At 31.4% G+C, this 72089-nt stretch overlaps 1 protein-coding gene across 2 annotated transcripts; it reads left to right on the top strand.

Moving 5' to 3' along the window:
• Positions 1–41674: 41674 nt before the first annotated feature.
• Positions 41675–54523, top strand: LOC143051117 (uncharacterized). 2 transcript variants are annotated; one of them, XM_076224136.1, is made up of 8 exons: positions 41675–41845; positions 42283–42459; positions 42851–42991; positions 43404–43442; positions 50949–51125; positions 52297–52355; positions 53033–53170; positions 53602–54523. In XM_076224136.1, the coding sequence occupies exons 1-8, from the start codon at positions 41777–41779 to the stop codon at positions 53621–53623; spliced, it is 822 nt and encodes a 273-aa protein (XP_076080251.1). In that variant the 5' UTR covers positions 41675–41776; the 3' UTR covers positions 53624–54523. The 2 variants fall into 2 exon arrangements, with proteins under 2 accessions (XP_076080251.1, XP_076080250.1); XM_076224135.1 differs by having other exon boundaries at positions 42851–43003.
• The last annotated feature ends 17566 nt before the right edge of the window (positions 54524–72089 follow it).

Genomic DNA, 72089 nt, shown 5'->3' with positions numbered 1-72089 from the left:
GTCTGTTAGAGGGTGAGTGCTCATTTTAATGAATAATAGTAACATCTAATATAGTTTTCTAGAAAACAAGTAGTCGCGTTTTCTCAATACTTCATGTTAAGAGGGTGAAAATGAGGGATGCACACTGTTCTTCTTTTCAAGAGCTGTCATTTAATGATCGGCAAGTGTTATTTCGAATTTAGTTGCCAGTTAAGTAATGGACAATAACAATCAAAACCAATGAGTAAACGAAGACTCACAAAACCAAAGGACACTTACATCAACAATTATAATTAATAAATAAGAAACAAAATGAGAGTACTGAAGGAATAGCATTAAAGTCCTAGATTGTTTTCTAGTCATTACTTTTGATATTGTCTGTATATCATGAGTGGAAATTACTAAAGGATAAAATGAATTTGCAGTCTTAGTTCACAAGTTCTAAATCACATAATAAGATTTACCAGCAGATGTCTTAACATAATGTGCGTTGATTTAAATATTGAATACTTTTAAACATTCTTTTTTATACGCCCGTCGTCTTTTAAACGGGACGTATAATGGTATACCGTTGTCCGTCCGTCCGTCTGTCCGTCCGTCATCCACACTTCGGACAATAACTCAAAAACACTTTCACCAATTTCCATGAAACTTAAGTGAATTGTTTATATCTATTGACGTAAGCTCCCTTTCGTTTTTTTTTAATTTCAGATTTTAAGTTTTGGATTTATGGGGCTTTATTCATAAAAAAGGGGGGATTTTCAACACTTCGGACAATAACTCAAAAAGGCTTTCACCAATGTCCATGAAACTTTGGTGAATTGTTTACATCTATTGATGTAAGCTCCCTTTCAATTTTTATAAATTTCAGATTTTATGTTTTGGATTTATGGGGCTTTATTCATAAAAAAAGGGGGATTTTCAACAATGCGGACAATAACTCAAAAAGGCTTTCACCAATGTCAATGAAACTTTGGTGAATTGTTTATATCTATTGATGTAAGCTCCCTTTCAATTTTTATAAATTTCAGATTTTACATTTCCGTGTTATGAATTTTTATGCTTAAAAAAGGGGGGATTTTCCAATTTTGGGACAATAACTAACACTTTCACAAAATTTTATGCAACTTTGATAAATTGTTTATATCTATTGACATAAGCTCCCTTTCCATTTTTATAAATTTTAGATTTTACGTTTTCTTAAGTAATGAATTTTTATACTTAAAAAAGGGGGATTTTATGAAACTTTAGTGATTATATTAATGTAACATCCCTTTTGATTTGTATATATATTTCTAGTTGATCATATAAATTCATTTAAAGCATAAAAGACAAGTTAAAAGAGCAATGGGCGTATCATGCGCTAAAGCGCAGCCCTTTATTCTTCTTCTCGTACATCTGCATACTTATAAGTATTTAGTATATGTATAAATCTATACAATTTGGGGTATACCATAATATTACATTGAAGTTTCATTTTCGTATAGACACAGACTTATATTCCGAGGACGTCGCTTTGCAGAGCCCACTTTTATTGGATACTTCAAAACAGGAATTGTTTGACCCTACAGGAGGTTTTATCTATAAGTTATATACGTACTTACTTTACCTTCCCTGTTAAAATTAGTATTCTTTATCCAAATACAGTCCTGTTTTCTGATTAACTCGAGTGTTAGTGGCATGATTGATAACTTAAAATGGAGAGACCTCGCACACTGAAGAAGTAGATGCACGCCTTGTCATGTTTTACAAAATCACATACCATCTCATCACAATCACATAAACAGACAATATAATACAACCGTTCAGACAGTCCCTGAACATCCATCCTGCAGAACACAAATACGCCAACAATCATTCTTTCCACCAATCTAATTAAAAGCCGATCCCTCATCGCTCCCGTTTTCTGATATGTCGCATGGGAGATCTAACGAAAAATAAAGGCAACAGTAGTATACCGCTGTTCAAACTCAATAATTTTTAGAATCGGTAAAATGAAAAACAGAGGTAGATATGATTTTATCTTATTTCATTGCATATAAAATAAAATACGTATATCCATCTATACAATAAAAACAAACAACTCAATATTATAGAAGACAAAGCATGAAACTTTAAAACTTATCAAAACATATAACAGTTAAAGGAACATGATTAACAATTGAATAATTTATATTAAAAAACGGAAGACATTTGTGTTAAAAGGTAACAAGAGCAAAGGTTGTTGTTGAATCATAGAATAGTTATTAAAATACCATCCCCAAGGGTATAGAAATATGGTCAATTGGTCTTCTCCCGACCGACAGTAAAACGCTTGCTGAAATGGGGCGTCCTTTTGGCTCTGCGGGATGTATAAAGTTCGCAGGCACGTCCAATATACCCTCGTTTTCCAGTGCCAGTTCAAATTTTCCCGACAATCATTCTAGATGGCCTGTAACATAGCAACATACAGTACAATTTTCGCGAAAGCCATCCCAAACTCCATACACCGAATTTTTTCCTGGTGTGACACCAGGAAACTCCGACATCACTCCCTAAATTCTCGGAGAAATTTGGGAGTATTCCCTCCGACTTCCGCGTAAATCCGTTACCTTTTGTTTATTGTATTAGCGACATCTCTCCCAGTCTGGAGTGACGCGGTGTCACACCTGGTAATTAATTGCCCTAATCTTTCTGATCTCTGCCGGCACGCGACAGTCAAGGTATGCGAGATTTCTAATGTAATTAAACAATTGTATTTCCTGTCTATTGATTATCAGTTTATATCTGATTGCTTGAAACAAATGAAAGATTAAAATAAAAATCAAAACGTTGTTGTTAATTCTTTTAATTACTCTGTACATTTAAATCAATTTTTAAAAACAACTATATTTGATTTTGACTTCCGTTTTTTATCAGTAAATAAATATTTAATTTACTAAAAGAGATATAATTGTGTAACAATAAACGGAGAATAACGCTAATTAAAATTAGTGTAGTTTAAAGAAAAGTGACACGTCTCAAAGTTTTTTATACAAGTAAAAAAAGAAAATATTATTCACTATCTGTTATGCTAATAAGTCTACGCCATTTCCATTTTACGATTACAAAATAAAAGTTTTAAAAAGCAAAAGGTTGTTGTTAATGCTTTCAATTGCATTAAAGTTTCATAAAAAAAAATCTATACTTGATTATGACCTCGGTTTTTTTTTCTCGGTAATTTATATAACTTACGAAAAGAGACATACTTGCGTGAAAATAAACGGTAATTAACGCTGAAGGTATAAAATGTGAGAAAGAAAGAAAATTACGTGTCTTAAAACTTGTATATGCAAGAAAAAAAGAAAATACTTTTCACCATTCCTTATGCTTAATAAGTCTACGGCATTTTCTTTTCACGATTTGTTAGCATTACTTTAGGATAAATAATACATTTCGGCTACAACAGGAATACTTCTATAGCTGCATCAACTCGTCGTTGCATAATATTCATTTACACACAATGAATGTAAACTTTTGTGGTGTATTTAGAACATTGATCTTTAAATATTTTCAAAGCAATTAATTGCCGTGGGAAGACGATACGCATCTCAGTGATCAACAGTGCGTAGTTGAACTTGAACTTGACTTTGCTCACAATATTGAATGCTAAAAATAGTGACATCAATTTTGTCCACGAGATTTTTATTTGGCGGGAAATAGTATCATGTAACAGTAAACTCGGGTGACCTTTCTGGATAACCGTGGGAAAATTCATTCAAGGTTTAAACTTGCTTTATAATGATTGACATAAATTTGTGTGCGTTAAGATTGAGGCTCTAGAAGGTACTTTTACAATTGATTAACCGGATTCTTAATTGTATTCCTTTTCTGAATTAACCAACATCAGCCTTTTATTTTTACGTTTCTCAGTCAACAGAGGATATAAAACCGGAAATTATTTATACGTCCATAGTCAACACTATATATTAATGGTAGATGAAAACAGGATGCATGTCGTTCAGTTCCTGATGGGCGTTGGTAGAGATCCTGTGAAAATTTGCCGATCGTGAGAATCCGATCCACATTTGTTTTTACATATTTCTTTCTTGTAGAACACAATATAATTTCATTTAAATATTCTATTTTATAATTGTTGAAATACTTCTTTTTATATTTCGCCGAGGACTTTTAACGAGCAGTAAAATACGGATTGCGACAATCCAATTTTAAATAATTAAAGATCAATAACATATCATAACGGATAAAAAACACATGATTTTTTTCTCCATATAATTAAATATTTAAAGGTTGTGATTATTGTGTTGTGTCTGGGCGGCGAATGTATCTCAGTATTTATGAATATAGGGCTGCCACATTGCATAAAAAACTATTTGTCACTTTACAGTTTCTTTTTTAAATTCAAATATTTCAAGTCGGTAATCTACAGAGGTAGTGAAACATAATATTTTCATTTCAAAATAAATTGAAAGTAACAGAGTTCACTTGTTGATCCGATAAATTAACTCTTGGGTTTAATTTAGATTGGACATATTACCGTAAAAAAACATCATTTTGTTTTAAGCCAGTTGATATTAATTATATTATATTGAACTGTTAATGAACCGAATATTGCTCACTGAGTAGGTCATAAAAGGTTCTAATTGTGGTAAAATCGTCTTTGTTGAAAAAACAAATTTGCACCCAAGGTCAAAGGTCACCGAGTGCAAAAAAACATTACGCTGCAATTTCAAGCTTTCATATTAAGAAAACGATAAAAGTTTGCTGCATACTTACAGCGTATAAAATGTTCCTCTCGACGAACTCTACATTTTATATTCTGACCTCCAAAAAGTCCGACTGTCTGTTCAAAAGTTACGACGGGATGATTCTTAAAAGTATAGTATTGTGTGTATATCTTTTTAAAGGTAACAGATATCAACCTACTATAAACTGCAAAGATGATAAGATGATCAGTAGTTCAAGACCTTCAATTTGAGGTCAATGTCAGGTCATGATGAAATTTCACCTTGACCTTAATATTTTATTATGACCTTGACCTTGTAATATTTGAAAGGTCAAGTGGTCCTGAGTTGAATGGTGATAGTCCCATGTCTCTACGACTTCCGGTTCTCAAGTTTTGTATTGCATCATATATTTGATGATTAATTGTGACCTTGGTGAACTTTGAAATTGTCCCAATTCTTTTTCTATGATGTTGTCCTTCAACTGTAGATTATTTATCATTTAACAGATTTGAGATATCTATTGTCGTTTAGAGATAATGCAGTTTGAAGTTTTTCGAGCGGAGGCATGTATTTCTGAATCATCAAGAGCTTACCACTTAAAATGTTTTAGAAATTGAAGAGGTTGACATAGTAATATGTTTGACCAAATACCAAAAACATTCCATGGAAAAAAAAACCACCAAAAAATCAATTTGAAATTTTCAAGTTTTGCATTGACTTTGTAAGTTTCATAACTTCTATTTATATAATTGATATTGCATCATTATTTGCACTTTGTCAAATGGGGTCATCTGATATATCAAATTGAAGGTCTTAATAAACTCTTCTTAAAAATCAAAATTTTAAGATTCTTTTTCATCCCAGGCGGAAGGGTGGGGTCATTTAGTGCAAACATTCAAATTTCTCAGATGGTAAGGTTGTCGCATATCAAATGAAAGAACATAAAGCGTACATTTCAAATTTCAAATTGACGTCCACCAAAAATTGGTTGGATGGGGTCATTGAGTGCAAAAAAATAAATTTTCTTTTACTATAGGGTTGTTGTATATCAAATGAAAGGTCATGATGTGTACATTTGAAATTTAAAATTCCCAACCTCCAAAAATTGGTTGGATGGGGTTATTAAGTGCAAAAATCAAACTTTTTAGAACATGGCGTTGTCGCATATCAAATGAAAGCTCATCTACCCTGTGTTACATATATCATACTTCCGATCTCAAAAATGTAGGCGGATGAGGTCATTAAGTGTAAAAAGCGAAAAGTTTCAGAAGGTATGCTTGTCGCATATCAAACGAAAGGTCGTACAAAGAACATTACGAAAACATCACTTTTACAGGAAAGACCTTTCAATTGTTTTACAAACAATTGAGATACTAGTTTTTTTGTTTTTTTTCATCCAGCATTTGTTTGACATGGCCTCCCCTCGTTTCTATTGGAGTAATCAAGACCAAATATGGACCATCGGTAGACCTCATCATGAAATATTACCAGGTGAGGCTGTGTAGGATTTCATCATCTCCTTTAGAAGTTATCTCCCTTTTATTGGTTTTTTTTGACATGGCCCCCCTCGTTGTCTTTGAAGAGATCATGACCTTATTTAGACAATACTTACATCTCATCATGATGTGTTACCATATGAGGCTGCTAAGGATTTTATCATTTCCTGTGAGAGTTATGTCCCCTTGAAGCAATTTCTTTCTTTTACATTTTTCTCAAAAAGTATTCAAGATAGAATCCATTTGAAAACGGCAACATGTACAAGACCAGATGGCAGTGTTAATTAACATGTACAATCATTTTGTTGTTAACCCTTATAAGGAGTTATTTCCCTTGAAAAAATATACACAATTTTTGAAAAATTGTATCTCGAGAACCGGAAGTCGTAAAGACTTGGGACCTACACCAATAATCTTAAGTTTATGTGACCTTTAATTTGCACCAAAGGTCAAAGGTCACCGAGTGCAAAAAAAAAATTACGCTGCAATTTCAAGCTTTCATATTAAGAAAACGATAAGAGTTTGCTGCATACTTACAGCGTATAAAATGTTCCTCTCGACGAGCTCTACATTTTATACACTGAGCTCAAAAGAGTCCGACTGTCTGTTCAAAAGTTACGACGGGATGATTCTTAAAAGTATAGTATTGTGTGTATATCTTTTTAAAGGTAACAGATATCAACCTACTATAAACTGCAAAGATGATCAGTAGTTCAAGACCTTCAATTTGAGGTCAATGTCAGGTCATGATGAAATTTCACCTTGACCTTCACATTATACCATGACCTTGACCTTGTGATATTTGAAAGTGGTCCTGAGTTGAATGGTGATAGTCCCATATCTCTACGACTTCCGGTTCTGAAGTTTGGTATTGCATCATATATTTGATGATTAATTGTGACCTTGGTGAACTTTGAAATTGTCCAAATTCTTTTTCTATGATGTTGTCCTTTAACTGTAGATCATTTACCATTTAACAGATTTGAGATATCTATTGTCGTTTTAGAGATAATCCAGTTTGAAATTTTGCGAGCGGCGGCATGTATTTCTGAATCAACAACAGCTTACCACTTAAAATGTTTAGAAATTGAAGAGGTTAATATAGTTATATGTTTGACCAAATACCAAAAACATTCCATGGAAAAAAACGCCAAAAATTCAATTTGAAATTTTCAAGTTTTGCATTGACTTTGTAAGTTTCATAACTTCTATTTATATAGTTGATATTGCATCATTATTTGCACTTTGTCAAATGGGGTCATCTGATATATCAAATTGAAGGTCTCAATAAACTCTACTTAAAAATGAAAATTTTAAACCCCCTTTTCATCCCAGGGGGACGGATGGGGTCATTTAGTGCAAACATTCAAATTTCTCAGATGGTAAGGTTGTCGCATATCAAATGAAAGAACATAAAGCGTACATTTCAAATTTCAAATTGACGTCCCCCAAAAATGGGTTGGATGGGGTTATTGAGTGCAAAAAATAAATTTTCTTTTAAGATAGGGTTGTTGTATATCAAATGAAAGGTCATGATGTGTACATTTGAAATATCAAATTCCCGACCTCCAAAAATTAGTTGGATAGGGTTATTAAGTGCAAAAATCAAACTTTCTAGAACATGGCGTTGTCGCATATCAAATGAAAGCTCATCTACTCTATGTTACATATATCATACTTCCGATCTCAAAAATGTAGGCAAATGAGGTCATTAAGAGTAAAAAGCGAAAAGTTTCAGAAGGTATGCTTGTCGTATATCAAACGAAAGGTCGTACAAAGTACATTACGAAAACATCACTTTTACAGGAAAGACCTTTCAATTGTTTTACAAACAATTGAGATACTAGTTAAGGTCTTTCCTCTTCGCGAGGAAAGACCTTATTGTTAAGGTCTTTCCTCTTCCCGAGGAAAGACCTTATTGTTTTTCTAATGTTTTTTTTTCTTTTTTTTTTCCTTCCAGCATTTGTTTGGCACGCCCTCCTTCCGCTTCTATTGGAGTTATCAATACCAAATTTGAACCATGGATAGACCTCATCATGAACTTTTACCAGATGAACTTTTGTAGGATTTCATCATCCCCTTTGGAAGTTATCTCCCTTTTATTGATTTTTTTCAACATGGTCCCCCCTAAATGTTTTAGAAGATATCATGACCTTATTTCGACAATAGGTAGATATTATCATGGTGTATTACCATATGAGGCTGCATAGGATTTCATCATCCGCTTTGAGAGTTATATCCCCTTGAAGCTATTTCTTTTATTTGTATTTTTCTTTAAAAGTATTAGAGATAGACTCGATTTGAAAATGGCAGCATATACAAGAACAGATGGCAATGTTTATAAACATAAACAATTAATTTGTTACTAAGCCTTATAAGGAGTTTTTTCCCTTTAAATATTATAAATATTTTTTGAAAAGTTCTATTTCGAGAACCAAAAGTCATAGAGACTTGGAACCTTCACCAATAATCTTAAATTCATATGACCTTTAATATGCACCAAGGTCAAAGGTCACCGAGTGCAAAAATAAATTACGTTGCAATTTCAAGCCTGCATATTAGGAAAACGATAAGACTTTGCTGCATACATACAGCGCATAAAATGTTCTTGTCGACAAGCTCTACATTTTATACAATAAGCCCAAAAATGTCCGACCGTCTGTTCAAAAGTTACAACGGGATAATTCTTAAAAGTAAAGTATTGTGTGTATATCTTTTTAAATGTAACAGATATCAACCCACTATATAGTGCAAAGATGATCAGTAATTCAAGACCTTCAATTTGAGGTCAATGTCAGGTCATGATGAAATTTCACCTTGACCTTCACAGTATACAATGACCTTGACCTTGTGGTACTTGAAAGGTTGAGTGGTCTTGAGTTGAATGGTGATAGTCCCATGTCTCTACGACTTCCGGTTCTTAAGTTTAGTATTGGATCATATATTTGATGATTAATTGTGACCTTGGTGAACTTTGAAATTGTCCCAATTCTTTTTTTAAAATGTTGTCCTTCAAATGTAGATCATTTATCATTTAACAGATTTGAGATATCTATTGTCGTTTAAGAGATAATGCAGTTTGAAGTTTTGCGAGCGGAGGCATGTATTTCCGAATCAACAAGAGCTTATTACTTAAAATGTTTTAGAAATTGAAGAGGTTAATATAGCTATATGTTTGCCTTAAATACCAAAAACATTCCATGGAAAATAACGCCAAAAATTCAATTTGAAATTTTCAAGTTTTGCATTGACTTTGTAAGTTTCATAACTTCTATTTATATAGTTGATATTGCATCATTATTTGCACTTTGTCAAATGGGGTCATCTGATATATCAAATTGAAGGTCTCAATAAACTCTACTTAAAAATGAAAATTTTAAACCCCCTTTTCATCCCAGGGGGACGGATGGGGTCATTTAGTGCAAACATTCAAATTTCTCAGATGGTAAGGTTGTCGCATATCAAATGAAAGAACATAAAGCGTACATTTCAAATTTCAAATTGACGTCCCCCAAAAATGGGTTGGATGGGGTTATTGAGTGCAAAAAATAAATTTTCTTTTAAGATAGGGTTGTTGTATATCAAATGAAAGGTCGTGATGTGTACATTTGAAATATCAAATTCCCGACCTCCAAAAATTAGTTGGATAGGGTTATTAAGTGCAAAAATCAAACTTTCTAGAACAAGGCGTTGTCGCATATCAAATGAAATCTCATCTACTATATGTTACATATATCATACTTCCGATCTCAAAAATATAGCCGGATAAGGTCATTAAGTGTTAAAAGAGAAAAGTTTCAGAAGGTATGCTTGTCGTATATAAACGAAAGGTCGTACAAAGTATATTACGAAAACATTAATTTTACAGGAAAGACCTTTCAATTGTTTTACAAACAATTGAGATACTAGTTAAGGTCTTTCCTCTCTGCGAGGAAAGACCTTATTGTTTTTCTAATGTTTTTTTTTTTTTCTTTTTTTTCTTTTTTTTCTTCCAACATTTTTTTGACATGCCCGCCCCTTCTTTCTGTTAAAGTTACCAAGACCAAATATGGACAATTGATAGACCTCATCATGCAGTTTTACTTAATGACCCTGTTAAGGATTTCATCATCCTCTTTGGAAGTTATCTCCCTTTTATTGATTTTTTTCAACACGGCACCCCCTCGTTGTTTTTAAAGATATCATGACATTATTTGGATAATAGGTAGATCTCATCATGATTTATTACCATATGAGGTTGAATAGGATTTCATTGTCCCCTATGAGAGTTATATCCCCTTGAAAAAATTTCTTTCCTTTGCATTTTTCTCAAAAAGTATAAGAGATAGAATTGATTTGAAAACGGCAACATGTACAGGAACAGATGGCAATGTTAATGAACATATACAATCATTTTGTTATTAACCCTTATAAGGAGTTATTCCCCTTGAACAATTTTAGAAAAATTGTATTTCCAGAACCGGAAGTCGTAGAGACTTGGGACCTTCACCAATAATCTTTAATTCATGTGACCTTTAATATGCACCCTAGGTCAAAGGTCACAGAGTGTAAAATAAAATTACGCTGCAATTTCAAGCTTACATATTAGGAAAACGATAAGACTTTGCTGCATACATACAGCGTATAAAATGTTCCTCTCGACGAGCTCTACATTTTATATAATAAGCCCAAAAATGTCCGACCGTCTGTTCAAAAGTTACAACGGGATGATTCTTAAAAGTATAGTATTTTGTGTATATCTTTTTAAAGGTAACAGATATCAACCTACTACAAACTGCAAAGATGATCAGTAATTCAAGACCTTCAATTTGAGGTCAATGTCAGGTCATGATGAAATTTCACCTTGACCTTCACATTATACTATGACCTTGACCTTGTGATATTTGAAAGGTCAAGTGGTCCTGAGTTGAATGGTGATAGTCCCATGTCTCAACGACTTCCGGTTCTCAAGTTTGGTATTGCATCATATATTTGATGATTAATTGTGACCTTGGTGAACTTTGAAATTGTCCCAATTCTTTTTCTATAATGTTGTCCTTTAACTGTAGATCATTTGCCATTGAACAGATTTGAGATATCTATAGTCGTTTTAGAGATAATGCCGTTTGAAATTTTGCAAGCGGCCGCATGTATTTCTGAATCAACAATAGCTTACCACTTAAAATGTTTTAGAAATTGAAGAGGTTAACATAGTTATATGTTTGACCAAATACCAAAAACATTCCATGGAAAAAAACACCAAAAAATCATTTTGAAATTTTCATGTTTTGCATTGACTTTGTAAGTTTCATAACTTCTATTTATATCGTTGATATGGCATCATTTTTGGCACTTTGTCAAACGGGGTCATCTGACATATCAAATTGAAGGTCTCAATAAACTCTACTAAAAAATGAAAAATTTTAAACCTCTTTTTCATCCCAGGTGGAAGGGTGGGGTCATTTAGTGCAAAAATTCAAATTTCTCAGATGGTAAGGTTGTCGCATATCAAATGAAAGAACATAAAGCGTACATTTCAAATTTCAAATTGACGTCCCCCAAAAATTGGTTGGATGGGGTCATTGAGTGCAAAAAATAAATTTTCTTTTACGATAGGGTTGTTGTATATCAAATGAAAGGTCATGATGTGTACATTTGAAATATCAAATTCCCAACCTCCAAAAATTGGTTGGATGGGGTTATTAAGTGCAAAAATCAAACTTTTTAGAACATGGCGTTGTCGCATATCAAATGAAAGCTCATCTACCCTGTATTACATATATCATACTTTCGATCTCAAAAATGTAGGCGGATGAGGTCATTAAGTGTAAAAAGCGAAAAGTTTCAGAAGGTATGCTTGTCGTATATCAAACGAAAGGTCGTACAAAGAACATTACGAAAACATCACTTTTACAGGAAAGACCTTTCAATTGTTTTACAAACAATTGAGATACTAGTTGTTTTTCTAATGTTTTTAAGGTCTTTCCTCTCCGCGAGGAAAGACCTTATTGTTAAGGTCTTTCCTCTCCGCGAGGAAAGACCTTATTGTTTTTCTCCTGTTTTTTTTTTTTTTTTTTTTTTTTTTTTTTTTTTTCATCCAGCATTTCTTTGACATGGCCTCCCTTCGTTACTGTTGAAGTAATCAAGACCAAATATGGACCATCGGTAGACCTCATCATGAAGTATTACCAGATGAGGCTGTGTAGGATTTCATCATCCCCTTTAGAAGTTATCTCCCTTTTATTGGTTTTTTTCGACATGGCCCCCCCCTCGTTGTTTTTAAAGATATCATGACCTTATTTGGACAATAGTTAGATCTCATCATGATGTGTTACCATATGAGGCTGCTAAGGATTTCATCATTCCCTATGAGAGTTATGTCCCCTTGAAGCAATTTCGTTCTTTTACATTTTTCTCAAAAAGTATTCAAGATAGAATCCATTTGAAAACGGCAATATGTACAAGACCAGATGGCAATGTTAATTAACATATACAATCATTTTGTTGTTAACCCTTATAAGGAGTTATTTCCCTTGAAAAAATATACACAATTTTTGAAAAATTGTATCTCGAGAACCGGAAGTCGTAAAGACTTGCGACCTACACCAATAATCTTAAGTTCATGTGACCTTTAATTTGCACCCAAGGTCAAAGGTCAGCGAGTGCAAATAAAAATTACGCTGCAATTTCAAGCTTTCATATTAAGAAAACGATAAGAATTTTCTGCATACTTACAGTGTATAAAATGTTCCTCTCGACGAGCTCTACATTTTATACACTGAGCTCAAAAGAGTCCGACTCTTTGTTCAAAAATTACGACGGGATGATTCTTAAAAGTATAGTATTTTGTGTATATCTTTTTAAAGGTAACATATATCAACCTACTATAAACTGCAAAGATGATCAGTAGTTCAAGACCTTCAATTTGAGGTCAATGTCAGGTCATGATGAAATTTCACCTTGACCTTCACATTATACTATGACCTTGACCTTGTGATATTTGAAAGGTCAAGTGGTCCTGAGTTGAATGGTGAAAGTCCAATGTCTCTACGACTTCCGGTTCTCAAGTTTTGTATTGCATCATATATTTGATGATTAATTGTGACCTTGGTGAACTTTGAAATTATCCAATTCTTTTTTTATAATGTTGTCCTTCAACTGTAGATCATTTATCATTTAACAGATTTGAGATATCTATTGTCGTTTTAGAGATAATGCAGTTTGAAGTTTTGCAAGCGGAGGCATGTATTTCTGAATCAACAACAGCTTACCACTTAAAATGTTTTAGAAATTGAAGAGGTTGACATAGTTATATGTTTGACCAAATACCAAAAACATTCCATGGAAAAAAACACCAAAAAATCAATTTGAAATTTTCAAGTTTTGCATTGACTTTGTAAGTTTCATAACTTCTATTTATATAGTTGATATTGCATCATTATTTGCACTTTGTCAAATGAGGTCATCTGATATATCAAATTGAAGGTCTTAACAAACTCTACTTAAAAATGAAAATTTTAAACCCCCTTTTCATCCCAAGGGGGACGGGTGGGGTCATTTAGTGCAAACATTCAAATTTCTCAGATGGTAAGGTTGTCGCATATCAAATGAAAGAACATAAAGCATACATTTCAAATTTCAAATTGATGTCTCCCAAAAATGGGTTGGATGGGGTCATTGAGTGCAAAAAATAAATGTTCTTTTAAGGTAGGGTTGTTGTATATCAAATGAAAGGTCATAATGTGTACATTTGAAATATCAAATTCCCGACCTCCAAAAATTAGTTGGATAGGGTTATTAAGTGCAAAAATCAAACTTTCTAGAACATGGTGTTGTCGCATATCAAATGAAAGCTCTTCTACTCTGTTCCATATATCATAATTCCGATCTCAAAAATGTAGGCGGATTAGGTCATTAAGTATAAAAAGCGAAAAGTTTCAGAAGGTATGCTTGTCGTATATCAAACGAAAGGACGTACAAAGTACAATACGAAAACATCACTTTTACAGGAAAGACCTTTCAATTGTTTTACAAACAATTGAGATACTAGTTTTTCTCCTGTTTTTTTTTTTTTTTTTTTTTTTTTTTTTTTTTTTTTTTCATCCAGCATTTGTTTAACATGGCCTCCCCTTGTTTCTATTGGAGTTATCAAGACCAAATATGGACCATCGGTAGACCTCATCATGAAGTATTACCAGATGAGGCTGTGTAGGATTTCATCATCCCCTTTAGAAGTTATCTCCCTTTTATTGGTTTTTTTCGACATGGCCCCCCCCTCGTTGTTTTTGAAGATATCATGACCTTATTTGGACAATAGTTAGATCTCATCATGATGTGTTACCATATGAGGCTGCTAAGGATTTCATCATTTCCTATGAGAGTTATGTCCCCTTGAAGCAATTTCTTTCTTTTACATTTTTCTCAAAAAGTATTCAAGATAGAATCGATTTGAAAACGGCAACATGTTCAGGACCAGATGGCAATGTTAATTAACATATACAATCATTTTGTTGTTAACCCTTATAAGGAGTTATTTCCTTTGAAAAATGTAAACAATTTTTGAAAAATTGTATCTCGAGAACCGGAAGTCGCAAAGACTTGGTACGTACACCAATAATCTTAAGTTCATGTGACCTTTAATTTGCACCCAAGGTCAAAGGTCACCGAGTGCAAAAAAAAATTACGCTGCAATTTCAAGCTTTCATATTAAGAAAACGATAAGAGTTTGCTGCATACTTACAGCGTATAAAATGTTCCTCTTGACGAGCTCTACATTTTATACACTGACCTCAAAAGAATCCGACCGTCTGTTCAAAAGTTACGACGGGATGATTCTTAAAAGTATAGTATTGTGTGTATATCTTTTTAAAGGTAACAGATATCAACCTACTATAAACTGCAAAGATGATCAGTAGTTCAAGACCTTCAATTTGAGGTCAATGTCAGGTCATGATGAAATTTAACCTTGACCTTCACATTTTACTATGACCTTGACCTTGTAATATTTGAAAGGTCAAGTGGTCCTGAGTTGAATGGTGATAGTCCCATGTCTCTACGACTTCCGGTTCTCAAGTTTTGTATTGCATCATATATTTGATGATTAATTGTGACCTTGGTGAACTTTGAAATTGTCCCAATTCTGTTTCTATAATGTTGTCCTTTAACTGTAGATCATTTAGCATTTAACAGATTTGAGATATCTATTGTCGTTGTAGAGATAACGCAGTTTGAAGTTTTGCGAGCGGAGGCATGTATTTCTGAATCAACAAGAGCGTACCTCTTAAAATGTTTTAGAAATTGAAGAGGTTGACATAGTTATATGTTTGACCAAATACCAAAAACATTCCATGGAAAAAAACACCAAAAAATCAATTGGAAATTTTCAAGTTTTGCATTGACTTTGTAAGTTTCATAACTTCTATTTATATAATTGATATTGCATCATTATTTGCACTTTGTCAAATGGGGTCATCTGATATATCAAATTGAAGGTCTTAATAAACTCTACTTAAAAATGAGAATTTTAAACCCCCTTTTCATCCCAGGGGGACGGGTGGGGTCATTTAGTGCAAACATTCAAATTTCTCAGATGGTAAGGTTGTCGCATATCAAATGAAAGAACATAAAGCGTACATTTCAAATTTGAAATTGACGTCTCCCAAAAATGGGTTGGATGGGGTCATTGAGTGCAAAAAATAAATGTTCTTTTAAGGTAGGGTTGTTGTATATCAAATGAAAGGTCATGATGTGTACATTTGAAATATCAAATTCCCGACCTCCAAAAATTTGTTGGATAGGGTTATTAAGTGCAAAAATCAAACTTTCAAGAACATGGTGTTGTCGCGTATCAAACGAAAGCTCATCTACTCTGTTCCATATATCATAATTCCGATCTCAAAAATGTAGACGGATGAGGTCATTAAGTGTAAAAAGCGAAAAGTTTCAGAAGGTGTGCTTGTCGTATATCAAACGAAAGGTCGTACAAAGTACAATACGAAAACATCACTTTTACAGGAAAGACCTTTCAATTGTTTTACAAACAATTGAGATACTAGTTCTAATGTTTTTTTTTCCAACATTTTTTCTAAATGCCCTCCCACCGTTTCTATTGATGTCATTAAGACCAAATATGGACCATCGGTAGACCTCATCATGAGGTATCACCAGATGAGGCTGTGTAGGATTTCATCATCCCCTTTAGAAGTTATCTCCCTTTTATTGGTTTTTTTCGACATGGCCCCCCCTCGTTGTTTTTGAAGATATCATAATCTTACTTGGACAATAGTTAGATCTCATCATGATGTGTTACCATATGAGGCTGCTAAGGATTTCATCATTCCCTATGAGAGTAATGTCCCCTTGAAGCAATTTCTTTCTTATACATTTTTCTCAAAAAGTATTCAAGATAGAATCGATGTGAAAACCGCAACATGTACAAGACCAGATGGCAATGTTAATTAACATATACAATCATTTTGTTGTTAACCCTTATAAAGAGTTATTTCCCTTGAAAAAATATAAACAATTTTTGAAAAATTGTATCTCGAGAACCGGAAGTCGCAAAGACTTGGGACCTACACCAATAATCTTAAGTTCATGTGACCTTTAATTTGCACCCAAGGTCAAAGGTCACCGAGTGCAACAAAAATTTAAGCTGCAATTTCAAGCTTTCATATTAAGAAAACGATGAGTTTGCTGCATACTTACAGCGTATAAAATGTTCCTCTCGGCGAATTCTACATTTTATACACTGACCTCAAAAGAGTCCGACTGTCTGTTCAAAAGTTACGACGGGATGATTCTTAAAAGTATAGTATTGTGTGTATATCTTTTTAAAGGTAACAGATATCAACCTACTATAAACTGCAAAGATGATCAGTAGTTCAAGACCTTCAATTTGAGGTCAATGTCAGGTCATGATGAAATTTCACCTTGACCTTCACATTATACTATGACCTTGACCTTGTAATATTTGAAAGGTCAAGTGGTCTTGAGTTGAATGGTGATAGTCCCATGTCTCTACGACTTCCGGTTCTCAAGTTTTGTATTGCATCATATATTTGATGATTAATTGTGACCTTGGTGAACTTTGAAATTGTCCCAATTCCTTTTCTATAATGTTGTCCTTCAACTGTAGATCATTTATCATTTAACAGATTTGAGATATCTATTGTCGTTTTAGAGATAATGCAGTTTGAAGTTTTTCGAGCGGAGGCATGTACTTCTGAATTATCAAGAGCTTACCACTTAAAATGTTTTAGAAATTGAAGAGGTTGACATAGTTATATGTTTGACCAAATACCAAAAACATTCCATGGAAAAAAACACCAAAAAAATCAATTTGAAATTTTCAAGTTTTGCATTGACTTTGTAAGTTTCATAACTTCTATTTATATAATTGATATTGCATCATTATTTGCACTTTGTCAAATGGGGTCATCTGATATATCAAATTGAAGGTCTTAATAAACTCTACTTAAAAATGAAAATTTTAAACCCCCTTTTCATCCCAGGGGGACGGGTGGGGTCATTTAGTGCAAACATTCAAATTTCTCAGATGGTAAGGTTGTCGCATATCAAATGAAAGAACATAAAGCGTACATTTCAAATTTCAAATTGACGTCTCCCAAAAATGGGTTGGATGGGGTCATTGAGTGCAAAAAATAAATGTTCTTTTAAGGTAGGGTTGTTGTATATCAAATGAAAGGTCATGATGTGTACATTTGAAATATCAAATTCCCGACCTCCAAAAATTTGTTGGATAGGGTTATTAAGTGCAAAAATCAAACTTTCAAGAACATGGTGTTGTCGCATATCAAACGAAAGCTCATCTACTCTGTTCCATATATCATAATTCCGATCTCAAAAATGTAGACGGATGAGGTCATTAAGTGTAAAAAGCGAAAAGTTTCAGAAGGTGTGCTTTAGGAAAATATCAAACGAAAGGTCGTACAAAGTACAATACGAAAACATCACTTTTACAGGAAAGACCTTTCAATTGTTTTACAAACAATTGAGATACTAGTTTTTAAGGTCTTTCCCCTACATGGGAAAGACCTTATTGTTTTTCTAATGTTTTTTTAAGGTCTTTCCTCTCCGCGAGGAAAGACCTTATTGTTTTTCGACTGTTTTTTTTTTTTTTTTTTTTTTTTTTTTTTTTTTTTTTTTTCATCCAGCATTTTTTTGACATGGCCTCCCCTCGTTTCTATTGGAGTTATCAAGACCAAATATGGACCATCTGTAGAACTCATCATGAAGTATTACCAGATGAGGCTGTGTAGGATTTCATCAACCCCTTTAGAAGTTATCTCCCTTTTATTGGTTTTTTTCGACATGGCCCCCCCTCGTTGTTTTTAAAGATATCATGACCTTATTTGGACAACAGTTAGATCTCATCATGATGTGTTACCATATGAGGCTGCTAAGGATTTCATTATTCCCTATGAGAGTTACGTCCCCTTGAAGCAATTTCTTTCTTTTACATTTTTCTCAAAAAGTATTCAAGATAGAATTGATTTGAAAACGGAAACATGTACAAGACCAGATGGCAATGATAATGAACATATACAATCATTTTGTTGTTAACCCTTATAAGGAGTTATTTCCCTTGAAAAAAATATGCCCAATTTTTGAAAAATTGTATCTCGAGAACCGGAAGTCGTAAAGACTTGGGACCTACACCAATAATCTTAAGTTCATGTGACCTTTAATTTGCACCCAAGGTCAAAGGTCACCAAGTGCAAAAAAAAATTACGCTGCAATTTCAAGCTTGCATATTAAGAAAACGATAAGAGTTTGCTGCATACTTACAGCGTATAAAATGTTCCTCTCTATGAGCTCTACATTTTATACACTGAGCTCAAAAGTGTCCGACTGTCTGTTCAAAAGTTACGACGGGATGATTATTAAAAGTATAGTATTGTGTGTATATCTTTTTAAAGGTAACAGATATCAACCTACTATAAACTGCAAAGATGATCAGTAATTCAAGACCTTCAATTTGAGGTCAATGTCAGGTCATGATGAAATTTCACCTTGACCTTCACATTATACTATGACCTTGATCTTGTGATATTTGAAAGGTCAAGTGGTCCTGAGTTGAATGGTGATAGTCCCATATCTCTACGACTTCCGGTTCTCAAGTTTTGTATTGCATCATATATTTGATGATTAATTGTGACCTTGGTGAACTTTGAAATTGTCCCAATTCTTTTTCTATAATGTTGTCCTTCAACCGTAGATCATTTATCATTTAACAGATTTGAGATACCTATTGTCGTTTTAGAGATAATGCAGAATGAAGTTTTGCGAGCGGAGGCATGTATTTCTGAATTATCAAGAGCTTACCACTTGAAATGTTTTAGAAATTGCAGAGGTTGACATAGTTATATGTTTGACCAAATACCAAAATCATTCCATGGAAAAAACACCAAAAAATCGATTTGAAATTTTCAAGTTTTGCATTGACTTTGTAAGTTTCATAACTTCTATTTATATAGTTGATATTGCATCATTATTTGCACTTTGTCAAATGGGGTCATCTGATATATCAAATTGAAGGTCTTAATAAACTCTACTTAAAAATGAAAATTTTAAATCCCCTTTTCTTCCCAGGGGGAAGGGTGGGGTCATTTAGTGCAAACATTCAAATTTCTCAGATGGTAAGGTTGTCGCATATCAAATGAAAGAACATAAAGCGTACATTTCAAATTTCAAATTGACGTCTCCCACAAATGGGTTGGATGGGGTCATTGAGTACAAAAAATAAATTTTCTTTTAAGATAGGGTTGTTGTATATTAAATGAAAGGTCATGATGTGTACATTGGAAATATCAAATCCCGACCTCCAAAATTTAGTTGAATAGGGTTATTAAGTGCAAAAATCAAACTTTCTAGAACATAGAGTTGTTGCATATAAAATGAAAGCTCATCTACTCTATGTTATTTATATCATAATTCCGATCTCAAAAATGTAGGCGGATGAGGTCATTAAGTGTTAAATGTGGAAAGTTTCAGAAGGTATGCTTGTCATTTATCAAACGAAAGGTCGTACAAGGTACATTACGAAAACATCACTTTTACAGGAAAGACCTTTCAATTGTTTTACAAACAATTGAGATACTAGTTTTTCTCCTGTTTTTTTTTTTTTTTTTTTTTTTTTTTTTTTTTTCATCCAGCATTTGTTTAACATGGCCTCCCCTTGTTTCTATTGGAGTTATCAAGACCAAATATGGACCATCGGTAGACCTCATCATGAAGTATTACCAGATGAGGCTGTGTAGGATTTCATCATCCCCTTTAGAAGTTATCTCCCTTTTATTGTTTTTTTTCGACATGGCCCCCCCTCGTTGTTTTTGAAGATATCATGACCTTATTTGGACAATAGTTAGATCTCATCATGATGTGCTACCATATGAGGCTGCTAAGGATTTCATCATTCCCTATGAGAGTTATGTCCCCTTGAAGCAATTTCTTTCTTTTACATTTTTCTCAAAAAGTATTCAAGATAGAATCGATTTGAAAACGGCAACATGTACAGGAATAGATGGCAATGTTAATTAACATATACAATCATTTTGTTGTTAACCCTTATAAGGAGTTATTTCTCTTGAAAAAATATAAACAATTTTTGAAAAATTGTATCTCGAGAACCGGAAGTCGTAAAGACTTGGGACCTACACCAATAATCTTAAGTTCATGTGACCTTTAATATGCACCCAAGGTCAAAGGTCACCGAGTGCAAAAAAAAATTACGCTGCAATTTCAAGCTTTAATATCAAGAAAACGATAAGAGTTTGCTGCATACTTACAGCGTATAAAATGTGCCTCTCGACGAGCTCTACATTTTATACACTGACCTCAAACGAGTCCGACTGTCTGTTCAAAAGTTACGACGGGATGATTCTTAAAAGTATAGTATTGTGTGTATATCTTTTTAAAGGTAACAGATATCAACCTACTATAAACTGCAAAGATGATCAGTAATTCAAGACCTTCAATTTGAGGTCAATGTCAGGTCATGATGAAATTTAACCTTGACCTTCACATTTTACTATGACCTTGACCTTGTAATATTTGAAAGGTCAAGTGGTCCTGAGTTGAATGGTGATAGTCCCATGTCTCTACGACTTCCGGTTCTCAAGTTTTGTATTGCATCATATATTTGATGATTAATTGTGACCTTGGTGAACTTTGAAATTGTCCCAATTCTTTTTCTATAATGTTGTCCTTCAACTGTAGATCATATATCATTGAACAGATTTGAGATATCTATTGTTGTTTTAGAGATAATGCAGTTTGAAGTTTTTCGAGCGGAGGCATGTATTTCTGAATCATCAAGAGCTTACCACTTAAAATGTTTTAGAAATTGAAGAGGTTAACATAGTTATATGTTTGACCAAATACCAAAAACATTCCATGGAAAAAAACACCAAAAAATCATTTTGAAATTTTTATGTTTTGCATTGACTTTGTAAGTTTCATAACTTCTATTTATACCATTGATATTGCATCATTTTTGGCACTTGTTCAAATGGGGTCATCTGATATATCAAATTGAAGGTCTCAATAAACTCTATTTAAAAATGAAAATTGTAAACCTCTTTTTCATCCCAGGTGGTAGGGTGGGGTCATTTAGTGCAAAAATTCAAATTTCTCAGATGGTAAGGTTGTCGCATATCAAATGAAAGAACATAAAGCGTACATTTCAAATTTCAAATTGACGTCCCCAAAAATTGGTGGGATGGGGTCATTGAGTGCAAATAATAAATTTTCTTTTAAGATAGGGTTGTTGTATATCAAATGAAAGGTCATGATGTGTACATTTAAAATATCAAATTCCTGACCTCCAAAAATTAGTTGGATAGGGTTATTAAGTGCAAAAATCAAATTTTCTAGAACATGGCGTTTACGCATATCAAATGAAAGCTCATATACCCTGTGTTACATATATCATACTTCCGATCTCAAAAATGTAAGCGGATGAGGTCATTAAGTGTAAAAAGCGAAAAGTTTCAGAAGGTATGCTTGTCGTATATATCTAACGAAAGGTCGTACAAAGAACATTACGAAAACATCACTTTTACAGGAAAGACCTTTCAATTGTTTTACAAACAATTGAGATACTAGTTAAGGTCTTTCCTCTCCGCGAGGAAAGACCTTATTGTTTTTCTCCTGTTTTTTTTTTTTTTTTTTTTTTTTTTTTTTTTTTTTTTTTTTCATCCAGCATTTGTTTGACATGGCCTCCCCTCGTTTCTATTGGAGTTATCAAGACCAAATATGGACCATCGGTAGACCTCATCATGAAGTATTACCAGATGAGGCTGTGTAGGATTTCATCATCCCCTTTAGAAGTTATCTCCCTTTTATTGGTTTTTTTCGACATGGCCCCCCCTCGTTGTTTTTAAAGATATCATGACCTTATTTGGACAAAAGTTAGATCTCATCATGATGTGTTACCATATGAGGCTGCTAAGGATTTCATCATTCCCTATGAGAGTTACATCCCCTTGAAGCAATTTCTTTCTTTTACATTTTTCTCAAAAAGTATTCAAGATAGAATCGATTTGAAAACGGCAACATGTACAAGACCAGATGGCAATAATAATAAAAATATACAATCATTTTGTTGTTAACTTTTAGAAGGAGTTATTTCCCTTGAAAAAATATATACAATTTTTGAAAAATTGTATCTCGAGAACCGGAAGTCGTAAAGACTTGGGACCTACACCAATAATCTTAAGTTCATGTGACCTTTAATTTGCACCCAAGGTCAAAGGTCACCAAGTGCAAAAAACAATTACGCTGCAATTTCAAGCTTGCATATTAAGAAAACGATAAGAGTTTGCTGCATTCTTACAGCGTATAAAATGTTCCTCTCGACGAGCTCTACATTTTATACACTGAGCTCAAAAGATTCCGACTGTCTGTTCAAAAGTTACGACGGGATGATTCTTAAAAGTATAGTATTGTGTGTATATCTTTTTAAAGGTAACAGATATCAACCTACTATAAACTGCAAAGATGATCAGTAGTTCAAGACCTTCAATTTGAGGTAAATGTCAGGTCATGATGAAATTTCACCTTGACCTTCACATTATACTATGACCTTGACCTTGTGACATTTGAAAGGTCAAGTGGTCTTGAGTTGAATGGTGATAGTCCCATGTCTCTACGACTTCCGGTTCTCAAGTTTTGTATTGCATCATATATTTGATGATTAATTGTGACCTTGGTGAACTTTGAAATTGTCCACATTCTTTTTCTATAATGTTGTCCTTCAACTGTAGATCATTTATCATTGAACAGATTTGAGATATCTATTGTCGTTTTAGAGATAATGCAGTTTGAAGTTTTGCGAGCGGAGGCATGTATTTCTGAATCATCAAGAGCTTACCACTTAAAATGTTTTAGAAATTGAAGAGGTTGACATAGTTATATGTTTGACCAAATACCAAAAAAATTCCATGGAAAAAAAACACCAAAAAATCAATTTGAAATTTTCATGTTTTGCATTGACTTTGTAAGTTTCATAACTTCTATTTAGGCCAACTAAAATTAATTAGTAGATTTTCATCCAAATTTTTGAAAAAAATTGGGCGGGTGGGAGGATTTTATTTTTTAAATTTTTATTTCATATGAAACCCTCGTCACGAGTTCTTCATACCGCGGAGTATATGCTAGTGGAAAACAAGTTGTATAATGCATATACATGCTGTATAAGGAATCCTACACTATTTTTTAAACTCTTCAGTTGGACTATACCTACACCAAATTTATTTTGCTTTCTAAGCAATGGTTTGTAGTCCCCATAAAATCAATAAAATGTATTGGTACAATTGTATGCAACACAAGTATTATGAGTACAGAATAAAATTTAAACTCAGTGTTGAAAGTAATTATGATGTAAAACGTGAACTTAACCAAAAAGTAGTTGTTGTTTAATGACTAAATTGAGGGTATTGGGACAGTTACAGAAGGTGTTTGCTGTTTGTCAACAAAAACAACAGCCATGGGTAAATATAAGGGCTTGTTATAATTAAAATGCGTGTTTGTCGACTTTTTGTTCTCAATATACGGTCATATTGTGTCAATTTCTTTAATCCAGTCATGTTTTTTTTGTACCAATTTGTTCTACAATTCTTGCGCTTTGGAAATCATTCAGTCCAAATTTCCTGACACAAAGTCATTGTATAAATAAAGTAAAAAACACGGTTTTCGATTCACTTGTGATATCACTTGTGACTACCGCAATTTGCGTTAAAGGACAAGGCGTTTTACTCGTAACTCGAATATTTCATGCCCTTCTCGTTATCAATCTCTATTCTCGGTAGATGATGTTGTCATCATAGAGCAGCAGAATATGTCGACTTAATCATTTTCGTTAGAAGAAAAACAAAAACGAAATTTGAAACAGGAAGTTTTGAATGAAACGAAATTATCGATGGTTCCCGGTTACGGACATGAACAAAATCCGGAAATCGTATTTTTGTTAAATAAAAAAAATCGGGGCGGGACGATTTCAGAGGGGCGGGCGGGGATGAAAATCTAGCAATTAATTTTAATTGGCCTTATATAGTTGATATTGCATCATTATTTGCACTTTGTCAAATGGGGTCATCTGATATATCAAATTGAAGGTCTTAATAAACTCTACTTAAAAAATGAAAATTTTAAACCCCCTTTTCATCCCAGGGGGAAGGGTGGGGTCATTTAGTGCAAACATTCAAATTTCTCAGATGGTAAGGTTGTCGCATATCAAATGAAAGAACATAAAGCGTACATTTCAAATTCCAAATTGACGTCCCCCAAAAATTGGTTGGATGGGGTCATTGAGTGCAAATAATAAATTTTCTTTTACGATAGGGTTGTTGTATATCAAATGAAAGGTCATGATGTATACATTTGAAATATCAAATTCCCAACCTCCAAAAATTAGTTGGATGGGGTTATTAAGTGCAAAAATCAAACTTTTTAAAACATGGCGTTGTCGCATATCAAATGAAAGCTCATCTACCCTGTGTTACATATATCATACTTCCGATCTCAAAAATGTAGAGTTCCTGTGACCTTCAATTTGCACCCAAGGTCAAAGGTCACCAAGTGCACAAAAAAATTACACTGTAATTTCAAGCTTGCATATTAAGAAAACGATAAGAGTTTGCTGCATACTTACAGCGTATAAAATGTTCCTCTCGATAAGCTCTACATTTTATACACGGAGCTCAAAAGTGTTCGACTGTGTGTTCAAAAGTTACGACGGGATGATTGTTAAAAGTATAGTATTGTGCGTATATCTTTTTAAAGGTAACAGATATCAACCTACTAGAAACTGCAAAGATGATCAGTAATTCAAGACCTTCAATTTGAGGTCAATGTCAGGTCATGATGAAATTTCACCTTGACCTTCACAGTATACAATGACCTTGACCTTGTGATATTTGAAAGGTGAAGTGGTCCTGAGTTGAATGGTGATAGTCCCATGTCTCTACGACTTCCGGTTCTCAAGTTTGGTATTGCATCATATATTTGATGATTAATTGTGACTTTGGTGAACTTTGAAATTGTCCCTATTCTTTATCTATAATGTTGTCCTGTAACTGTAGATCATTTACCATTTAACAGATTTGAGATATCTATTGTCGTTTTAGAGATAATGCAATTTGAAATTTTGCGAGCGGCGGCATGTATTTCTGAATCAACAAGAGCTTACCACTTAAAATCTTTTAGAAATTGAAGAGGTTAACATAGTTATATGTTTGACCAAATACCAAAAACATTCCATGGAAAAAAACACCAAAAATTCAATTTGAAATTTTCATGTTTTATTTTGACTGTGTAAGTTTGATAACTTATATAGTTGATATTGCATCATTTTTGGCACTTTGTCAAATAGTCAGATTTGATCATTTAGGCAAAAAATAAATTGTATTATGTATTTTCAAAAAAGATTCTAGGGTCACTATTTGGGGTTTGCATAAGGTAAGGGTGTTGCATATGAAATGACACGTCGTATTATGTTCATTTCAAATATCTTGTCCTCATTAAGAAACAATATGATTTTTTGGCTCAAAGAAAATATTTATTTCAATTACATTTAGTGTACATTTCCTGTTTGTTAATTCAAAACTTTATTCCACGACTCCATGTCAGCACTTAACTCTATAAAATACATTTGCCGTTAAACATACACACGTGCACCAAATTATCTTTGAACGTTTTATAAGTTTTATTTGTAAATATGATAGTACATCAAGATTCATTATGCCTGTGGGTTTCATCAGATTTTATATTTCATCAAATTGTGATAACATATATTAGTTATAACCTAATAGAAAACTGTTTCTTTTTTATAACTGTTGATTAAAATCTTTCTGGATTGGTATTTAAAATCCTGTTAGTTTGGGATTAATTTGGTTCGCTTTGAGTGACATTTTTGTTCAGGATTTGTTTCTATTGTGGATTCCTAATGGATTTTTTAAACTGGAAATTATTAATAATAATATTTTAATGTAAATATATCAAAGCTATTAGAACTATTTTGTGTGTGAATAGTTAAGCTGACGGTGACATCTAATGAACATTAAAAGACAGCTTGTCGAGGTTAGTTTATTTTTGTTTTTAAACAAAGTTATCTGTTCATTGTTTGAACTGTCGCAATGGAAATTTGAGGTTTTATTATGAAGTTTATTCTTGTAACATCTGTTGATAAGTTTAAATGACAGAAATGTATATGTTTACAGCTATAGAATGCAGGCATAGCATTAATCATTTATATGAACAATCTTTAACTGATACTATGTCAAATTACTACAGACCATCAATTTCCGCATGTCATTTAATTTTGGTTCCTGTATAATTATTATATAACCGGGCTGCATTATTAATTTTTCGTTATTCAAAATTCAATAATGAATAATGAAATAGTATTCCTTTATCAATACGCTTTTGAATGGTGTAAAAAGTTTTCCTGAATAAGATGCTGAAGGGTCGCATCAGTCCATTCCATTATTTAAAATATTCTTTCCGTATTCAAAATTGGCTATTTCTTAATTTTCACGCGTATTTTGGCATTAACGTCCTTTAATAGTCATTGATACACATATTGTTTATAATCATTTTATTCCTCTATCAATAGGCTTTCGAATGGTGTAAAACGTTTTTCTTAATTAGGGGCTGACGGATTTCAGCAGTTCATTCCATTATTTAAAATAAGCAATTTCTTAATGTTCACGCTTATTTCGATATTTAGGTCCTTCTTTATTCCTCTAATATTATTTGCGGAACATATTGACTATATACCTTTTGTTCCTCTATTAATAACCTTTCTAATGAGATATAAGTTATATCGGTAATTTGAGGCTGATGGGTATCAGCAGTTGATCCATTATTCAACATAACCATTCCATTTTTCAAAATTGACTATTTTTATATTTTTCACGCATATTTTGGCATTTAGGAACTCCGTAACCCCTCTTATGGTCATTGCGGCTCATTTTATTTATAACCATTTTAATTATAACCAAATCAATAAGCTTTTAAATGTTATTCTGTATTGTAAAATAAATATTGACTGGGCAAATGATGTACAGAGATTTGCATTAGTATACAATACAATATATAAATACACTATGTGTCTATTATTCTACTGACCCTACTATGTCGAAGGAGACTTAAGGTGTGCACTCCGTCCGCCTGTCTGTCTGTCTGTGCATACGTCATTCCGGTAATTCGGTTTTCCTCACCTTTTATGCCTATGCGAGAATATATTATTTTGATGATGACAAATTTCAGATCAAGTCGGTCTGATTTTTTTGTGCTGAGATATGGTACTTTAACTTAGAAAATTCACTTGAATAATCAGTTTTCAACACCTTTTCCCGTTCAAGAAATTGACTTGATATTTGAAGTATATATTTTACACCATGACAAGGTATAATAGATCAAGTTAGAATTTGTTCCAATGGAATGATTTTTTAACCGGTAAGGTACTATGTATTGCCATGCAATATTCACAGAATGCTTGTTCCAATAAAGTTCCGTCAGGGCTCATTGACTCATATACAATTATAATTCAGTTACAGTACAATATATAATATTGTAGTGGTAATAAGAATATTGTGCATATGTTTATTGGAGACATGTTCTTTTACTTTGAATATAGTTTACTCATGAGAAAGTTGTTTTTTAGATTCATTATGGAACCATCAGGCAGTTTAGATGAGAATACTGGAAAATATGAAAAATTATTGGTAAGGACATTGGAATAATTGTATGGTAAACGAAATCATATTTTTTTTAATTGTTCTTTTCTGTTTATTTGTCTTTTTAATCTATGACTTATTACTAACATTGTTCAAATGATAAAATTGGTTGTTTTTTTTAGTTGGTCTTAGATACATCTAGTTCTCAATATATTTCAGGGAGTATTAAAGAAAAGAAGCCTTATTGATAAGTCGGATGACAAGACATGTAGCAATGACCACGCATTGCATCACCATAGCATAACAAAGTCTGGCAATGCCCTTAGCCTAGATAATGATGGAAGTCTGTCTATCCAAAGTCGTTTGGATATGCATAATTGCACTGGCTCTCCATCGCGGGAGTGTTCACCACCGAGGGTACCTTGCTATAATTACATACGTCAAGCAGGACAGGCGAACGGTCCTCTGCCTATCCAAGTGATTACTGATATCTCATCGAACTCTGAGTCCAAGCAATCGGTTTGTACTCCACCAAGAGAACCCTCGTCAGATGACATTGCAGGGCAGACACGAAAAACATATAATGTAAAGAAATATGAAAAATCAAAATATGATTGGGAAAAAAATGAATATGCAATATATAAAGAAACAAAATACGAGGAATATGATACAAATCATGATATTGATAAATTTGTGGTTCCAAAGTTTAAACTGAAAGGGAGTTTTCATCAAGGAAATAATCGATTTGGTATGAATGCAGGAAAACAATGTGTTCCAAATTGTGTAACTGCTGTTATATTTAGCAAATTAAAAAATGTAAGAGATTGGAAAACTTCACATATTAATGATATTCTTAATGAGGGGAACGATTTATATAATTCTACGCATGGTTCTAAAGATTTTTTGCTAGTATCAGAAATGCCAACTAGCACTAAATTATTCAATTCTTTGTTTTATGTCAATTTTAGAGATTCAATCAATGCAATTGACAGTGAAATTGATGCTGATTTTCCTTTTGCTCTTCCTTTGAAAATTGGGATTGAAAATGCCCTTATTGATGCTGATGGATGTTTTGTTAGTGTAAATGGATATACAAATCTTGTTATTAAACAAGGAATTCGATTATTTTTGTTTGATTCACATTCCAGAGACTTGCAAGGTAAACCATGTGAAAATGGTTCCAGTATAGTTATTGAGTTAACAGATATTTGCCATCTATATTATATTTTGAAAGAGTTTGTTAAACATGACCCACAGTCGTTATTTGAAATAACAAGTGTAAATGTAACTATTTGTTCTAAAGATAAAGATAAGAGTTATACAAAGCAGACATACAATGATGACAAAAGAAAAGTTATTAAAGACATGGATTTAGAATTTTTAAGTTCATATTCATATTCAAACTTTAAATATTTTCCACTTGAATATAAAACTAGAAAAAAAGTGTGTTCTAAATTCAAAATTTCTTATGAAAATGTTAAAGAAACAGCAAATAATTGTAAAACTTTCAATATTGGTAAACCTGAAAAATTGAAATCAATAATATCTGATGGAAATTGTTTATTTAGAGCATTATCATTTGCTATTTCACAGAGACAAGAATATCATATACAAATAAGAAGAAAGATAGTCGATCACATTTTGCATATTTCAAAAGATCTCTCATCCTTTGTTCGCGATCCGTACGAAAATGTAGAGGAATATGTCAGAATGCGCAAAATGAAAGAATCAAATACTTGGGGAACAGAGCTAGAAATTCTTGCGGCAGCACATTTTATGCAAATTGATATTTACACGTTTACCAATAACAAATGGATAAAATATTCTGCTCATCAAATAGATACCAATATTAATGTTGAAAATGACGCTATCTATTTGAAACACAATAATGAATCATCTCATTATGAAGTTGTTTTGAGCGTTAAAGGGAAAAGGGAATGTGATATTTTAGAAAAAACGAAAAAAATTAAAAGTAGTAGCTGTGATTTTGATAAATTGCAAAGAAATATTTGCACTGATCATGATATCAAGAAAAGTAATATACTGCCGAATGAAATTTTAGAAACTGTTGATCATACTGACATTACAGATCTTTCAAGGAAAAGGAAACTGGTGGTTGAAGTCAATGTTTCAATTGACAATGTTAAATATCAAAGAAGAAATAACAATGATGACTATCAAGTTGTTGAAGACGAAGTTGACGTTTTAGATACAACCGTATACTCAAGTTTAAATTATATTCCACTTGGTTATAAAACTAAGCGAAAACTTTGTTCGAAATTTAAAATTGCACATAAAAATATCAAAGAAACATCAGGTGTAAATCAAATGTTCAATATGGGTAAACCTGTAAGTTCAAAATCAATAATATCTGATGGAAATGGTTTATTTAGAGCATTATCATTTGCTATTTCACAGAGACAAGAATATCATTTACAAATAAGAAAAAGGATAGTCGATCACATATCAGATATTTCAAAAGACATCGCATCCTTTGTTCCTGATCCATTTGAAAATGCAGCGGAATATGTCAGAATACGGAAAATGAAAGAACCAAAAACTTTGGGAACAGAAATGGAAATTCTTGCGGCAGCACATTACATGCACACTGATATTTACATGTTTACCAATAACGAATGGATAAAATATTCTCCTCATCAAATAGATAAAGATATAAACATTGAACATGAAGCTATCTACTTACAGCACGTTGACAAGTCATCTCATTATGAAGTTGTAATGGACGTTGAAGGAAATAGTATACGTAATTTACAACAGAAGAGTAAGAAGATTGAAGATTGTACGAGTCTTAAATATGAATTAAACCAAATATCAAGAAATAATTGTACTGATACAAAGAATAACAATACATTGTTGAATGAAACACAAGAAGATTTAAAAGATCTTCGAAGAAAAAGAAAACGAGAATGTGAAAAGATGAGATATTGTCAAAATGATACAGTAAGAGATAAGAGAAAGAGATGCTGTAAAAAAAATTACTGGAATAATGAAACATATAGAGCAAACATGAGTGAAAAGGCAAAAAAGAAATATATAGAGGATGAATCATTCAGGACCAACATGATTCAAAAAGGAAAACAGAAATATAAGGACAATGAAGCATACAGCACCAACATGATTGAAAAGGGAAAGAAAAAGTATGAACAGAATGAATCATATAGGGCCAACATGATTGAAAAGGGAAAGAAAAAGTATGAACAGAATGAATCATATAGGGCCAACATGATTGAAAAGGGAAAGACGAAGTATGAAGAGAATGAATCATATAGGGCCAACATGATTGAAAAGGGAAAGACGAAGTATGAAGAGAATGAATCATATAGGGCCAACATGATTGAAAAGGGAAAGACGAAGTATGAAGAGAATGAATCATATAGGGCCAACATGATTGAAAAGGGAAAGACGAAGTATGAAGAGAATGAATCATATAGGGCCAACATGATTGAAAATGGAAAGACGAAGTATGAAGAGAATGAATCATATAGGGCCAACATGATTGAAAAGGGAAAGACGAAGTATAAAGATAATGAAATATATAGGAACAATATGATTGTAAATGGAAAACAGAAGTATGAAGACAATGAAATATATAGGAAAAATATGATTGAAAAAGTTCAGGACAAAAGATCATTATTCAAAGTCGCAAAGTCTCATATTGATGTTGTGGTTCAAACATTTAAAGATGCCATTAAGAAGGGTCCAGAATATGTTTGCGCCTGCTGTTTGAGACTTTTATTTCAAAACCAAGTCTTAGAATGCAAATGTGAAAACTATGATAAACAGTTAATAGAAAAATGTGTTACAGAAAAGTATGTTCACAAGTGTTCCAGTGAATGTGAATCAAATTGTTTATTGGCAGCTTCTTGTAGGAACAAACTTTGGATTTGTTATACATGCCACAGAAAATTACATAGAGGTTTAACACCACCTGAATCGTTTTGCAATAACTTACAATTAGAAACTGTTCCTGATGAGTTATGTTATTTGAATAAACTTGAAAGCCATCTGATAGCACTCAATATACCCTTCCAGAAAATAATGAACTTGCCAAAAGGTAATCAAGCAGGGATAATTGGACCAGTTGTTTTGGTCCCGTCAGATGTCAAAGTCTTAACGAATACACTGCCAAGACCAGTAGACGATAATTTGTTAGTAAAAGTAAAATTAAAGAGAAAATTAGAGTACAAAGGTTATGTTCAGTATGAATTTGTGGATATTAAACATGTGGAGAAAGCCTTCAATTATTTACGGAAGCACAATAAATGGTATGCAAATATAGAATTAAACAGTCAGTGGATGGATACCAATAATGAACAGAATGAATCATTTGATGTAGTCAATGATAGGTCAAATGATTCAAAAAATGAATCAGACAAAAAAAATCATACCAATGCTGAGGAAAGTTATCTCAATGAAAGTTTAAGAGGCATTCAGTTAGATACATGTTTACAACCAGCAGATATTGGCCAAGAGGTTTTAGATTGTTACTTTGATGAAGAATTTGACGTTGCACCAGCGGAAGGAAATAACCCCATACGTGTATTAAAAGAGGAAGGCATTGAATCAAAGACTTTTCCCTGTCATTATCCATCCGGTAAAAATACATTGACTGATCAAAGAGATCTTAAGTTATCTGCTTCGAGATATTTCAACTTGAGATTATTGAGTGTTGAAAATCGTTTTGCAAGAGATACGTCGTATATATTTTTTTGTCAGTATCTATCAGAATTGGAGAAGGTTATGTCTAATGTACAGATATCTTTAAGGAAAGATTTTTCTAAAACTGGAACAGGAAAAAGGGTAACATCTGATATGATTTGTAGAGGTGACGGTTTGAAACAACTATTTAAAAGTGACGAAGGTATAAAATTTCTAAAGCCGATAAGAGGGACCCCTCCTTTCTGGCAGAAGACACAGAAAGATGTTTTGGCGATGATAAGACAAATAGGAATACCTGCTTTTTTCTGTTCATTTTCTTCAGCTGATTTAAGATGGTCAGAAATAGTTGAATCGATAATGATACAGCAAGGAATTGTTGTCAATGCAAAAGAATTAAGTTGGGATGAAAAATGTAAGATACTCCGTAGTAATCCTGTAACAGCTGCCAGAATGTTCGATCATAGATTTCATCTTTTTTTAAAAACAGTTATTATGTCAGATGCCCATCCTATTGGAAAAGTGAAAGACTATTTCTACAGGGTTGAGTTTCAGCAAAGGGGTTCTCCTCATACACACTGTTTATTTTGGATTGAAGATGCACCTAAATTTGAGGTCGATGAAGATAAACAAGTTATCGATTTTGTAGATAAATATATTACTTGTTCCATACCGTCTCCTGATGAGGATCCAGAACTTCATAAATTTGTGAATGCTGTACAACAGCATAGTAAACATCATTCAAAAAGTTGCAAGAAGAAAGGTACGAATTGTAGATTCAATTTTCCAAGACCTCCTTCAGTGCATTCGTTTATATCTCGACCTGTCACTGAAAATGACTTGACTGAGTTAGACATTAAAATTAGCAAAGACAAATTGGAAAATGTATGGAAAGAAATAAAAGATTCAGAATTAGATGATATATCTACAGACAAACTACTTGAAAAAGCAGGGATATCACAAGAGGAATTTGTAAAATGCTTTCAATATGTAACTTCCAGAAACACTATTGTGTTAAAAAGAAAGAAGACGGAATGTTTTACAAATCAATATAATGCACACTTACTTAGAGCGTGGGATGCCAATATGGATATTCAGTTTGTTTTAGATGTGTTTTCATGCGTTGTGTACATTATCAGTTATATAAGCAAATCTGAAAGGGAATTAGGAATGTTACTTCAACAAACAAAATGTGAAGCAGCTGACGGGAATTTAAGTGCACAACAAACCATGAAAAAAGTTGGATCTGCCTATCTTCACCATAGAGAGATTAGTGCACAAGAAGCAGTGTTTCGTGTAACTGGGTTGAGAATGAAAGAATGTTCTCGAAAAGTTGAATTTATCCCCGTGGGTGAAAATCCTTGTAGGTTATCGATTCCTCTCCAACAACTGAAAAAAAAAGTCGAATCAAAAAACAGACAACAAAAGCATGACGAGGATGAGACTGAAAATCATTCTGATGAAGAAAATGTATGGATGAGAAATAAAAATGACATTTATAAAGCCAAACCTGACATCAACTTGTTTAATGAAATGTGTTTGGCAGATTTCTGTTCAAAGTTTAATGTTTTAACTGAATCTCAAGTGCCAAAAAAGATAAATAAAGACACAACTTTTAAATTAAAAAAAGATTTAGGTTATATTAGGAAATTAACAATATCATCTCCAGGAATTATCAGATATCCTCGATTTTCAGTCGACAAGGTGCCAGAAAAATACTATCAAAGTATTCTACAATTGTTTTTACCCTTTAGCAGTGACGACCAATTGAAACCGTCCATGTTTGAAACTTATGAAGAATTTTACAAGCGTGGGCATGTTAAATTCTTCAATAGTAATAGTTTGTCAGCCGTGAAAGATACTGTAGATCATAATATGTCGACATATGTGAAAACATCAAGTTCTATAGATGAAGCTATTGAAAAGTTAGAGGAAAATGGATCACATGAAGATGCATGGGCTCAATTATGTTCCGAATCAGAAAGTGAAAGGGTTATGTGTGATATTGAAGGATCTGCAAACGTAAATGACAATGTTGATGATGAAATCATTGAAAACAATCTTCCAGATTTAAACCGTGGAGTTGAGAAAGAGTTTAGCTTACCGATTAGGTCTATGGTGTTTACTAATAAGGAAATTATACCGATGTTAAGAAGTATGAATGAAAATCAAAAACACATCTTCTTTGACATTAGACATTGGTGTCTTGAAAAGGCAAATGGAAAACACGTTGATCCATTTTACGTTTTCATTACTGGTGGCGCTGGAACAGGCAAGAGTCAGTTAATCAAGTGTCTGTATTTTGAGATATCCAGAATTCTTGCTCCAACCTTGTGTAACCCAGATGACGTAAGTGTACTTCTGGCAGCACCTACAGGTACCGCCGCATTTAATATTAATGGAATGACTATTCATAGTTGTTTGTCAATATTCAAGTCATTATCAAAGGATCATGCTACATTAAGTGAGGATAAATTAAACACATTACGAACTAAATTGGACAGCTTACAAATACTTATCATCGATGAGATATCTATGGTTAATAAACGTCTTTTGTATTTTGTTCATGAAAGATTAAGGCAAATCAAGAAAAAACCTGAAAGTTGTTTATTTGGAGGTGTTTCTATTATAGCAGTTGGTGATTTCTACCAGTTACCCCCTGTAAAATCAAAAAAAAGTGATAAACTGTATGTAAACGATCCTTCTAATCCTTTGAATTATCTGTGGAATGAATTGTTTAAGGTAGCTGTACTGGATGAAATAATGCGACAAAAAGACGATAAAACATTTGCCGAAATGTTGAATAGACTGCGAATAAAGAAGAAACATGAGATGATTGAACCTGATGATATCTTATTGTTAAAACATTGCATGAAAGAGGCACCAGATCGCATTTTACACATTTTTGCAACAAATGCTGAAGTTCAACAGTTTAATAATAGTATGATCATGAAATATTTTTCTGACCCTGTATTAGTTGAGGCCGAAGATTACGAAAAGGATAAGACTACTGGAACATTGAAAAGAAAGTCTTCATTTTACAGTAGCAGTGATATTCAACTACCATCATCCATTCTTTTAGCGGTGGGTGCCCGTATAATGTTAATCAGAAATCAAGATACTAAAGATGGTTTAGTGAATGGAGTGATGGGAACAGTACATAAAATTATAACTGCTGGTAATCTTCCAGAAATAATATATATTCAGTTTGATGATGATAATGTAGGTAAAAGTGCGAAAGAACAAAAAATTATCAATGGCAACAAATGTGTTGGTTTAGGTCGGTGTTCAGAGGATTTGTCATTTGTGAGTGGTGTAAGAAAACAATACCCTTTAAAGTTGGCATTTGCATGTACAGCTCATAAAGTCCAGGGATTAACTGTGTCTGAAGTAGCAGTTGATTTAAGTAAATGTTTTACATATGGACAAAGCTATGTAGCCCTTAGTAGAGTAACATCGAATAAAGGTTTATTTATATCTGAAATGAACAATGAATCTTTAAGTGCGAAAATATATGCAGACCCAGATATTGAAGCTGGTTTAGCATCAATGCAAGTATTTGCAATGAGAACTGCATCTGCGTCTGCTGCTAATATTTTGAAAGAACATCAAATAAGAATTGTATATCATAATATCCAAGGGTTGTTGTCTCATATTGGTGATTTGAAAGTAAACAATGATATAGTAAAAGCTGACTTTATATGTTTGACTGAAACATGGTTAACATCAAATGATCAAAATGTTAATCTGAATAATTATGACTTTCGTCATGTATGCAGAAATGAAGCTTTCAATGGCGACAACAAAATGTTTAGAACAATAAAACATATGAAAAATGGAGGAGTAGGATTTTTTGGTATAAATCGCATTAATTATCAGCATATTGATTTGCACATAAAAAATATTGAGTGTATTTGTTTTAGAATAATAGAGATAGACACGCTTATTATAACAGTTTACAGAACACAAAAGTATGATGTTGAGACTTTTATCAAACAGTTTAGATTAGTTTTAAATGAAATTAGTCGTATTTCACAGAAATCAGTCATTGTTGGTGATTTCAACCAGAATATCCTAAAAGACGAAAGATCTATTGAAAATTTTATGAAGTCTCAAGGGTATGTCCAGGTTATTACGGAACCCACAACAGAAAAAGGAACATTGATTGATCATGTATATTTGAAAGGAATTAATCAATTTTGTGTAAGGGTTATACCAACATTTTACAGTTATCATGAAGCAATTGAAATTATAACTGGAAATGTGTAACTATGGATGTCCATTGTAAATTTAGAATTGACTTAGAACTAGTAGTTGCAATAGTTTGTTTTCATGATTGTTAAAATTATTTTGTGTAAAATAGCAGTTATATCAAGCAGGTATAGCAATATTCAATTTTTATGTTTTTTGTCCATGGATTTATGAGTTTTGAACAGCGGTATACTACTGTTGCCTTTATTTGACCATTAGTAAAGTAAGGTTACTGATAATATAACTGCAGCCAAATCTAATTGTTGATGCACTTGGTGTTCATTTTATCTACATATATACAATTGTTTTAATAAAATGTTTTTTTTTACTGGTCAAAACCCAATTGTTCTATGTTAAAATAGGCCAACCAATTTGGTTGTTTCTTTATGTTATGTTATTCTCATGTTAAATATACTGTATTATAGATAATAAAGTTAAGATAAGAACATCATGAACATTTTGATTTATCCAATTGAATGATTTCTAATTTTTATGTGGTGTTTGTCATAACCGACGACAATATGGGTTTTGTCATTGTTGACAGCTGTAAGGTTGCCAATAATTGCTTGCATTCACTTCATTTGACATTTAGTGTATAGTTTTCTGATTGGCAACCATTATTGCAGTTTTATATCATTTATATACATTTCCTACAAAAAAATATGAAATCAAGTGAGAAAAAAAAGCATTTCTGAAGTAGCAACTCTTCAAGACTTTTTTTTATTTAACATGTAATAGCCTATTTGACTTTATATCAAAAGTTAAGGTTTATCGTTAGAATAAAAATAAGAATAAGAATAGAATCATATTCAAAACAGTGTAGCTGTGGCCATCGATTGACAACCTTAAATTATCCCATTGACTGGGGAGATTAGGTGAACGTGTGTCTGTAACGACAACTGCTCACTACTTACTTATTATAGACTTTAAACTGTGGGGTCACCAAAGGTTCTTAACGCCTTTAATATTAAAATAGTTCGAAAAATTAATCAGGAATAACTTTATGTTTTGATTTATATTATTGATATAAATCAAAACATCGTGTTATTCCTGATTAGTTTTTCTAATTTCTTTATTTAGGTGTTGAGAACCTTTTGTGACCCCACAGTTTAAGTGCCTTTAACGAGTACATAGTGAGCAGCGGTTGTTACAGACAAACATTCACACAATCTGCCCCAGTTAATTGGATAATTTAAGGTTGTCAATCAATGGCCACAGCTAGACTGTTTTGAATATTATTCTATTTATAATTCCAATCAAGGGCCCTGGGCAGAATAACATGTACCATACATCATGATCTTATTTGTGACTTTCCTGATGTATATTTTGCTCTAATAAAGCAACGTTTGTACGATTGTCTAACATGTCTAAAACAAGATCTTGCTCAGTTGCAAATTTCTCCAAAATGTTCTAATTATAAATATATGTAAAATAATTTTTGTCTGCAATTTTATTTATGGAAACTAATTCCAAATGTTTAGAAAAAAAGTATAACAAAAAAATAAGATAAAGTAGCCACAACTTAGCTATATGGTATAACAAGAAATAATAGAACATGTACTTTTTGTAAAAATGATATTGGATGAGTTTCATTTCATCCTCAAACAATGTCAAATGTTCACTTTTTCAAGGTTTTAGAACAATTTATATTAAGCCATTGTATTGGGAAAAAACGTTGATGTAGAAATTTTTTAAACTGACGAGTACTAACAATATAAAAGAGTTGTGTAATTTAGGTAAATTTATATTGAGATCTTTGAAGCTTAGATCTGAAAGGTAAAATAATGTTTGTTTATTACTACAACACTTTGCTGTCACATAGTCTGTGTTTATGTATGAATTATATGTATTAATGATGTTAATATAATTGTATACACAAAGTCTATATAGACTTTGATAATAAAGATGTATCTTATATCTCTTAAGGGTGCTCGCTGGTATTAATCTTTTTTTTTTTAAATAAAGGATCTCGCTATTTTTTTTTCTCTATAAATGAACTTTATCATATGCATAATAAAAAAATAAAATAAAAAGATACACTGTTCTTTTATATTCACAATCTTCCTTCCAACGAAGCATACATTTTTATAAAGATAATTTTTTTTCTGTTAAAATAATAGGAGAAATAGAGGTAATGCCGAAATATAAAAGAAAAAATGCAGAAATTGCTCAAATTAGGGATGCACACCTCAGAGGAGCCAAAAATTTCTAGAATTAAACTTACTTTCTAATCCCGATTTTTGGGTTTATATGACTATAATACAGTAAAAAAATCATATGGTGGTGTACTTCTTTTTTTTATACGGCCCTGTGAAAGTACCAAGTTTTACTTATTTTTTGGATATTATCGTGAAAAAAAAATAGTTCCACAATTAAATTTTTTGTTATACTTTCAATAAAGATGAAGTGGACTAATTTGAATAAATTTAAATTGAAAAATATGGGAAGGTGTTATTATAAGAAAGTTTTTTCATATTTTCAGGTTTTTTTGTGTCAAATTTACCATGTTGTCAATTTTGTAGATTTGTAATTTTTCTCTTTTTTATGTACAAAATGCATATTTTTTCTCAACTTCTTTGCTCTAAATGATTGATAAAATACATATCTAAAAAAATTGATCAGAAAAAAAATAATGTGGGATGTACATGTTACTGGTAAAATCATTTTTGGTTTCCGTCACCCATTTTCTCAAAATTTTGACGAAAAAGACTGACCTGATTGGAAATAAAATTTAAAAAAATGATTGCTCAAAAACTTCCATTGGAAATACACATTTTTTTCACAGAAGAAAAATGCATTTTTGCAGCAAAGAAAGATAATTTGAAACTTTTGAATGATTTAGTATTTTAAAAGTCATCTGGAGCCAAAACTAATTCATTTTATTTTGTTAATGTGCGTATCCCCTTTCATAAAGCAGCAACTAATAAACTGTTATCACAGAGATATGTCTCGCATTTTGGTAATTTTAATTATGTAAATGTTGACATTAAAATAGCAGTACTTAATATGTTACATAAGTTAGACAAATATTCAAAGTCAATGCATCATGACTGACGTATTGGCGGAGCAATATCCATTTAAATGATATATTCCAATGCTAATACAACTGCATACCAAATATCATTGACTTAAAATTAACATTTCATCTTAAACTGATCTAATCACAAAATAATACATATAAACTAGGCAAAAGTTTCTAAGTCAATAAACCAGGACTGAAGGGATGGGGCCAAATATTCTCCATGGAAAATCATAGATACTAGGGTTGAAATGTTATATTTACGCCATACGCGCGTTTCACCTGTAAATATCAGTGTCGTTCGAATCAAAACATATTAAAAAGACCAAATGAAGTACAAAATTAAAGAGCATTGAGGACCAAATACTCGTAAAAGTTTTGCAAAATACAGCTAAAGTAGTCTTTTCTTGGTGAAGAATTAAAAAAATATAACACAATAATAGTTTAAATTAAACATTGTTTGTTCCTGTAATTTATTACTGTTTGTGACCAGTGTATATTCTATTAGAAAATTAGTTCCATATTATAGAATTCAAAAAGAATAATATCTTATTGTAACATTAAACCAGATGCTCCGCAGGGCGCAGCTTTATACAACCGCAGAGGTCGAACCCTGAACAGTTGGGGCAAGTATGGACACAACATTGAAGCTTGATACAGCTCTGAATTTGGATTGTGATTAAATAGTTGACACAACATAGGTTTCTGACACAGAATAAATGTAGTCTTAGAACTTAAACTTAAAAACTTTTATTTGAATTTTATTTGAACATTTACCTAGTATGGTCTAATATCCAAAATCTCAATACAGGGTTAGATTCAGTATACCAAAGAACATCAAGAATTCAATTTTTGATAAAATCAAATAATGTTCAATTTTGAACCCTTTAGACCTCAATGTGGACCAATTTGATAACCGGGCCCAAAAATAAAAAAATCTAAATACATGGTTAGATTCAGCATATTGAAAAACCCCATATATTCAATTTTTGTTGAAATCAAACAAATTTTATTTTGGACCCCGATTTGGAACTACTTGATCCTCATAACGTTTATGGTTTTAGTAACTTATTCTTAACTTAATTGTATTTATTTTACACGAAGACAGGAAAAGCATTGTGTTGACTTAATTTCAAAGGTTGGTGTTAAAAGATGGGACAAATGAATGTAAAAACTTTATAAAAAAAATTAAAAATTAATGATACATTTTCACGTTGACTTCTTAAAAATCACATAATCCAAATTATTTGTTATAAATATAACACTTTTCATAATCCAAATGATGCAAACGAATATGGTATTACCGTCAGAAAACGAACTCATGTTATTCCTAATGCAATTTCATTTTATGTTTCGTAAGAAAAATCAGCAACTTTTTTAAATATTGCGTAATAGTTAAATCATTATATATACTCATATATTCCAAAGGTATTTTCATAACAAATTATTTTGATAAAGCATACAGACATGGCTTATTCAATGTCAAGTTATTTATCTTGCAAAGTCATCTCAGATGTTGAAAAAAGAAAGTACAAGGTAAGCTTATTTCAATAATTAATTTATTTGAAGAGAATTTTACTTATATTGCCTTTCAATAGCAACAGCAAAAAACGAGATGCAATGTGTTTTCTGTATGTCAAGAGTATAAATTGGTTCCATCAAAGTCAATCGCCTCCTCCCCCTTCCTCCATTATAATTATAAATCAGTGATATCATTTTAAAATAGTCACTTGTACATATTGTTTGAAAGTGACATATTACATACTATGCTAGTTCATTAAATAATATTGGCTAATGGAATTGAATCTATATTTTATCTACATTTTAACAATTTAACAAAGTATTTAATACATAGAAACATTCACCATATATAGTAATCTTATATTTACTGAAACTAAATATTCATAAATAAACAGAATATAATTTGCATTGAAAATAAACAAATTAAAACATTAAAACATTTATCTTTTCAGAATAAAGAGGGTGCTGTAGATCACTTCTACCAGTGTTTTATATACACTGGTATGAATAGAATTTGTTCACTGTCTTTCTCGGAAAATCAGAAGGACAGAATAAAGTTGGACAAATGCTACAAATTTAGAGTTTATCCCAGGGGAGTAGGCAACTTTCGATTGGATGGTAATGCAAAGGTATTTATATTTACAACTGAATTTATTATAATTATACCATATATTACTATTTTATCATTTAGTTTTTTTTCATTTATGATAGGTTGATTCAATGCTTTTTGCATATGTGTAACGACAGGAAGAAAACAAGCCTTATTTGCACACACGATCTCATAAATACATATCAGCCTAATGACGTCATTACATGGGCTGATATGGCAGGGTGTTAATTCTTTATTTTAGTAAGTATATGATAAAGAGATGAATACGGGCCGATATGGGAAAATACATATATTTATCTCTATATATATACCATAAACATAAAAATGAAAGGAAGGTTTTATGAACAATATGAATGATATGATTCTATCCACCAAGCAGTGTTGCATAATTATTATTATTATAATTTTAGATTTTTTACATAAGAGAGTGTGATACTGGAATTGATTCTATTCAAATGGACTTGGCTTTAAATCCAGAACCTTTATCAGTTTCAACAGCACTGAAACAACCAAACGGAGAACTGATAAGCATAGTAGGCGTAGTTCATACGGTAAGTTCTAAGGTAAGTTTTTATATTACAATGAAAATAGGCTTGATTTAGTGGTAGGATCCTAGCAATTCTATATGTATTTAGATTTACGGTTAAAATATTAATACATTTCGTGGTTTAGACACCAATGAGCACTTTGATTTTCATTATGCTGTGTTCTCATTTTGTTAATTACAATATAACAAATATAATGAATATGAATATTTTTTTATAATTCAATCAATTTTATTTTCGTTAATATCAGTGAATTATTTAACAATTAGTTATAATTATTCAATGTATATTCAGAATACGTTGATAATTCTTAAATTTATTTTTGAATTGTATTTAGAACATGATTTTTTGTTTATTACTTCATTACCCCATTTCAAATAATTATCATGTGTCTAATACTTTTTTTTACATATTACAGGTAACAGATCCTATTGATACTGAATGTTCAATACGACAAGTACAGTTGGGTGCAGACCAAGCATTACATAAAGTAAACGCAAGTTAACGCCGCGTGCACATATTTCGTTAGTTAACTTCAAATCTCCCGTTTACTAGTAAACGCACGTTTACTATAATTACGTTAACGTGGTCGAAATGGAAATTTCTAATGTCTACCCTAGTAAACGGGCGTTTACTATGTGTCCGTTTAGTCAGTATTAAACGGGCGTTTACTTCAGAATTCTTTAAATTTATTTTTACGTGCACTTAAAAGTAAACGGGCGTTTAGTACAGATTTTACAAGTGTATTTTTACGTGCACTTGAAAGTAAACGCACGTTTACTTTTCGCGTTAACTGATTGGGTAAATTTAGAAATAAACTTCAAGTTCATTTGCACATTTATTTTATAAAAGCGACCTTTAGTCTTTATATTTCACGTATATGTGTTTCAAACCAGAACAATTCAAAAACTCTTTTAATTCGAAATATTAAATTACACAAAATCACTTTCATAAAGTCCATTAACTTTACTGATTGGCAGATTTTCTATATTTTCCTTTCAAAAGTTACATGTGCGAAAATCGATACGGAAAGAAAGGTTATCCGAGACATCTGGAGAATATTTTTATATGATGGGATATAAACATCATGGTTTACGTTGTTTCGTTCCCCGTTTATAATTGTCTCTTCGAATTTCTAACTATAACTCGGTGTATTTAATACATTAATTTTTAATCGAAATTCACCTTGTTTGCCTTGGATTAACATGATAAGATTCTGTTTTGACAAATGATAAAACAAAACGTAAATTGAACAGTATATTGAAAGGGATATCAATAAAGTGTAATATAAGTATGTTCATTTGTACCATCTCGTCAATTAAAATGTTCAAATATTGCTATCTTTACATTGATATATAACTCATTTACTATGCGGCTATATAAATTTACATAATAGAATGCTTATATGGTCAGTTTTGGTTGTTGTGGACAAATAATTTTATTATATGAGTCAGTCTGAGGTATGAAAACTACTGAATTTTGTTTACGATTCAATATTTTCAATAAAAAAAGGACATGCTGGCACTCTAAATTGATGTGAACAAATTTTTTTAGTCATAATATTCAAATATTGCTACCTATTTTCTTATACAATCAATCCTTACATGAAAATATAGCTCATTTACTATGCGGCTATATAGATTTACATAAGCAAATGCTTATATGGTCAGTTTTGGTTGTTGCGGATAAATAATTTTATTATATGAGTCAGTCTGAAGTATGAAAACTACTGAATTTTGTTTACGATTCAATATTTTAAATAAAAAAGCACATGCTGGCACTCTAAATTGATGGGAACAAAATTTTTTTAATCATAATATTCAAATATTACTTCCTTTTTTATTATACAATCAATCCTTACTTGAAAATATAACTCATTTACTATGCAGCTATATAGATTTACATACTAGACTGCTTATATGGTCAGTTTTGGTTGTTGCGGACAAATATTTTTATTATATGAGTCAGTCTGGGGTATGAAAACTACTGAATTTTGTTTACGATTCAATATTTTGAATAAAAAAGGACATGCTGGCACTCTAAATTGATGCGAATAAAATTTTGTAATCATAATGTTCAAATATTGCTACCTATTTTTTTATACAATCAATCCTTACATGAAAATATAGCTCATTTACTCTGTGGCTATATAGATTTACATAAGCAAATGCTTATATGGTCAGTTTTGGTTGTTGCGGACAAATAATTTTATTATATGAGTCAGTCTGAGGTATGAAAACTACTGAATTTTGTTTACGCTTCAATATTTTGAATAAAAAAGGACATGCTGGCACTCTAAATTGATTTTTTAGTCATAATATTCAAATATTGCTACCTATTTTCTTATACAATAAATCATTACATGAAAATATAACTCATTTACTATGCGGCTATATAGATTTACATAATAAAATGCTTATATGGTAAGTTTTGGTTGTTGCGGACAAATAATTTTATTTTATGAGTCAGTCTGAGGTATGAAAATTACTGAATTTTGTTTACAATTCAATATTTTGAATAAAAAAAGTACATGCTGGCACTCTAAATTGATGCGAACAAAATTTTTTAGTCATAATATTCAAATATTGCTACCTATTTTCTTATACAATCAATCCTTACATGAAAATATAACTCATTTACTATGTGGCTATATAGATTTACATAATAAAATGCTTATATGGTCAGTTTTGGTTGTTGCGGACAATGATTTTATTATATGAGTCAGTCTGAGGTATGAAAACTACTGAATTTTGTTTACGATTCAATATTTTCAATAAAAAAAGGACATGCTGGCACTCTAAATTGATGTGAACAAATTTTTTTGGTCATAATATTCAAATATTGCTACCTATTTTCTTATACAATCAATCCTTACATGAAAATATAGCTCATTTACTATGCGGCTATATAGATTTACATAAGCAAATGCTTATATGGTCAGTTTTGGTTGTTGCGGATAAATAATTTTATTATATGAGTCAGTCTGAAGTATGAAAACTACTGAATTTTGTTTACGATTCAATATTTTAAATAAAAAAGCACATGCTGGCACTCTAAATTGATGGGAACAAAATTTTTTTAATCATAATATTCAAATATTACTTCCTTTTTTATTATACAATCAATCCTTACTTGAAAATATAACTCATTTACTATGCAGCTATATAGATTTACATACTAGACTGCTTATATGGTCAGTTTTGGTTGTTGCGGACAAATATTTTTATTATATGAGTCAGTCTGAGGTATGAAAACTACTGAATTTTGTTTACGATTCAATATTTTGAATAAAAAAGGACATGCTGGCACTCTAAATTGATGCGAATAAAATTTTGTAATCATAATGTTCAAATATTGCTACCTATTTTTTTATACAATCAATCCTTACATGAAAATATAGCTCATTTACTCTGTGGCTATATAGATTTACATAAGCAAATGCTTATATGGTCAGTTTTGGTTGTTGCGGACAAATAATTTTATTATATGAGTCAGTCTGAGGTATGAAAACTACTGAATTTTGTTTACGCTTCAATATTTTGAATAAAAAAGGACATGCTGGCACTCTAAATTGATTTTTTAGTCATAATATTCAAATATTGCTACCTATTTTCTTATACAATAAATCATTACATGAAAATATAACTCATTTACTATGCGGCTATATAGATTTACATAATAAAATGCTTATATGGTAAGTTTTGGTTGTTGCGGACAAATAATTTTATTTTATGAGTCAGTCTGAGGTATGAAAATTACTGAATTTTGTTTACAATTCAATATTTTGAATAAAAAAAGTACATGCTGGCACTCTAAATTGATGCGAACAAAATTTTTTAGTCATAATATTCAAATATTGCTACCTATTTTCTTATACAATCAATCCTTACATGAAAATATAACTCATTTACTATGTGGCTATATAGATTTACATAATAAAATGCTTATATGGTCAGTTTTGGTTGTTGCGGACAATGATTTTATTATATGAGTCAGTCTGAGGTATGAAAACTACTGAATTTTGTTTACGATTCAATATTTTCAATAAAAAAAGGACATGCTGGCACTCTAAATTGATGTGAACAAATTTTTTTAGTCATAATATTCAAATATTGCTACCTATTTTCTTATACAATCAATCCTTACATGAAAATATAGCTCATTTACTATGCGGCTATATAGATTTACATAAGCAAATGCTTATATGGTCAGTTTTGGTTGTTGCGGATAAATAATTTTATTATATGAGTCAGTCTGAAGTATGAAAACTACTGAATTTTGTTTACGATTCAATATTTTAAATAAAAAAGCACATGCTGGCACTCTAAATTGATGGGAACAAAATTTTTTTAATCATAATATTCAAATATTACTTCCTTTTTTATTATACAATCAATCCTTACTTGAAAATATAACTCATTTACTATGCAGCTATATAGATTTACATACTAGACTGCTTATATGGTCAGTTTTGGTTGTTGCGGACAAATATTTTTATTATATGAGTCAGTCTGAGGTATGAAAACTACTGAATTTTGTTTACGATTCAATATTTTGAATAAAAAAGGACATGCTGGCACTCTAAATTGATGCGAATAAAATTTTGTAATCATAATGTTCAAATATTGCTACCTATTTTTTTATACAATCAATCCTTACATGAAAATATAGCTCATTTACTCTGTGGCTATATAGATTTACATAAGCAAATGCTTATATGGTCAGTTTTGGTTGTTGCGGACAAATAATTTTATTATATGAGTCAGTCTGAGGTATGAAAACTACTGAATTTTGTTTACGCTTCAATATTTTGAATAAAAAAGGACATGCTGGCACTCTAAATTGATTTTTTAGTCATAATATTCAAATATTGCTACCTATTTTCTTATACAATAAATCATTACATGAAAATATAACTCATTTACTATGCGGCTATATAGATTTACATAATAAAATGCTTATATGGTAAGTTTTGGTTGTTGCGGACAAATAATTTTATTTTATGAGTCAGTCTGAGGTATGAAAATTACTGAATTTTGTTTACAATTCAATATTTTGAATAAAAAAAGTACATGCTGGCACTCTAAATTGATGCGAACAAAATTTTTTAGTCATAATATTCAAATATTGCTACCTATTTTCTTATACAATCAATCCTTACATGAAAATATAACTCATTTACTATGTGGCTATATAGATTTACATAATAAAATGCTTATATGGTCAGTTTTGGTTGTTGCGGACAATGATTTTATTATATGAGTCAGTCTGAGGTATGAAAACTACTGAATTTTGTTTACGATTCAATATTTTAAATAAAAAAAGGACATGCTGGCACTCTAAATTGATGCGAACAATTTTTTTTTAATCATAATATTCAAATATTACTACCTTTTTTATTATACAATCAATCCTTACTTGAAAATATAACTCATTTACTACGCGGCTATATAGATTTACATACTAGAATGCTTATATGGTCAGTTTTGGTTGTTGCGGACAAATATTTTTATTATATGAGTCAGTCTGAGGTATGAAAACTACTGAATTTTGTTTACGCTTCAATATTTTGAATAAAAAAACAATGCTGGCACTCTAAATTGATGCGAACAAAATTTTGTAATCATAATATTCAAATATTGCTACCTATTTTCTTATACAATCAATCCTTACATGAAAATATAGCTCATTTACTATGCGGCTATATAGATTTACATAAGTAAATGCTTATATGGTCAGTTTTGGTTGTTGCGGACAAATATTTTTATTATATGAGTCAGTCTGAGGTATGAAAACTACTGAATTTTGTTTACGATTCAATATTTTGAATAAAAAAGGACATGCTGGCACTCTAAATTGATGCAAACAAAATTATTTAGTCATAATATTCAAATATTGCTACCTATTTTCTGATACAATAAATCCTTACATGAAAATATAACTCATTTACTATGCGGCTATATAGATTTACATAATTAAATGCTTATATGGTCAGTTTTGGTTGTTGCGGACAAATAATTTTATTATATGAGTCAGTCTGAGGTATGAAAACTACTGAATTTTGTTTACAATTCAATATTTTAAATAAAAAAAGGACATGCTGGCACTCTAAATTGATGCGAACAAAATTTTTCAGTCATAATATTCAAATATTGCTACCTATTTTCTTATACAATCAATCCTTACATGAAAATATAACTCATTTACTATGTGGCTATATAGATTTACATAATAAAATGCTTATATGGTCAGTTTTGGTTGTTGCGGACAAATATTTTTATTATATGAGTCAGTCTGAGGTATGAAAACTACTGAATTTTGTTTACGATTCAATATTTTAAATAAAAAAAGGACATGCTGGCACTCTAAATTGATGCTAACAAAATTTTTTAGTCATAATTTTCAAATATTGCTACCTATTTTATTATACAATCAATCCTTACATGAAAATATAACTCATTTACTATGCGGCTATATAGATTTACATACTAAAATGCTTATATGGTCAGTTTTGGTTGTTGCAGACAAACAATTTTATTATATGAGTCAGTCTGAGGTATGAAAACTACTGAATTTGGTTTACGATTCAATATTTTGAATAAAAAAGGACATGCTGGCACTCTAAATTGATGCGAACAAACTTTTTTAGTCATAATATTCAAATATTGCTACATATTTTCTTATTCAATCAATCCTTACATGAAAATATAGCTAATTTACTATGCAGCTATATAGATTTACATATTAAAATGCTTATATGGTCAGTTTTTGTTGTTGCGGACAAATTATTTTATTACATGAGTAAGTCTGAGGTATGAAAATTCTGATTTTTTTTTACGATTCAATATTTTGAATAAAAAAGTACATGCTGGCAATCTAAATTGATGCGAACAAATTTTTTTAGTCATAATATTCAAATATTGCTACCTAATAATAATTATATATTACGAGTTAGTCTGATGTATGAAAACTACTGAATTTTGTTTACTATTCAATATTTTAAATAAAAAGAGGTCATCCCCGTCAGGCTGGTACAAAAATTGCTGTCAATTGTTTTATATGGTCAATTATGGCATAAAAATATAACTGAATTACTTCTATATAAAATAAGATAACTTGTTAAGAGGTAAATATTGTCAGTTGTGGTGAATGATATCAAAAAGTTTGGTTTTACGAGTCAGTCTGTCTAAGATGAGAAAACTGTTTGATTTTGGTGAGGATTAAATTACATGTATTTGAATAAACATACTTAAACTATTATTTGCGAAGAACAAGAAATTTACTATAATTATTGTTCAATTAAATACAAATGTGTGACATTTTTAAATAACTGTAATCGTCAATATGTCAAGCAGAAATGACCACTTGGTCAATTAATTTTCAATTGATGTTCCTTATCATTTCCTATTTTAGGTCAGTGTATCCAAGTTACGATGACAATCTGTGTTAACGGGCGTTTACTACAAACAGTAAACGCGCGTTTACTTATTACAAAAATAGAAGACGCGCCTTTTTCCACGTTAACGCGGAGGTAAACGGAAAAGTAAACGCCCGTTTACTCTTTACAAAATTAGAAGACTCGCCGTTTTTGCGTTAACGCGAAGGTAAACGCGAAAGTAAACGCCCGTTTACTTTTAATGTCTACTGCAATTTCGGAGTTAACGCACAGTTAACGCGGCGTTTACATGAAGTGCACGCGAGTAAACGCCGCGTTAACTTTTTCGGCCCGTCTACATGTAATGCTTGGTCTGCACCCAACTGTAAGTATGGCTGTTTAAAGATATTATTATGTATATTGTCTGTACCTTAATTAAACGATGATTTAATTTATATAATTTGTTTAATTTGACTCCAATCTTTTTAAATGTCCGATGATTTTATTGTAGAAATGTTGAAACAATATGATACGTTATTTTTTTTTAATTAAAAATTGATTTATAACATGTTTTATATTTAATTACAGGTAATAACACTAGAAGATGAATTAGAAGAAGATGCTCGCATAAAAGTTAAATTTTGGGGCTGCAAATTCATACCGTTCCATTCTTCTGTATCTGAAAAAGTGAGAATTAACTTGGTTAATATTGAAGTATATGGATCTATTGTATCATGTGTGTCTTCTGTTTTGTCGAATGTTCAGGTTAGTGATTTTTATTATTTATCACGGGTAGTGTGATCGAAGGTGTCTTAGGATTAAGATTTGTCCTAAGATCAACTTAAGACACTTTTTGGCTCTTAGCCGTGTTATCGAAAGATCTTATCTTAAGATATGTCCTGTTTTGGTCCCAACTTTAGGACTACTAATAAGCTGTCTTAGGATAGTCTTAAGACCATTTTAACTGTTATGATAATTTTATGATGTCCTAGCATATAAACAAACATGGCTGCTACCGAGATCATGCACTGGTAAAGCACAGCTTTATATGTCGTTGGAGGGAGGGAGGATAGGGCAAGTAATGGAAATGTAAAACCAATGTTTTTTTTATTACACGAAATTACCCTTTGAATTACAAAAATCTAAACAGTTTAGCACTTTGAGTCCGTCTCATCTAATTATTTTTAACTAAACATATATTTTACCGTATATAACCATGTATACCGTTTGAATGGTTTTACACTAGTAATTGTGGGGCCCTTTATAGCTTGTTGTTCGTTGTGAGCCAAGGCTCCGTGTTGAAGGCCGTACATTCACCTATACTGGTTTACTTTTTTGAATTGTTATTTGGATGGAAAGTTGTCTCATTGGCACTAACACCACATCTTCCTATATATATATACAATTTAACGGTATAAATTGAATTTATTTTAAATGTCATTTTCTTCTTTATTTTCTTCCTTTTATTCAATTGAATATATTTTATAACTTACATTTATACTATTATATAAGATTTAAGTTTCAGCGAAATATGTGTGCAAACCTACTGCCTTTTGTATATTCTTATCAAAATGATTGCATCATTATACGGCAACGAGTAAATTGCACTTAGGACCAGGATAGGACATCTTTGTTAAGATTATCTTAGGATATAGCTTCGATGTACAGTGTGAGACATATCATAAGACAATCCTTTAATTTGTCCTAAGACATATCTTAGAAAAAATCACAGTCCCTGGGAAAGTCAACAATTATTGCTTAAAGATTGAAGTATTAGAACTGGATTATTATATTTCCTGAGTAAAATTCGAACAAGTCATTTGTACTTTTACGGTTAAACAATACTGTACATATGTAACAAATTGTACTATATGATACCATAAAAATATATGAATAATGGGGTACAATTTAAATATAACATTAATTTTTTTTTCAGGAAGATGATACGAAAATGATATCAAATCTTGTTGTGGAAGCCGTTGATACTGACACCAGGTTAGTTCACTATTTAACAATTTTCAATTTAGCAACACTTGGCCACAATGTTATTCAAAGTGGTCAACTTATCAATCAATATTAATTATTAATGAGACATTTGTTTTGATGAGTGTGTCAACTTGCAATGTTTTTGAACTTTTATTTCTAATGTAAATACACCTGGTGACGTCATGTCATTGTTTGACAATAACCAATTGACTTTTAATTCCATATTCATTACAATTACAATAATAGTTGTTCAAAATATGTTATTTGCCACTTTGTCAATCAAAATTTGAATCCATGTTTCGTGAAATTTGCACTAAAGAATCATCCGTATGATATATGGAAAAGAATTATAATATGATTTTTTTAATTTTTAACAAATTTACAAATAGAACGGGAAAATGTAATGTCAAAATTTATAAAATTTTATATAAAAACAAAAATAAAACGTTTATCCTAAATATCTTTCTTTTTTGATTAAATTAATAATTAATTCTTAAAAATATTTTTAAATACGACATAAAAGCATCAAAGGCATCACAACCTAAATATGGTTAATATAATACAACAAATTGTATGATGTCATACTTATATACTTATGATATATCTTGATAATTTATTAACGTTGATTGAAAAAGTTAAATTACCAGAAGCTGTACCAAAGTTATATAACAAACTTTTTTTTTCAGCTGTGTTCTTTTTCAAGGGGGTAAAATGTATGAGATAACCAAACCAGATATGGAGAAAATTTATGATTTTGAAAGAGATGAAATGAAATCTGTGCTTGGTGTAAAAATAATGACAGAAGGGAGAAAAATTGTGCAATTGTAAGTTTACATATATGTTGTTTAAGAAATATAAAGGGCGCTTATAAAATTTAAAGTAAAAGATGAATCGTATATATTTTTAATATTCACTGTTACCAATCTACTAGGCATGCAAATTTTATTATTTCAAACTAATGAAAATTTTATAAAATTGAGAACACTGAAGTTATCCATAGTTAAATTGAATAAAAAAGATGTGGTAAAAATTTGGTACTTTGTTTTTATCAAAAACATTGTTGCCCAATATAAATTTCCGTGTAAGTTGTATATTTGATTAATAAACTACGAGTATTGATTTTTAGTCATAAAATGCAAAAATTAAAATGTGCTTTGCGCAAAAGCAAAGCACCATATTATTTGCAATCAAATAAATAAAATACATGTTGATATTTTTCACCATTTAAATAATTGATACACATTATGTTTTTCAGAGATTTGATAGAAGAGATTTGATAGAAGAGTGATCTCCTGTGTTTAACAAGTGCAGGGAAAACTCATTTGCAGGGTGAATTAAGTACTACATACGCTTAAGTAATGACCACAAAGTACTACCGGATTTTTGTAATGAAATCGCCCACGATATGTTTGTGAATACATTTGACTTATTTTGACCTTATTACAGAGAGTAGTTTGCATGTCAATTAGTTTACTACATTTTGTTCTATATTTTGTTTCATAAAACATGCATATTGTTTTGCCTTAACTTTATTTTGTTTTTATTCTCAATTTTTTGTTATACATTCTCAATTTAAATACATTTTTAATGTGCAATTTATTTACAATTGAAACAAACAAGTGGAATGAAGAATATTGCATTTTGATTATTATGTATTTATACCACAATAGTTGTGCCTGTAATTTAATTATTTTGAAAAATTAAAAACGCATTTCTTTTTGACAAGTTATCATATATAAAAATTGCAATAAAATTGTTTACATTTAATACGTGCATTCTTTATTTTACTATTACCATGATTACAGTCAAATAAACCAAACGTGTATTTATAAATCATTTGTTTTTGTTTGAAAAGTTATTTGGTAAATAATTTGAATAATAATTCGAGAAATTCTATATTGAAAATATAGTTTGCAAATTATTTGGTTGATAATTCAACTATTAAAGAAATTATTAAAAACCCGTATATTCAAAATTTATAATGAAAATCTAGTGAACACAAAATACTTCCTTATTTTATTTTAGTTACGAAATCTCATACGATACTTTTGTAAATATGTTCGACTTCACTTAATTACTGTAGATTAGTTTATACCTCTATTAGTTTACAACATTGTGTTCTATTGTTCAAGCAATTTTTTCAGGCATCTGAAAGACTGCATATTATTTCAATGTATTATATATTAAAAAATAAAAACTGTTCTAAAAATATAATTGTTATGTGTTTGTTTAATTTAGACACTTGAAGGAATAGGGGAGGGTATAGGGCACTTGTTAGTATGGTTTTTAATTTTCTGTGACGTCCATTATCAACAATTATTACTGAAGTAGTATACATTTTTTTGTTTAGGGGCTAACTGAAACACACCTTTACCATTTGTGTGTTGTCTACTCTTTGGTGTGGTCGGGTTGCTGTTTCTTTGACATATTCCTCGTTTTCGTTTTCAACTTCAAATCCAACATTACGGCTTAAATGAATCAAGCTGAAAGTAATTAAATCGGATAAAAACAATAAAATCACAAAATCACAGCTGAAACTAATAAACACCTTAGTTATAAATATCATGGGTTTAAAAAAAAAACATCTGTAAAACAAAAACATACAAACACCCAGATATCCAGTCAAAAAACTATTTATTTATTTAATTTTGATTTTACAGTATATTTTGCATACAAAAAGCACTGATTTCGTTAGTCAATATATTTGGATTGATATACTATAAATGATCGAAAGCTCTACATTTTATACATTAAGCTCAAAACTGTCCGACCATCCGTTCAAAAGGGCATACTGTAAAACATGGTATGGTACGATGGTATGGTATGTGTTATGGTATGATGGTATGGTACGAATACCATCATACCATGGTATGTATGAATGGTACCATGGTATGGTATGATGGTATGGTACAAATTACTATACCATGGTACAAATTATTATACCATGGTATGAAGCATGGTATGGTTTTTCAAAACAGGAAATTTTGAAAAGTTAATAGAATGAAATTCAAAACAGTGTGGCTGTGGCCATTGATTGACACATTAAATTCATCCATTGACTGGGACAATTTACGTGAACGTGTGTCTGTAACGACCACTGTTCACGAAGTACCTACGATAGACATTTAAACTGTGGGGACACCAAAGGTTTCTTACCGCCTTTAATTATAAAATAATTCGAAAAATTAATCAGGAATAACCTTTATGTTTTGATTTATACAATTGATATAAATCAAAACATAGTGTTATTCCTGATTAATTTTTCGAATTACTTTATTAAGATGTTGAGGACCTTTGGTGACCCCATAGTTTAAGTGTCTTTAAAAAGTACATAGTGCGCAGTGGTCGTTACATACAAACGTTCACCTAAATTGTCCCAGTCAATGGATGAATCTAATGTGTCAATCAATGGCCACAGCCACACTGTTTTGAATTTCATTCTAAACCTATTCTTAAACAGGATTTTATTAATTATCTGTTTTCTTTTCTTTCTATTTTGACCTATTCCAAAACTTTTTTTCAATGAGAAACATGAACAATATTTTTTGTTGAAAAACAATGTAAATAAAATATTCATTGGTTCAATTTTTCCCAAGACATTTAGAATCAAAACAATTAATTTAGAAAAGAATTGCCCACACACATTTAAAAGCTGAGTCAGTTCTTTAGTTCGGATATTGACATACATTAAGCAAGTTAAGAACTTCATGAAGTTGTTAGCAAAAATTAAAATATATAAAATCTTGATTTATTCTTGTACTTTCCTTGCGACCTAGTAAAACTATCATGCTGAAGAAAAACAGCCAAAGTGGGATTACGTTTTACTAACCATTGATATCATGTTGATAGTCCTACATATAAAGTTTACTATAAGTATCACATAAACTTAACAAGATCCAAGAAAATGAGGTCAAGGTCAGATAAACCAAACGAGAAATGCACAGATATGAGAAGATGTGGTATGAGTGCCAATGAGAGAACTCTCCATCCAAGTCACAATTTGTAAAAGTAAACCATTATAGGTCAAAGTACCGTTTTCAACACTGAGTTTTGGTTAACACCTAACAGCAAGCTATAAAGGGCCAAAAAATGACCAGTTTAAAACCAACAGTCTAATCTATATAAAAAAAAAACTAGAAACGATAAGCACATATGAATCACATCAACAAATGACAACCATTGAACATCAGGTTCTTGTTTGGACACCTGACATTCATTCAATGCAACAAGTATAGTTGACATATTGCTTATAGTTTTAGAAAAACAACCAAAAACACAAAAACTTAACGTTAAGCAATGAATAGTGAAAATAAGGTCAAGGTCAAATAAAACCTGCGAGACTGACATGTACATCATAAGATATTTTACCTATTGCATATAATATCAGAGAAAAGACCAAGACCAAAACTTAACTTTGAACAACAAGAATGAGGTCAAGGTCAGACGACACCTGCCAGTTGGACATGTACACATTACAATCATTCCATACACCAGAATCTTTTCAACGAGGACAACCGAATCCTTTCATGCAATATGGGATGCGTGGTTGCATGGGTGTTTTATTATAACAAATCAATCTTTAATTAGGTCGTAAGAATAGCATTACGAAAGAATAGCACTACCCAATTTGAATTGATGAAACAATAGTTATAAAAAAGGCAGATAAAGATATAAATTGTAATTAAAAGTAAAATATTTACAACCGTGGCATAATTGACCTTGAAATACATTTTAAAGAGACCTATTCTTATCTCTATCTGCACAGAAATAGCTGTCACTCTTAGCATGTATTAAAAAGAAATGAAATAAAGTTGTTTAATAAAATCTCGCATAATAAAAAAAAAGACTTGGTTGATATTGTGTATTAACTTCCATAATGCACATTGTTTTTACATATAAATGAAGAAAACAATATACACTCTACAACATGTGGTATCTATCAACTAACATAGTATATTAGTGACAGTTTAATTTGAAAGTATGGTGTTTTCTAATCCACACAGGAGATGCATTCTCCTTTTATTCACATTTTTAGTGGAATTTCTTGGCCATAGATGTAGACAGAATTTGTAACTGTTTAAAGTGTCATATTTCAAAACAATATACAAGTTGACCATTGACAGAAGGTTATGCAATTAAACTTTAACTACATTATCTAGATTATAATCAAAAGATATGCAGTACTTCCCAAAATTTCAAAGAATAATTGACAGCCATTTACAATGTGTCAGAACAGGACATTATATCTATCTTATCTTAACTTAATAGTTATCTGAGATGATTAAATTTAGTTTTCTCTTGTTTTCTGTTCACAGCTTTATACATGTAAGTGATCGTCTATCTGGTTTGTCTTCATCTATTTCGTAAAATATTATTTTCATAAATAAAACAAATACATAATGTCAACAAATAAAAAAAAAATCATATTTTTTCAAAATTTCCTACTTCAAAAAACCATACCATGCTTCATACTATCAAGTTATACCATGGTATGATAATTTGTACCATGGTATAAGAATTTGTACCATGGTATAGGAATTTGTACCATACCATGGTACCTTTCATGCATACCATGGTATGATGGGATTGGTACCATACCGTCATACCATAACACATACCATACCATCGTACCATACCATGTTTTACAGTATGCCGTTCAAAAGTTACAAGGATAATCTCGATAATTCTTAAAAGTATAGATAATTCTTAAAAGTATATAATTTTGTGTATATCTTTGAAAAGAAAACAGATATCAACCTACTATGAATTGCAAAATTATTCAGTATTTAAATATCTTCAATTTGAGGTCAATATCAAGGTCATGGTGAAATTTTACTTTGACCTCCAAAGTGTGCAATGACCTTGACCTTGTGACATTTGAAAGGTCAAGTGCTTGGTATGGCAGTGAAAAATTGTGAATGTTTTTCAACCACTTCAGTGGCATGTAAGAAGAACCGATTAGATTTTAATTTTTTTTAGAAAAGGTTTATTCAAACGAAACAACACAAAATTCATGAAGTATATTCTGGCATGTACTAAACGGTTGAGTGGAGTGTGTGAGTGGAGTTGGGGAGTGGGGAGTGGTGGATTGTTGAAGTGGAGTCATGGAATGAAAACATGGAGCTAGGAAGTGGAATATAGTTGAGTAGTTTAAAAAACGAACCAATTTGTAAAAAATCATAAAATGAGTCTCAACAACGTCCAATTGCATTCATTGTACCTATACAATTCATCTTGGATGTGTCATGGGTATGATTTAAGGTTATATCTCTAAACATCGGTCTAGGTAGTACACACATTTAAACATGTCCTGAAATGTGTTAGCTGCGAAAAATATCAGAGGATCAAACTCACAAGTTAAAAAACAACTGACAACGCCATGGCTACAAAAGACAAAGACAAACAGAAAAACAATAGTACACATAAAATAACATAGAAAACTACAACCTGAGTAACACGAACCTCAATAAAAACTGGGGGTAAATTCAGATGCTCCAGAAGGGTAAGCACATCCTGCTCCACTTAATACCCATCGTTTGGATCATGTTAGTACAAACCCGGTAATAAGTCCCGGTAGGTCACATTCTTGAAAAGGGGGATTGTAGTAACGACATTAGGAACATATCCGCATTAGGAACATATCCGCTGTCAAACGGATATTTCATAAAGGTCAACCAACTCGAAGGGATGATTTCAACATCACAACTTGGAACTCTTGGTTTAATAGCTTTCTTGTGAGCAGCAACCATCTTTTAAGGAAATCATGATAGGAAATACAAGCCCTGGAATATCAACTTGGATATATATACTGAGTATGCAGGCGCTGCTGGAATGTTGCTACATAGAAATAGAAGTTCATACATAGAAATAGAAGTTTACAATAGGGAAGCTGAAATCATCTCTGTTGTAGTAAAGTTTAGTTTTCTACTAACCCTCATTGTCAATTTATCTCAAGTTCGATGGAATAGATGTGTTCAACATAGTCACCAAATTTTGAATTAAGTGAGAGAATGATTTTACTTGCAAAGCAAACTTAAAGTTATAAACTACAAGTTTATACAAAAATCACAGCATAGACAGAAGTCTTTTGCAGGAAAAACAACACTTGGATTCTGTATGATTCATTTGAAAAAAGATATGAATTTGCTTATTTTTTCACTCCATGACTCCACTCCAACACTCCATAACAACAATACGCATATCTTAATGGACACAATTTGAAAATTCAAAGGTCATCTTAAACAGTACAATGTATTAAACTGTGAATCGGCTCCGAATATCGAACAATCAGAGTTACTCCGCTTTAATCAAGAATCTGACATGCAGATACCACTAGTACTATACAATATTTTATTTTCCAAATTAAAGGGCCCATTAAGAGCATAACATTAATTACAACATGACATAAACATTACAGAGTGATTAAAGAAACATAAAATAATAATTGAAATTCAAATGCATGAAGAAAGGATCAGTGGTCAAGGGGAGATAATTTTGATATATTTTAGAGCTAATTTTCTGATTTTCTTAGTTGCAGGCCTTTATCCAGGTATGCACATAAAATAGATAGAAATCTGCTATCTTCATTAATCATAATCCATGAAAAAAGATCATTTATATTTAAACTATCTAAACTGGGGTATTTTTTTTTATATAATCAGTGATATCTCTTCTGAGGTTATTGTAAATAGGGCATTCCAGAAGAAAGTGCATTTCATTTTCAATACAATTTGTATTACAATATAAACATATCCTCTCATGTCGAGGTAATATTTCTTTCAGTACTGTAATCACTTGATATACGAAATTTAAATTGAAAACTCAATTAATCAAATTAATTTGTAAAATGTAAACTTTGTTGCAATTTTAAAACATGTTGGATGGTCAAAAGATCTGACACCTTATGACAAGGTTATAGAAATTGAAAAATTATTCAACCTCAAGACTGACTTTGTAACGGAGGCTTATTTATCAATCAAAGACTTTAACATAAGACGAGATATAAGAAAATATAGAATAAATGCACATGATCTTAGAATTGTAACATTTTTCGTTTATTACATGCATCACTGGGTTTTATTAGTATGATATAATTAGATCTCGTATTCTCATTAACCGTTATAAAGTAAGTTTATAATCTATATGTACCGCCTTCAATCAGATGTCAAATCAATCATGTTAATCGGCTGGTGCAGCGTTTATTTGTATATACAGGTGCCTCGGTTGACCCCATTTCAGTTGTATAAAACAAACAAGTTGCTTTTTTAGAAAAAAAAAGGTCAATACGTGAACCTTAGAACAGTTTGGGTATGTTGAGAGTGGTGTTAAATATAAAGTGAGGAGATAATTAATGTTTTTATTTCGATATTAATATTTACCAACGTGAAAGGTCAAAATACTACAAATGGATGACAATTCTAGGGTTCTTATGGGTATAGGCAATATTTCACCTAAGTCCAACAGCCATTTTATTTACTTTTCTGTGAAAAAAATTATTAGATAGATATAGGAAGATGTGGTATGAGTGCCAATAAGACAACTCTCCATCCAAGTAACAATTTATAAAAGTAAACCATTATAGGTCAAGGTATGGCATTTAACACAGAGCCTTGGCTCACACCGAACAGCAAGCTATAAAGGGACCCCAAAAATACTACTATAAAACCATTCTAATGGGAAAACTAACGGTTTATGTAAAAACGAGAAACGAGAAACAAGTATGAACTACATAAACAGACGACAACTACTGTACATCAGATTCCTGACTAAGGACAGGTTTAAACATTTGTAGCGGGATTAAACGTTAAAGTATACGATTATTTTGCTTCATAGAATATGGAATATTTATTCCTACCAATAAGATAAAAGCAACTTACTTATCATTTGTTTGCGCATGCCGTAAAACCCTGTTCCAAATAGAAATGGGTTTGGATCCAGCAAATACATTTAATTTGCTGCTTATACATGTATACTTAATATACCTGTCCGAAATCAGGAGCCTGTTTTTTTGTTTGCTTATTCTCGTTGTTTGGCATAAAAAGTTGCCATTAATTTTATGCATATATGTGCATAGTGGTGAAAATATACCACCCATGGGCGCTCTTATAACTCGTTTGTATAACTGTCCATTAAACCCAAATTCATTGTTTCTGAGAAATAATTTAACAAATGCAATCCTTTTTTGTTGTGAATCTTTAAAGGATATTCTTGTGCATCAATTAAAATTAAAATTCTACTGCATTGATAACAGTTTCTTTTAAATTAACCATGATCATATTTGTGTACATTTGTTACATCAGGCAATAAGAAAGCAATCCCGGCTTTTTATCTTGTGTGTAACTCTATTTTATTAATGAAATCCGTTGTATCTAGAATTGAATTCAAAAGTTATGCCTCTTCAATAATGGTTTTGTATTAGGTCAAATAATTTCTCAATCTCAATCCATCTCGTGGGAGAGTTACACCTATTGATGATCGGTTGTAAGGAACATTAATTAAATGAACGTTGTATCATACTAGTTGACCGTTCGCAATGTCTCATAAATTATTTCTAAATGAATTTTGTGAATGTTTGGAAGACTGCGGTACATTTGTCCATGTTTTGAATCATTATTATTCTTTAAAAAATATTTGTATGGATAGCTATTTCGTTTTTTTCTACATAGATTTTCAACTATATATTTTTAATTATCATATACCATATAAGTGAGTAAGCAATCAGTGTAAAGTTCTTTATTGCCATGTTTTAAATATATTGAAAACCCGGTATGGAGGTGCTCTTAATTGCAGGATGCTAATACAGATAAGAAGAAAAAATGTTCCGAATGAACAAAAAGAAAGTTTCCGAATATTCCTCCATAGACCATATTTCTAACTAATAAATATGCGTCAACCCTCAGGGGTTCACGCAAAAATTGTTATAGATACGTAAGTTGATCTGACTCCAACTTCATCAAAAACTACCATGACCTAAAACTTTAACCTGAAGCGGGACGAACGGTCGAACGAGCGCATAGACCAGAAAACATAAAGTCCCTCTACTATCGCAGGTGGGGCATTACATTAATAAACAGCTGCACCATGACTGTAGTGCATGATACGCCTAACAGTTTTCAAGAATACAGTTCAATAACTTCATGTCAGATCAGAAATTTTGGAAAAAAGGGGGGGGGAGGTTATCTCAATAGATAATATAATAAAGTTTAATAAAAACTGGTCAATACATAACACTTTAAGGTTGTTAAAACTGGAGAATTACCCCTTTTTATCAATAAATTCCCATAACTTAGAAATGTGGAATTTAAAATTTTTAAAAAGCAAAAGGAAGCTTTAATAAATAGATATAAACAATTCACCAAAGTTTCATGAGAACTGCTGAAAGTAATTTTGAGTTTTTGTCCAAATACTAGAAAAATCTTCCTTTTTTAAATAATAAACTCCATGACTCTGAAATGTAAAATCTGAAATTCATAAAAAAACAAACAAAAGGGAGCTCATGTCAATAGATATTTACAATTCCTCAAATTTCATGCAAATTAGTAAGCGTTTTTGACTTAATTTCTGACATGTTAAAGACGGGCAAGCAAAGATATACCATAAGACATCCTTTAAACAATCGTATAAAAAGGGGGAGGGGTGTTCTTATTTAGTCACCAAAACGGAGTTTTGGAGACTTTATGTTTTTGTCCCGTTTCTTATTATGGCACCCTCAACGGAGTTGGGGTGACATATTGTTATTCTGCGTTTCTTTTTTTTCTTATTATTATGGCACCCTCAACGGAGTTGGGGTGACATATTGTTATTTTACGTTTCTTTTTTTTTCTTATTATTTTTCTTGCAACAAATTTTGTCCAGGCGATTTTTCGAAATCCAATTGACCAATGTTGATGAAACTCTACTATAGTGAGGATCCCCATGTCAAGTTGTGCACGAACCATGGAATGGTTCAAGGTGGCTGCCGTTACCATGGAAACGGAACAAACGTGAAAAAATCCAGTTTTGGGTTTTGGTGAACTATTTGGATATGCTTTAACTCAGAATCATTATATTTTGATACAATGTAGGTGCCCACTATATACAGGTGTTGGATGATTTTGACACTCATTGGAACTACTATGTTGCCATGGAAACTACTGAAAGAATTTCAAAAATATTAAAATGTTCCAAACTTAAAAAAACTTCACAGTAATGATGAGCAACTTTGCAAGAGGTGGTATTTGGAGTTGGAATTTCCAAAATGGCTGTTGTTACCATGGAAACAATGCAAAAAGGTCAAAAATTCCAAAAAAATACAAATACTGCAAACTGGATGAAACTTTACAGAAATGGTCACTGGAATAAGCAGAGTTGTTTTTTTAAGTTGGACTTTTCAAAATGGCCGTCGTTACCATGGAAACAGCAAAAGTGTCTAAAATATCAAAATGCTCCAATCTTAACGAAACTTTACAAAAATGATATTTTGCATGTGTAGATTCATTCTTTGACTTTAAAATTTTATAAATGGCTGTCGCTCGCCTGGCAATGGGGGAAGGGTGCCATCCGCTATTGCTTGCAATGGCAAATCTAGTTATTATTTTTTTTCTTGCAACAAATTTTGTCCAGGTGATTTCTCAAAATCCAATGGACCAATGTTGACGGAACTCTACTTTAGAAAGAACCCATTAGTTTAGGGGCCAGCTGCGGGAATTTCTCGCTGCATTGAAGACCTGTTGGTAAGCTGCTGTTGTCTGTTCTATGGTGGGGATGTTGTCTCTTTGACTCATTCCCCATTTCCATTCTCAATTTTATTTCATATCAAAATATCTGTGTCTCTATGCTTTAATCCAGTTGTATTAATTTATTATTCAGATTTATTGTATCATGTCACCAGAGTATAGAGATGATAGAAAAGACACAAATTTATAGCCTTTTAAACTAATATGATATGTTATTTGTAAGTTTTCTTTCCATATAAAGTACATTATCATCAAAAAGCTGAACAAGTTTAAAATTGCTGAAAATATGAAATTTTCATGTAAGGATCCCTTTCATGGGAAAAACCTCACAGCAAAAACAATTTCATATCAAACAATGCTACACCTTTCATTGTTTTAGAAAAGATAAATACATCTGTCATCGGGGTTAAACATCAAAATAAGAGAAGTTGGATTTCGGAAATGCTTGTCAACAATAAATTTGCTTTTTAGAATTCGTCATGTTGCGTCAGAATTATTTCCACCCAAATATTTCATAATCATTTTGTTTATACCAGCCAGAGGGCAAACACCTTTATAAGGTTAGTATCTTTATTATAAGCTAATTTTTTTTAAAGAATTCAGCATCTACTTTTGAATTCATATTAATGCATTAACAATTAAGTGTTTTGTGAATGTCGTTGTATCGTAATTTCCATATAAAGAAGAAGATGTGGTATGATTGCCAATGAGACAACTATCCACAAAAGACTAAAATGACACAAACATTAACAATTATAGGTCACCGTACGGCCTTCAACAATGAGCAAAGCCCATACCTCATATAGTACGCTATAGGCCCCGATAAGACAATGTAAAACAATTCAAGCAAGAAAACTGACGGCCTTATTTATGTAAAAAAAAAATGAACGAAAAACAAATATGTAACACATAAACAAACGACAATCACTGAATTACAGGCTCCTGACTTGGGACAGGCACATACATAAATAATGTGGCGGGGTTAAACATGTTAGCGGGATCCCAACCCTCCCCCTAACCTGGAACAGTGGTATAACAGTACAACATAAGAACGAACTATAAAAATCAGTTGAAAAAGGCTCAACTGATCAGATAGACAAAAAATAAAAGTGGACGTGGCCGGGTACTTATACATCCCGACACCAAAAGACACAATGAACAGATCTGAGAGTAATCGTAGTTATCTGACAGCTAGTTCAAAGCCATTAGCAACTAATAAAAAAATTATGCCTCTAAGACTAGGCCATTTTTGTTTATCAACGACATGTATTCCACACTTTTTACACGTTAAGAACGCTTGTAACAACTATTTAAGGGCTTGTAGATGGCCATTTGTAAGGTAAAAAGTTCCTATCAGATATACCCTCATTTTCCAGTGGCAGTTCAATTTTTCCCGACCATGGTCCCAAATGGCCTCTGTTATGACAAGACTTACGTATCTATTGTAATTATTGTGAAGTTGATCTCGTCCTGAATATACATGAAGTATTTGACACTGAACGTTAACCAATCAACAATCAATCAATCAACGACATGTGCATACATTAATGAAAGTTCTAACAGGATCAGCAAAGACTTATTAAACAATATAATTGTTTCTGCTTCATTAGCGTTTGGAAGGAAAGAAGAAATGAGAAATAACGTTTGCAAAACATTGGTTTGAAAGAAATACCACCTTATTATCATGTTTAATCATATAAAATACTGGTCAACAATTGACCTGTTTACTCATTCACGTGTTACAATCTTGTGAAGGGGTTGTGAATCCAATAAATTGATCAAATTAAACAAATCAAATCAAATCAAATCAAAGTTTATTTATTGTCGATACATAGTAAAGAAACTAACTCTAGTGAGCTTTTAAAATCGACATTAAGCTTTTAAAATCTTCACATTATCGGGGAACCTCTTTCTTTCAGTAAATACTAGAATATAACCGCATATACTGTCGTCCATAATTTGAGACATATATATTTGCACTTAATATGAGATAAGATAGATATATTTTATTTCTAATAGTGGACCCATTACAGGCATAATCAGTACATTGATGATTTTTTTTTATTACACAATTATAATGGACAATAAACCAAAAAAAAAATACCAAGAAGATATAAAGACCAAATAGTGACAATGAAGAAAGTGCTGATAAAAAATCACATATAGTTACATATCAAAACTTGTGTATGTTTAGTGATTATTAAAAGGTGTTTTTTTTTAAATTCCAACTGCACAGCTGTACATAAACTTTAACGTTCATACCCCCCCACCTCTCAACTTTCCAAGAAAATCTAAATACTGTCAAGTTAACAACTAACCGTATACACTTTTAAAAATGCACAAATACACATGTAATAAGCTATAAAAGACCAAGATTGATAGACAATATTTGACCAGGGACAAGAATGTTCAAGATGACTCATAGAAGTTAATTCAGTCTTAAATACTGATTTTTACCAATTTTATATTCATCACATTTCTTGAATTTGTCTTTTTATCTTGAAAACTGAAATATTTCTTTTAAATGATCATTTTCATTCATTTTTGGCAAAAATATGCAACTTTAAATTTTGGGTATAGATCTACTCCTTATTCACTGCCTGATTTCAACATAGCATGTTTTCCCAGTAGAGTCCAAAATGTGGTTAATTCGAAAATTGGCTGGGTATAACCAAAGTCTTTAAAATTTGTAAGTTGTTGCTTCTCCCCTGAGAATGAGCTATTAAGGAATAATAGCTTTGCTTATAGTTAGAATAATGTCCCAGAACTGCTGAAATTCACTCCACATTTTTTATACTAATATACTTTAAGATAATTATTTTATATTTGTTACACGGTTTAACTACTAGTAACTGGTAATATTCTATGTTTTGTCACACAATACTCATAGAATGCGTGTTAAATTATATACATCAATCATGATTGTATGGTTAAATTTGCTCCAATACTTTTTACAAGATTTTTGTAAAAGTTAATGGACAATGACGGACAACTGATGTCAAGTGATAAAAAAAACTCACTTGGTTATTCCGGTAAGGAGAACTAAAATGGTTGATTTTGGCCCCTTTTTCATAAACTGATGGTACAATATCCCTGAAAAACAAATCCAACTTTTCTTCTAAGTTTTAACTTTCTTGAAAAATTTTAAAATGCAGGGGTTGTGTTCTCGAAGCTACCTTAGGATTAGGACGTGTCCTAAGTCTATTTTAGGACAAGTATTTGTCCTAAATCGTGTTCTCGAAGCTCTCTTAACTTATGATATTTCTCATTTTTCGTCCTAACTTTAGGACACCCAATAAGGTGTCTTAAGGTTTATGTACCCTTCTGTAGCCATTTTTGTACGAACTTTTCAAACATCAATTGTATCAAAACTACAGATGACATAGGCCGTTTAGTACATATTCCAAGTGGAAATTTGATGCAAAGCATTATTTTTTACTGTTCCATTGCATTTGACAGAAAAAGGGGTACTTTGTGGCAAATAAATGAAGATTTTTATACAAAATTCACAGCCTTTAATACAGAGATTTTTGTTATAAAATTTGAAACATAAATGACTCACCTGAGTTTCTATGATGTGCTCGTGTTTAGTTTTTACACAAAGTTCTAAGTAACCTGTAAATTCCACTTCGCGCTGAGACACTAAAGTCGAGCACACCCTAAAAGGTGTACTTGGTTTTGATCATATTTATATTTGTTTTAACCAATAACTACATTTATAAACTTGTTTTAAGAAAATTGATGCTAACACTGCATGCAATAATCCTATATTTATCAGTCTTCAAATTGCCAAATATGAGAGTACAAGGATAAAGGCTGTGGATTTTCATGCAATGGAACTGTAAAAAATAATGCTTTGCACAAGTTTCCCCTTTGAATATGTACAAAATGACCTATTTCTATTATTCATTATACATGTCATGCATGTTATATCTGTAGTTTTGATACAATTGAAGTATAAAAAGTTCGTATAAAAATGGCTACAGAAGGGTACATATTAAGGTTTATGTACCCTTCTGTAGCGAATTTTTCAAACATCAATTGTATCAAAATTACAGATATAACAAATAATAGAAACGGCCATTTTGAACATATGCTAGGGGGAAACTTGATGCAAAGCATAATTATTTACAATTGCATTACATTTAATAGCAAAAAAGTTCTTTGTGGCAAATATTAAAATCAAGATTTTTATAGAAAATCCACAGCCTTTTATACGAGATTTTTGTTATAAAATTTGAAACATAGATTACTTTCTTGCTTTTCTATGATGTGCTAGTGTTTATTTTTTGCAAAAAGTTTTAAACAACCTGTAAATTCCAAAATACCTGGTGCTGAGTCACTAAAGTCGAGGGCATCCTAAAATCAAGGTGTACTTGATTTGGTCCATATTTTTATTTGTTCTAACCAATAACTACATTAGTAGACTTGTTTTATGGAAATCAATGCTAGCACTGCATGCAATAATCCTATATCTATCGGTCATCAAATTGCCAAATATAATAGAACAAGGATAAAGGCTGTGGATTTTCTATAATAATTCCATATGTTTAGCATTGAAGCAAAACAAGGGTACATAATCCTTAAGAGCATCCTATCTTCATTCTAGTGAAATAAAGTATGGATTTCGCTTTTTGTTCCTAATTTTACGTGAAAATGAACATAAAATGAAACGCACCATCGGTTATTAACTCGTACATGTCGTATATATATAAAGAAATTGCATGAATTTAAACTATGAACTTTGTGTTTCACGATACGATTACATTACAAATTTAATTCTCATTTCAAAACAAATTGTTTTCCATTTTAAATAATAATCCTTTTTGATATAACTCCATTGGTAATTATGCATTTAATTATGTACAGGTTATCATAAAATTCGTAAATAATTTTCTCATTTATAAATGTTTTATCAAAAAACTTTAACGATTTAAAATTTCGAATTAGAATATGTTTAGGATTTGTTTAGGACGTCCTAACATAAGATTCGTTTGATATAGCTTCGAGACACAACTTGAGAGTGTCTAAACGGGATCTTATGTCCATCCTGATATTGGTATAAGATGTGTCCTAGGAAGAATCTTAGGAAACTTTCGAGAACACCACCCCAGATCAAATAAATGTAATTAGTGTTATTGTGAAAAAAAAAAAAACAAATATGTTTTTGAACGATGGCAAAGATCATTATACAAACCCACAAAAATATTCGTGGTCGTTAAAAATCATACTAATATGAAACAACTTTCATAACTATATCAATTTTTCATTATTTCAAATTACTTGCATAAATGCCAGTCTTTTCTTTTCTTTTGGACGCAACATAAACAGCCAGGAAGACAATAACGTATAGTGTTTATTGTAATTCATACGAATTACAGATTAACTCTTTTATAAACAGAGGCGGATTTAAGGGGGGGGCAGGGGGCCCGGGTCCCCCCTTTTTTGGGAAAAAATTTGGTTGCTTATATAGGGAATCACTGAAGCGTGACTGGAGCGGGCCCCCTCTTAGGTCAGTCAGTGGGCCACCACTTATGAAAATTTCTGGATCCGACACTGATAATTCTTATAAATAATTTATAAAAAGCAGATAAAATCAAAACACAATAGTCATTATGTCAGATCTGTATTTTAATGCAAAAATAATCATTTGCTTTTTTTCTTTTTGATAGATATCAAAGATGAAAAATATTAAAAAGGTTTGTAAACGTATATATATATATATATATATAACTTAAATATAGGAAGATGTGGTATGAGTGGCAATGAAACAATTCTCCATCCTCAATCTATAAAAGTAAAGCATCATAAGTCATCATCAACAAACTTACCAATTATGGGAGAGTTGGAGAGCTACCCCAGGACGAACTTAAGGGTATTCGTAATACTCTTAGAACAAAATTACATAACTGAAAATTTGCGTAATGTTTACGTTTCTTAAATATTCCAAAACACAGGAAAAGAAAAATCTAAACGTGTTCATTATTGTTAACAATATGTTTATAAATTTATAGGCAGTAATCTTCCAACTCAAAAGAAATTAGAGATCAACTTCTTACAATTAAGTTTTATAATAAAAGTGTATCCTTCATGGATGCCCCAATGCAATACACAAACACGTGTATTATCGACATGATTTGGTCATACAAATTTAAAGACAAGTATATGATATCGCCATTGTTGGAGAATCTTGGGTTGGAATAATATGCCGGTTTTTGTTATATTTTTCATTTACATAATTTGATAAATGGTGTCAAATATATACGTTTAATACAATAAAGTAATTATCAAATACGTTAGAAAACAACAAGCACATGTTCATATCTATTTATATCATGGTTAGCTCACTCGCTGTGTCATCCTTGATCTCAAAATATTGAAATATTAAAAACTTATATCATGCACATAAAAATGAAAAGTTTTTATTAACCAAGAGAAGATTTTTTGTCCATACATTTTACTTATATAAAAAATACTAAACTAATTATGAAATATACTTACCTTTAAATGGAAAATCCAATAAATATACATTAAATTCCATTAATTCAATACTTTATAAAGTCAAAATGCACATGTTTCAATTCTTATACGTGAAACTTTAATATTTCATATCGTTTCGCGGAATATAATAGAGTTACGATGTGTTGGGTCCTGGAGAGTAGGAAAACATGGCTAATAGGTACTTCCAGACACATGTAAATGTTTAAGTAGGGCTATAAATTTGTCATGTCATATTGATAAGGCAACCGATAATAACCAGTACATAGACATTATTTTATTATACCAATCATGGACCCTTGTCAGGCAAGATACAAAAACATCATAATACAATGATTATATAAACATTAGTGAAATACAATGCTTATCTTGAATGTATCTTGATATATTATAAAACTTTTTTCTCTAAAATTAAGGTCGTTGAATGTAAAAACATACACAACCTGAAGATAACATACTGCAGCTGATTCAAATAAGGGGAGAGATACACTTGCGCCAAAAATGCGTCCTTTTGTACCACAACTTTTTTTTATCAAATGCTACGTTTGCGCCACATGTTTTAAAATTACATGGTATCATTTGCGCCAGAAATAAAACATACGATTGCGCCGATCAGAAGAAAAATGACTTTCCTCCTCCTTTATACGGACATGGAATCGGCAGTTTACACAACAAATGTTTCCTTTTCTGAAAAATACTTTCTTCTGACTGCTGCTGCATGGGTACTTCCCAATTTAATTTATTTAGTAGCTTGTTGTCGTTATTGGTTTTGGAAGGCGGCTTACTTATGTAGTAATTGCGCCTTAAATTCATATAACATAATTTAAAATATTAGTATGTATATATATACTTTCAGTCTTTAATTTATTTTTAGTACTACGTTTTGGCGAGTAATTATATGAGACTTTGACGAACATGGGTGACTGAATTACATTTTTAGTAGCTTGTAAGTTCACTTTATTGTCCAAAAACACAAACATTGGAGGTTGAAATGCATTTAACAGTACATACTAATTCCTAATAATAACAAAGCCCATACACATGGTGGGAACAAAGCACTGTAACATTAACATATATGACTAAAACATATATAATCAGCAAAATAACGCTTCTGTTTTCTTCTCAATTGACATATCTTAATTAAATATTCAGCAAAGCAACAAGTTTTATTCTCTCTCTGTAAATTGACTGTCTAGTGCATGTTAAGTCATTTCTCTCCAGATACTCATCTTCATGGGGAAATATCTCCGAACATATGTTACTTTTTAAGCCATAAATAACAATAAATATATATTTTCATGAACATTAATGATACATAAGTGTACAGGTAAATTTGCGCAATTGATACATTTGGAAAATAAAATTTGGCGAAAATGATACCCCTGAAATACAGTAATTGGCGCAAAAGGACTGCTGCCCAAATATATCAGTACTGACTGCAGATTTTTTTATCACCTTCTCATTAAATACATGTCACACTTGATGTTTATTAGCTTAAATTAGCAATTGCCGTCGATCGTTGTCTAATAAA

This window comes from Mytilus galloprovincialis, chromosome 11, assembly GCF_965363235.1.
Source record: "Mytilus galloprovincialis chromosome 11, xbMytGall1.hap1.1, whole genome shotgun sequence".
Lineage (NCBI taxonomy): Eukaryota > Metazoa > Mollusca > Bivalvia > Mytilida > Mytilidae > Mytilus > Mytilus galloprovincialis.
The sequence above is the reverse complement of the archived record's forward strand: the minus strand, read 5'-3'. Positions and strand labels throughout refer to the sequence as shown.

Excerpts from the sequence above, each read along its gene's own strand:
- LOC143051117 (XM_076224135.1), top strand. The coding sequence starts at position 41,777 with ATGGCTTATTCAATGTCAAGTTATTTATCTTGCAAAGTCATCTCAGAT. Across the intron at positions 41,846-42,282 it reads TTGAAAAAAGAAAGTACAAG|AATAAAGAGGGTGCTGTAGA; the intron begins GTAAGCTTATTT and ends TTATCTTTTCAG. Across the intron at positions 52,356-53,032 it reads GCCGTTGATACTGACACCAG|CTGTGTTCTTTTTCAAGGGG; the intron begins GTTAGTTCACTA and ends TTTTTTTTTCAG.